Genomic DNA, 69,662 nt, shown 5'->3' with positions numbered 1-69,662 from the left:
GAACTCCAGTGAAACAATCCTAAAAAACCTGGGTTGCTTCTCAGAGCTTCATCGCTAACTGGGGTAAACTGCTCCTGCTCTAACCCCTCTTAAAGAACTTTTACCAAAATGTTTGTTCTGAATTCCTTTAGCTTCACATTCAAAATTAATTGAAAGTTGTTTTTTTTTCCAGACGACTCTTTTGAAAACTTCAGACTTGAGCCATTGTGCATGGTAGCTCTGATTTCAACCTGCTAAAGTTTGACAACAATATCTGCAGTTTTTTATTTTCTCTTCCCTGGGCATTTTATTTTGGTTTCTTCTTTTTTGCTGCTGATTTGGAACAGGAAAAAATTCTGGCTAAATTCTTCCTCCCAAATAAAATCTAGTGCAAAACTTCTCATCTGAAGGAACCATTCTACTGTATCGTTCTGTTAGTATGTGGGGAACATTTTCTTCCTGAACGGATGTTACTGTACATTTATTCTAACTTTATCAGAAAAAAACCCACTCTCTAAAATTCAGGGCTGTTCTGGAGATGTTGCTATCCTTCATTAACTAATTTGCTGTTTTACTGAAACCACAGAATTGTGGGGAGCATTTCTGTGCCAGGCCTTCTCAATGCCCTGGTTGTGCTCAGGTAAGTACTCAGTGCTGCAGGGGTTGTACAACTCAGTCCTTCAGCTTCTGTAAGTATCTTTTCACAAGCTCTAGGATCAGGATTCATACCTGCAATGCTTTTACTTTGATGCAGTTCTCTTAAGTAGTAAAGCACTGTGCATGGGCTGTTTATTGGGGAAACACTGTGGCTTCAAACTCTGCAAGTGAAACTCTGTTTTATTGATTTTCACTGTTCCAGGCATACCAAGAGAAAATAGAAACACCGTATACAGTGTGGATCTTCAGATGCCATTTGGGGATAAATATTTACACGAGTTACAGGTAAAGAAATGTGCTTGTGGCTGAAAAGAAAGTCCAGTCTTTATGTTGTCCCCCTGTCTTTGCTGATCTGGCTCAGCCAGGGAAATAGCAGTGAGCACATGGCTGCTCAGCCCTGCCCTGGCACCCGGACCCAGAGCTACACAGGGAGCTGAGAAGGGAGGTCACTGCTTTGCTCTGCTCTGTGTGTTGGCTGAAGAGGAGAGCCAGATGGTGTATTCATTCTGGGGAGGGAGCAGTGGACACAGCCTGCTGGGAAAAGATCCAAGCCCATCAATTCAATTCCCATGAATGGCGAGCACATCGATTTAATCCAAGAGCTGGAATTGACAATGCCATATCCACGGTTGCTGATATACAGCTTTGCTTTTCTTGTGACTTAGAGCATCTGGAAAGTAGCTTTGAACTAATAGCTTGTATGTCTGCTTTCAGGAGGGAACTGGTGAAAGTTCATGCAGAGACATTTGCTCTGGCACAGCCCTCATGAGGCTGGAGGAATCCTGAGCAGATTGGGAACTGCCTTGGTTTTGGTCAGCTTACAAATTTCTTTAATTTGCTGAAGAAATCATACCTGACAGGGCTATAGGATTTCATAAACAACATTAATTTTCTTTTTCCCTATTCTTACTTAGATCCTCAGGCAAAGAAGACGTGAAGTTTTAATTCAAAACCCCACATCCTACAGTTATCTCCTAGGTGTCCCAGATTTAACAACAGGTTGATTTGGTTTCTGTGTTTTAAAATACACATGGAGATCTTTGACCTTTTCACTTGAGCTGAACTTACATGATAAGGCAAGGTATGATCACAGCACAGTTTCAGTGCTGCTGCCTTTTGCTGGTTTGACCAGCAGTGACTTGGATGTCAGCAAAGGGTCTTGAGACTTTCTACTTCAAAGGTCTGTAAAAATACCTCTCCTACTGTTGCTGGCACACCCCTGACTGTGCACACAGGAACCCCACCTTCACTGGCTAGTAGGTGGCTCCGATTTCCCATGCTTCTGGTGCCAAGTAATTTTGCAAATTTTTTTGTGTAACTTGGATGGAAAGTGATATTTCGGTATTTTTTTCTGTTATTGCTGATTTTGCTCTCCTTCCCCTAGTATATATCTTGGAGAGTTTATACATCTTAATGCAATTATGCAAAGGGAGGTGATGTGCAGTGGAAAGGAGAAAGTGGAAAAATTCATATAGGCCTCCAGAAATAACACAGAAATCTTTTTTTTTTTTTTTTTCTTTTTTTTTTTTTTTCTTTTTCTGTAATACTGAAAGCCTGTTCCAGGTGACAGGTGAGTAAATTAAAAGTGTTTGTTAATAATACACTGAGAAGACAATATAAGTGTATGGGTGTCTGCTAGGAATGCCCACCAGGACAGGATTCCACCTCCAGAAGCACTGCCAGCAGAGAATTCTGTGGGTACATCCAGGGGTTTTCCAGGGGACAGACACTGGGATGATCCCTTTCAAATGCCATCTGATGAATCACACTTTTCTGAGGTGGTTGTGGATCAGTCTTTGGCTCTGCATACAAATTCCACCGAACAAGTGCAGTGCAGGAAAAATTCCTTGAACGTAATACAAGGATGAAGCCACAGCCAGCCTAGCCCACATCAGCTCCTGGAGCAGCCAACTCCCACATGGACTCTGCCCCACAGGGAGCCTGAACTGGCCTTTGCTTGTGGGTGTGGGCTGAGCAACCAGAGTGCTTGGGGCCAGTGTGAGCCCTTGCCCACGGTATGTACATTTCCAAAACCTGGTATTTTGTGTGCAGGAATGCTGCAGGAGGCAAGACAAGCCCACTGCTTTGTGGAGCACTAACCCTGGTGTTCTGGGTCTCTGGGCCTAACTTTATGTTAGATGTATATGTTTGCATTTGATTATTGCCTCTCATAGAAAACTACATAAACAGATACTACATAAACTCACACTGCAGCTCTCTGCTAGTTTGCCTGTAGTTGCTGGAGTCATTACTGTGAAGAGAGAAAGAAAAAGGAAGAGAGGTGTATCTCAGCTACAGGTTAGATCTGGTTCAGAGCCCATAACAAAACCAGTTCACCAGTGCCCCTGTGTGGGGACAACTGAGCTGGGTGAGAATCATTGACAGGAGGGGGGAGTGTCTCTTTTTTGTTTGAATCCTGATTTGACAATTCTGTCACAGAGTACTTAACGTACACCCCTTAGAAGGTTAAAATACAAATATTCACAGTTCCCTCCCAGAGCTACCTAAAATACTTCCGGGATTTGTGCAGGGGAATCTCAGCAGTGAAGGGGGTGAATCCATTAACCTAGCAGTACATGTCCCTTGGTAGCAAAATTAGGTGAGAAAACTGCCTTTGAATCCCCCATCACCACAATACACACTCCTGCCCTCTCTCAGAAATTCCCTTCAGGAGTGCTGATTCAGCTATTTGCGTGACTGCACATAAACTGTATGAAAGAATGAGATTTTCAAAAGCCCTCAAAAAGGGGGAAGTTGTGCATGTGTGCAGAAAAACCATGTTGTGCATCCACATTAAGATCTATAGTTGTGGTTATCTGCTCTTAAAGTGTTTCTGGATTGGCACCACAGATGATGAATCTTGCTGGAACCACGTGCCCAACAAATATATGACCCTGGAGCACAGAGCTGAGTGAAATCCACGTTTCACAAGGATTTTTGAGAGACAGCCAGCTCTGTTTTCAAAGTGCTCTCAAATATTGTGGAGGAAATGTTGACAGATACTGCAGATACTGATGAATATGCTCAGGCTCTGTAGAGCATCTCTACATTCATGCCAGGACTTGAGATCCAGAGTAACAAGTGAAGTGCAAGAGGAGGAGGAAGGAAAAGCTGCTAATGAGCAGATGCTTTTATCATTTCTGGACGAGCTGCTTTGGCCTCAGCAGAGACAGCTGTCTTCTGGCAGGCAGAGCTGCACTGCAGAGCAGAGCAGGCAGAATTACCAGGGCACAAGTCATTTTCAGACCAGGGAAGAGCTGAGGGGATGTGAAACCTCCATCAGTGCCAAGGCACTCATATCCCTGACACCCTGAGGGCTGCTGCCCTGGCTGCTGACACATGGAGGGTGGCACAGCAGCCACCTTTTGCACTGAATAAACTTATCCTGTCTCCAGACAGATAACTCACTCCAAAGTGAGTTTACCAGCACAATTATTGAGCTAACAGAGTGTGTAATCATCAGACATTTCACAGAAACTGCAATATTTGTATGTGAGGCTCCTCACTGTAGATTAACTCAAAGCAAAACAAACGGGAAGCACAGAGAATCATTATTTTCAGCATTAAATTTTCACGTTGCACTCCATACAAAAATCTGATTCAGAAACGTGCAGCATATGTAAGTTTTATGAGCCTTGAACAGTAAAGAGTTTGCTCAAACTTCTGTCATCCTTGAAGTGCATGGGAAGGAAGCATGAATGCAGTGTGAGAAAGAAGCTCTAGCTGTTTACTTGAGCTTTAAGTAACAATAAAGACCTATAAATTAAAAACAAGAAAAAATACTGCTCAGTCACACTGAAAAGTCCGAGAATAAAACTCAAGAGCAAAGGCTCAGAAAGTGGCTTGCAAGTGTAAATATCTAAATACATGCTCAACCTTTTTTGTCCCCCTTACCCTTTTAAAATGTATTTTAAAAGTCTCTGTGACTGCATGGCAGTTTTGAGGAAGGAAGCACAGGCGCATGGGCAGTCTTGTACCTCTGTGAACAGTTCCTGTAGGAAACCCACATCCGAGCCTAGTGCAGCATGAAAGAAAAGGAACTGGGTTTGTGCTCCTTCTGATACAGAATTATCTATACAGAAGGTTTGAAAAATACTGACAATGAATATGTATGTTTGTGTTAGTTTATTGTCTTGTTGGGCTTTTTTTCTTTTTAAGGAAAATTAGGAAGGGGTATGGTACAGGCATCTCTAACATGGGAGCAAATGGGCTCATAAGCAACTGAAAGAAATGCTCCAGGGCATAAGTGGGCTGACTGAGAGGCAAAGAGCAATGACAGCTCCAGTTCTGTCCCTGCTCAGGGCACCTACGCAGCTCTGCCACCCAGGGTGGAGGCTACAGGGCAAAGAGCCCGACCAGAGTCCCACACACCTCTTGCAGCACTTTTCTGTGTGCTTAGATAACAACTAGAGCTGGGCGTCAGGGAGTGCAAAGTAAAAACAAGTTGTAAATATAAAGAGCAATAAGCATAATTGCTAATGTTTTTTGTATTTGCATTCAAGAAAAGTAAAGCACTTCACTAATAATTTGACAATTACTAGAAAGCTGTTCTGCAAAGATCCTTTCTCCTCTAGGGCTGTGTCATAATGAAGCTGATATTCTGTCTCTATTCCCAACTAACCAGTTGTTGGCAACCATGCCAAAAACCAGCCCAAACCCTGAGATGGGTTTTGTTACCCTAAATTCAGTGTTCTACTGTTGCCCAGGAGTTATAGCAATGACTGTCTCTGGCAAATACCCACTGCTGCTGGTGGGATGCTGAGGAGGCTCCAGCAGGGCCACCCAGCGTGTGAGCTCCAGCAGGTCTGTGTTATGGCACATTTGAGGGCTTCTAGTCTTTCCTCAAAAGGAGCTACATAAAGAAGTTTGTTAAGTTTGGTTGATTTTTAATCTATGTTCTAAGTGGGTTTTTTCCCCTGGAGGAAAGGAGAACATTATTAGTTTCTGCATATAGGATGTTTCCACTCCCTCCTGCTGAATTTTAGGGCATCTTATATGCTTGTGTTCTCAATATATGCATTCAGAGAGCATATCTGAGCTTTGGAAATCCATATTATGGCTCTGATTTATGTGATGACAGACATAAGAGCCCTGAAATCAGTGTGGCTCTGGATGGTTACCATGGTTCTTCTGTGAAGCCGGGATGGAAGGATCTGCTTCTATGTTAATACCTAAAAAGAAACAAAGGGGATTAGATTTCACGTTCTAGAAAGAATCAATGTAATTTTCATCGTCCTGCCCTACTCTCCATCATCCTAAAATGTAAAGAAGGCTACTTCCTGAAAATGTCAAGTGTCAGTGGACATCCATGTTAAATATATATATATACACATATATACATACACACACACATACATATAAATAGCCTGGCTGTGAACACTCTTTTAATGGTACAGGAGAGAGGTGCTGTTGGAGAGATGTACTCCTGTAGGTTTAAACATTATGTTAGCCACACCTGCTCTAAACAGGGTTAATAGACATCTTCCATCAAAGGCCAGAAGAACCCTTTCTCTTCTTTTCAGTGAAATGTAAATCAACTCCACTGCAATTAAACTGTGTTAGTGTTAGGCCTCCACAATTGTTGGTACCTGGTTGCTAACCACTGTTTGCAGCAATGCATAGTTATTAGACAGATTTTTTTCAGGTTTTAGACAAAGCTTTAAAAGGAAGGGCAGAGGAAAACACAGTACTTGGGAAGAGGAGGAGAGGGTGTGGGTAGTCACAGCACTGAACTGCAGAAGAACTGTATTTCACAGTAACCGTGCTGCTGTTTGTTCTTGGAAAAAATCACTCATTGTTCGCTTATCCCTGCACTGCTCTGAAGAATCTACAAAAATCCCCGAAAAAACCTGAGAAAACAAACCCAAGGAAACACTAGAACATGAATACAAGAGCAGAATGTAATTGTACAGGGAGATTCTACACTGAACTGAAACATTCATGTTTTGATCATTGAGAACAAATGAAGTACAATGCTGGTCTGTTCCCCTTCTCTTCTTATGTCTCCATTTTGTTTTACTTTGCTTAGCTTAGATTTTTTTTCCTTTTTGGAGTCCTGCAGGGAGAAAAGAAGGAGTCTTTGTTTTAAAAACTCTGAAACCAACAGTGGCCCATTGATCATAATTAAGTCTAAAATAATACGCTTTTGCTGACCTGTTTGTATTGAATCCAAAAAATTGTATGTTATACCTGTAGTTTTGATCTGCCCCCAGATCCAGTTTCTTCTCCTTGAGCTTCTGGTTGTGGGACAGTAAGCCCAAATAAACCTCTGTGTTTTCAGGGCTGTATTTCCTCTTCTGTATGAAACCAAATTTTTCATAATCAGGTGTTCTCTTCGGCACATTTCTTTGACAGATGCCTGTCCCCATAACAACCATCTCTGTTGTCAGTAAGTTCTTCACACCATGAAAGGACACACAGGACAGCAGTAGTCTTCACAGCAACACTGGAGAATTGCATACAAATTTCAAGAAATCTTAACATGATGTGCATGGGCCCAGTTCAGAACCTCCTGAAGTCCATATGAAACTGCTGATTTCAACGATCACTCATGTCTTCAGGGGCTGCTTCTGACTTTTTGAATTCAGATTTTTAACATAACAAACTATAGAGGCTTAACCCTGTGCACCCCTGGAAGTCTAGTATACTCTAATGAGTAATTTTGCTGATGATTAGTCACATAATAGGTATGCTTTAGGAGAATAGCGGAGAGATTCACAAAAATATGTATTTGGGCATAATTTCCTATGAATGAGGAGTGTTAGATGCTATGGACCTGCTTATGCCAATTCTCAGTCTTGGTCTTTAGAGACCCCAAACATGCATATGCAGGCAGCATGGATAGCCTGATCCTGCTCCTAAGGATGCGTGCATAGGGAAAAATCCTTCAAGGCTCTCCCAGCACGTGTCTCCCACACTGCTGATGTGACTCACTAAGCCCACTGGCTTGGAGCTCGTTACCAGCTCGGATGCACGGGCACAGAACAGAGGGCACAGTCAATCCCCGGAGCCATGGCTCTGCCCGATCACACGGTGCCTCTGGCGGAGAGGCGGGGCTGAAGCCGCAGGCAGCGCTCCCTCAGCGGGGATGGCGGCGGTGCCGGCGCCCCCCGGCGCGGGCCCATGCGCTCGCCTCTGCTGCCCTCCAGAGCCCGGCCGGCGGAACTGTGCCCGCCCGCCCCGGACTGACCGGATCTCACTCTGCATTCACCGCGGTGACTCAAATCGTGCGGGCCTGCAGTGGGGCTTTTGTCACTGCGGATGGCGAGAAACTGCTACGGCCGCCCAAGAGTGAAGGAAGCTCTGATTCCCCGGCAAGTCAAACCCCATGAGAGAGTGGCTTTGCTCGCTTATACAGCCTGAGAGCTCACCCACAGCCTGTCCTCAGAGACATTTTCCCAGGTTTTATGTACCAGATCTGCTCATTACCATCTCATATGTTTTTTATTCTGCTTTTTTCTTACCCCCCCTTTTTTTTTTGTTTCTTTCAGGGTTGTATAAAAAATTAAACTCTAAGGAGTGGCATATTCCTCATATGATCTTCACACAGGTCGTTGAGGATTTTTTGTATGATCGTGTGTCTGGATGAAGTCTGTTTCTTCAAATCTTTTGGCTGCATAAAGGAGCACAGTGTTACAACTAACCTCAAATGAAGTCTGTATTTAACATCAGCCATTTGGGGTGTTCCAGTGCAGCCTGTTACAGACACAAAATACTTTGGCTGGAGGCTGATGCATCACAGAATCACTGAATCATAGAATGTTAAGGGGTTGGAAAGGATATTAAAGGTCATCTAGTCCCAACCCTCCACCTCCCTAAGAGCAGGAACACCTCACACTAGACAGCGTGACATAATCCAGGCAGTAAAGAATTTCTTTGTTAGGTAAACTGGTGGTGTTAGGTCCATCAAAGGAGGCATCACAGAGGGCATTTCTTAAACAAACGGTTTATTTCACCAAGCCGCTTGGTTTGCCAAAGCCGCTTGGTTTGCGTAACACAGCAGCGGCTCACACTGGGAACTGGCCGGGTCCATGGACAGGGCACTGTATCTATAGGGGTGCCATCGAGGGCTCAGTCCCCAGGCATTGCCTGACTTCAGCGGAGCGCACTCTGAACCCCTTCACCAGGGCCCGCTGGGCGGGTGTGTGAGGCTGATGGTGTGGATGTCTCGCCGCTCTTCGTCCTGCAGCGACCTCAAGCAGGACAGGGCCCGCCGCCAGAACACAAAATGGCGGCTGCCAGGGCTCAAAATGGCCGCGGCGCAGCCTCCCTCGTGACCCGGAGCCAGGCCCCGTGCGCGGCGCCGTGCGCGGCGGGCCCGCCGGCCCAGTCACGTGACGCGCCGGCCGAGCCAATCGCCGCGCGCCGTGGCGGTGCGTGCAGCGCGCGGGTCCCGCCTCGCCTCGTTGTGGTGGAGGGCGCCATTGGGAGCCGCCGGAGCCGCCGCCACCTTCCCGCCAGCAGCGCCCGCCGCCGCCGCCATGGACTACGGGGAAGGTGAGGGCGCTCCCCCGCTGCACGGGCAGGGCCCGGCCGCCGCCGCCGCTGCCGCCGCGGGGCCCGGCCGTAACTCAAAATGGCAGCGGCCGCTTTGTTACGCGCAGGACGGAGCCCCCCTCACCCACGTCCTCGTCCTCCTCCCCCGCCGCCACTGCCGGCCTGGGGGAGCTGCGGCGGCGGCCGGCGGCGGGAGGGCAGCGCGGGAGGAGGGCCCTCCCCGGGGGCGGCGCGGGCGGGCGGGCAGCGCGGGCGGGGGCGGCGCTCCGCGGGCAGCTCGGCGCCCTGGGGGCGCGGGGCGAGCGGGGGGCGAGGGGGCGGCGGCGGGCGGGGGGCGTGGGCAGAGCCGGGGGGAGCTCGGGCGAGCTCTTGAGGGGGTCGTGTCAGGAGCCTGGAGATCCGACAGGAGAGAGAGCCGCCTCTTGGTGCGGCTCCCTGTCTCTCACCTCCAGCTCTTGCTAAGCACTAAGTCATTCTCACTGACCCATCCTCTCCAGCTGAAGACAGAGATTGGAGATTCCCAGATACCCCCATGCATTGTGGTGTGAACATGCCCAGTGGGTCAGTCTCAGGTATGAGCTATAAATACGTCTAACCTGTAAAAAGCGTTGGGGCTGAACAATCAGTGTTAACAAAAACAAAAAAGGAAACGGGTTTTTTAAAGTGCGTGACATGGTTTAAGTGCTCATGTTGTTTTCTGGAGGAGTTGTAACTGTCTGGGAGTGAGACTTGATTTTCATCTTGGGCATGTCAACATGAACTGCACGTTCCAAATGAAAAATTGTGAGATAAAGGAGTGGGGATGGGGGGGTGGGGTAAAAGTGCAGACTTTTCTTAAGATGATGCTTTTTGTAATATAAACTAGTATATTCTTACAGAGTACTATTTTTGTTGAAAAGAAAGGATATTTTCCTTTTTTATGTAAACTAGAACTTGTAACTGCTTGGGTTTTGCCCCCATAAAGTTTACTTTAACTAACAGTTTGGAAAGGAGTATAGAAAAAGCATGTAAAGCCAACACCAAAAGCTACCTCTTTTTTTTTTTGCACTGTTAAAAATACTATGTAAAAAAAAAAAAGGAGTGCACATAGTTTGATAGGATGATTAAAGGTATGATTTCAGAAAAGACTCAAGAAATGTTTTGACATCTCTTGCCAGCATGCAAGCAGGTGTTAAAAGGATCTTAATATAAAGCTTTACTGATACTGTATCCAAGCTGCGTTTACAGATCCTGTCAAGTAAGTGCTTGCTGTTGCTTCTCTTGACACTCCTGCTGGCTGTTATTTCCATATAACACGTTGAATTACACATGCGTCTTTGATTGCAATGTAATAATTTTGTTACACATTTCTCGAGTCTTAGCTTTTTTCTCCCCAATTATACTATTTTGTGTTTATCTTTTTGCATAGTAAAATTAATAAGTAGTGAATAAATAAATATATTGCCCCGTGTTTTCATCTTCTGTATTGAGTACTAATTAAATATGCCCTTGATTTTTAGAATGAAAGGTTATTCTTAAGTGCTAGTTTAAGTATCTTATTGGAATATTCACTGTAACTACCAGAACTTGCTTTTCTGAGATCTGATTATACAAATATTGAAGTTAATCCAGGCTTATTGTAGGGGAACTAACTAATCAAATGTGTATTGTACAATTAGAATGTTCCTTTCATGTACCTCTGTAATAATAGTTTTCATTGTGTTAATTAAGCATTGTGTTATTTGTAATTATCGCAAAAGTTTAATGATGATGTATGCAGCTTGAAACTTTTACCATGACTGTTTATACACTGTATGTACATGAGCAAGGCATGCATAAAAATTGCTTTACCCAGGTTCTACACAGGGGACTGAAGGCTGTTTTGTGGGGCTCAGAAGTCAGGCAGCACAGGGTGGATGTTGGGAATTCTCATCTTTGCCTAGATTTCATTTGGGCTCTTGGCAAGGTTCTTTCTGTTGGAAACGTTCAGCCAGTGGGAAGCACTTTCAGTTGTATGTCTCATGACTCCTGTAATTGCACCATTGTCCCTTCCTGATGGCTCAGTTTGAGCCCAGAGTTGACAGGTCCTTTGGAATAAATTTTTAGTGTTGTTAGCACAAATATCAGTAAATATTCATGTTAATATTTTAGTTACTGCAGCTGTTGTCCTTTTAGTCTGGAAGGGGGAATGGCCTAATGACAAAGTTGTGTTGCTAACAACCTACACATGGTGTTATGAAAATGTAATGTGCCTGGAAAAATTACTGCTTCCTATTGCACAACAGACCCTTAAGCTTCTGGTTGTCAACATTTAGCTTTTTTAATTTATCATTTATTTTGCAAGGTCTTTCTCATTTATTTAGCCTTTTCATCTGCTTCACGTGGAGCACACTGTTTAAAATGATTTCTTGTCTTTATGCTGTGAATATGATTTCAGTGTTCTCTGCTCTAAAGCTTTTCCTTTTAAATTGAGTTCTTTGTACCAAGAGGTTTTGAGTCTTACCTACTGTTTGTTTACTTTGTAATTCTTTTCCTTTGGAAAATTTGATTTTTCTTTACTGGCTATTGAGATTTATTTTGCATCTATTTTAAAAGCTCTCTCCACCAAATACGACTTCTTTTTTTTTTCTTAATTAATCTGAAGAAATACATATACGTTAACATTTTAATTTTTAAATTAAACTTGTGTTTTAGTATACCATTCTTTTATAAATTTAGAGTTAATATATTATTTTCACCTTTGACATAGCTCTTCTCCCCTCTTTTCAATACAAGTTAAATACAATCTAGAAGTTTAAAACCAGATAGTTCTTTGCAAGTTCTTCTGTTTCCCTGCTTAGGTTCAATGGCTCATTGATCCACAGGGTATTTATGCAAGAAGCTGCAGATGCCAAAACCTGATTTATTCTGTTAATAAATTCTTTGTTTCAGATGCTTTGATAAAACCTTCATCTCTGAGGCTCACTCTCTGTTTTTAAGCTTTAAGAGCAAATATGGACAACTGGTTTTTAATTTCTTTTTAATTCTGTGGTTTTCATAGATACACAGATAAAATATTTCTTCAAAGGTTTCTTTGATAAGCAGTTACTATTTAAACTTAAATGAACTACTACTCTTTTGAATTTTTGGTTTGAGACACTAGGACGCAATTCCTGGTGTTTTTTCTCTAGTGCTTAAATACATGTTCTCTCAGCATGTGAAACAATTTCACATTTAGTCTGCACAGGCATGCAGCTTCTCTATATCTCTACTGGTGGTGACAGTGATTATCATCAGTTACTACACTAAGGTCCTTTCTGTTTTCATTTATCTGAATGAATATTTACTGTTGTCTTGTATGTTTCCCCCTTTTAGGATAAAGCCTGTCTGAAGAACATACTTTGAGAGGGAAGTTTAATACCTGGAGAAATACTGTGCTTGTTAAGTTGAATGCAGTTTCTTTGTCATGCTCTGGGCATGAAGTATAAAATGTAGGAATCTTTGGTGAAGTTTGCAGCTGGTGACTGAAGCAGGAGGGCAGTGGTTGGAATGATAGATTAACTGATCAGCAGTGTGGGACAGTTAATGATATGGTTGGAAGGAGATTATAAGATCACCTTCAGTAGATCAGGTCAGAAGTGTGTATCCTACCTCACCAATGTCCTGTATGTCACTCTCTGTTTGGAGGCAGGGAACAAATTGTACAAGTACTCCTTTGGTATATTTATATGCCTTCCCTGGTTTGCAGCTTGAGGACTTTCCCAGGCATAGTCTGTGTTTGACATGCTGTGAATTTCTTGTCAGTTGATTTATCCAATTTCTGTCTTAAATCCCTGTTAATCATTAGTAACTTACTACTTGTAACTTGGTTCTGGGACTTGTATGTCTGTTTTGTGAAAAGTGACTTGGATCCTTCTTTAGATTGTTACTTGTAAATTTCATTTGCTCCCTCCAGTTTCTTGTAGTAAATCATTCAAGTGATGAAATCATCATCCCTCTTCGTGTCTTTGTACCTTTTGTATCCTGTGTTAACCATTTTCAAATGTGAGTCTGTTATAATGTAGGTAAATGCAGGGCAGTGAGTCTGGAAAGGGATGAATGAATTGTTCACTGTCAGGGAGGAGATGGTGGTGGTGTCCTGAAGGCAGGGGTTTGAGGGTTTGAGGATTTAGGGACTGCTATAGCTCTACAGTAAGACTGCTGATGTTATATAACATGAATTGATTAAGGAGTGTTAAACAAGTGTGGATGTCAGAAGTTATCCTGTGATTGTAAATTGTATTTTAGTGTTTGCTTTCATGCTAAAAATTTTAGACTAAAATACGTATTTAAAAATGATGCTTTTTAAACCATTTTTGGGAAGAGTTCTTTACATATGAAAGTTTTTGTGTTTTTCCAATACTGAACTGCTGGCATATGCATAACATTGGTCCCTACTTCCTGTGCTGTAGTAGAATTGCATTGCAGTGGCAGAGATCTTGATAGAGTGTTGTGTTCTTCCTTGTTGGATGACTTGATTCAGTTCTCGACTCTTAACCTCACTGATTTTTGTGCCATCTTAGGGCCTATGGATAATAGGGAGCCAGTGAAACTAAGGTAAATTATTGGGTGCTTTCAGGTCAGGAATATCAGTTTTCAGAATGTCAGTGTCTTTTGATTGATTTGAAGTTGTCCTGTATTAAAAAAACTTAACAACCTGGATCTGAGATTAAATTATCCCATGGTCAATTTTAATTTCTGTGCAACTGAGTTTATTTTCTTGACTATCTTCTCTTCTTGCTGTTCTGCATCTTTATGCATACAGTCTTGAGGATAATGTATTGGATTAGGTGGCAGATGATTCAGAAGCACCAGAGAGGAGCATTAGATGTTTTTATTAGAAGCCTCATCAGTTTCTTTTTGCAGTAACTCTTTGCAATTTAAGTTGATGATGGGTGGTGCTACATTATTAGTATTTTGAAATGGTTTTTTTATGCTTTGGTTTTTGAATCTTTCCTCAATGTTCAGAATATGAAAAGATAGAGTGTGACTTCTGTGTTAGAAGTTTTTTTTTCTTTTCCCAGAAGTATCATCTTTAATTTTTGTAGAAAGTACCTGTGATCATTAGAATAAAAATCAGCAGTAGGTCTTTGTGTGTTGGAGTCTCTGTTCAGGCATGCTAAGAATATCTGTGTAAAAGTGATACAGTCATCTTAATATAATTTGCAGAATTTTCATTGTTGACAGATACAAGAAAGTAAATGACAGTGACTTGGTGCTAACAAGAACTAGGTACAAATGGGATATAATTTATATATATATTTTCAGCACTACAGTTATTTTCATGAGATGAATGCCCAGAGAGTTACTGTATTTCTTTAAATAGGACAACTTCTTATGACTTCAGGGGAGCTAATTGTCCTGGAAAAGTCAGTGGTTTATATGTGGAGATACTGAAATGTATAAAATACTCTCTCTTGTCAGATTAAACAGCTACTTAGTTTTATTTTTATCCTTCCTTTGTTCATTGTGTATTCCTTCTCTGTGTTACTTTTCCTGTGAATCTTGACTTGCCAGGTTTTCTTGGTATTACCCAAACCTTGGTGTTGGGAAGCAGTTTTGGTCTCCAGAATGCCACTGAGGTGCAGATTGTGTACATTATAGGAAGACAGTGGATCATAGTTGTTATACAGATCTGCAGCATTGTTTTAGTGCTTTGAATTTGAGTGATTATTTGCCCAGAATTTTTACACAAACCTTCCTGTGCTGAGGAGGAAGTTGGTTCTTTTGCCAGATTTCATTGCAGGATACTGAGATGAAGATGTCATGAAGTGGCATCAGTTTGTGAAATGCCAGCACCTTAGCACAGTTAGTGGGCTGCAGCTCAGTGCTGATTTGGGTTGATTTTCGTTTGGCTAGATGTCAGGAAGTTCTTTTGTTTGACTCTAGCCTATATACAGAGCCTGCATTGCAGCATGACAGCTTGTAACCTTGACCCAGAGTCTCTCAGTGAGAGTGAAGGTTTCTTGGAGCATTGGATAGAGAGAGCCTCTGAGCTCTTTGTATTATGAGAGGGTTGGAAGTGGTCATAATTCTCTGCAACTTCAGACATATTCTACATCAGCTATCTTCATTTAATTCGCTTAATTTATGATGATTCCAGCTGATGGAACAATTATCCTGAGTTACTTACTATTGGAAAAAATGAGGAGCTTATTCCAGTCAAGAGGTGCTCAGATGATGACAAAGACACGTGGCTTCTCTAATCACAGTGTCAAAATTGGTTTGCAACTGTCAATTCTGTATTTTGTTTGTAAGCACCGTGGCAATGATTAAACCTCTTACTTAAGAATTTAAGCTAGATTACTTAATAAGAATTCTCACTTGCTTTCTTTATAAACATTTTTCTGCTCTTTTTTTAGACATGGACCGGGATTATGGGCATGGAGGCTATGGTGGCCCACGATCCATGGACTCTTACCTTAACCAATCCTATGGGATGGAGAGTCATGGAGGTGGAGGCGGAGGAGGTGGTGGTGGTGGTAACAGGTAAAATAATCCTTCAGTTGTCCCAAGAATCGATCCAATACAATTTAAGTTTAAATCATTCTTCTAACTTAAGTGTTCCTGAGGCATGTTGTTATGATTTTGTATGAACCCTTTCATTCTAAGTCTTCATGTTTGATAAATACTGGCAAATACTAAACTGTAAGTGCTAGATCTTGTAATAATCAGCATTTTTGTAGAAAAGTTTGACAGTGGAACAGTGCGTCTGAAAGAAAATAGCAAAAGTTTTGTTTTTCAGTATTGTCTAGCAATTTGCAGCTGATTGGCCTGACACACCATTTCTGACATTGCAGACTAGACCTAATTGGTTTAGTGTCTTAGACTGAATCTATCAACATTCCGTTTTCAAGGAACATTTAGGATATGTGTTCTTTGGTTTAAATGTGCAGTGCTCAAGTGGTCTTGGTATTGAATCTGAAAGTCATGTCCAGATTATTTCATTGGAAGGTACTGATTACACTTGAAACTGTGTGCATGTTCTGTGCTGCTTTGTAAGATGTAATAGTCTAAAACTAAAAATTCTCATGCAGTGGTCTGAAAGTTGTGTATTTAATGCTAGGGTACTATTTGCTCTTTCAGATGAAAACAATAGGGAGCAGCTGATTTGATTTAGGTCTTCAAATTGCATTCAAGAAGCATGCTTTTCAGAGTAGTGATTCTATCTTGGAGGAGATAAAATGCGAAGAAAACTTAGATAATCTGATGGTTTTCTTGTGTGCATCCTTGAATTTTTGTCTGGCTGTTGCCAGATTATTGTGTGGTTCCTGTCTGTAGTCACTGTGGTGCCACTGGGGAAGGACGCTACTAAAGAGGGAGGCTGGAGAAGTGTTGTGTCTTGCTGCTCGGTTCTGTTAAGCATTTTAGTGAAGTATGACTTGTTTAATAATGACTGTTAATATTGATTTACAAGTCTGAGCAGAGATTGAGGAATGAGCCGTACCTACCATACAGTAATCTGCATATGATGGAGGTTGAATGACTTCTTGGACACAAAAATGTCGCTTGCTACGTAACCTGATGTTATGCATGGACTTTTTCTAGTGTCATTTTCTGTGTATCTCTGAGTCTTCTGAGATGAACAGATTTTAAAATGAAGGCATTCAGTTTGCTGTAGATACAGTTAGTAAGTTGAGTCTCTTGTAGGTTGTATTGTATCAGTTAGGGGATTGTCTTTCCCACCTGCTCAGTCACCCTGTTATAACCCTGCAGGGACACTAATGTGTTTCCCTTCCAAGCAGTTACAGATATTGATTTCTAGCCTGACACTGCCCATGTCCCAGGCAAAGCAAACTCTTGATAAATGGCTGAAGATTGTAGCTCCTTGTTGCTTTACTCTGACATTCCAAGGACTCTTTGTGTGTCCGCTGTGCATGCGTTGGGGAGACTTTCAGAATCTTGAGTTGCTAGACCTAATGGTCTGCAAGTGAAAGCTGGATACACTGAAGACCATGAACTTCTTTGAATGTGAGACTGAATTTTACAGGGAAAAAATTTCAGAAAGAAAAGATGTGAACAGAAGAGCATATGTATTTTTCCTTTAAAATGAGAACTGTGGGATACTTGGAACTCACAACTGTACCACTAAAAAAGCCAAAACATTTTTTTTTCTTGGTTCAGAACTAAGCTGCCTCTTAACTGCTGTTTAACTGTTAGACTGTGAGGGTATGATTTTGAAGAAAGGGGAGTTTGACTAGGCTTTGAATGTCTGCAGGTGATTATTTTTGTGAGACTAGGGCTGGGCTCCAATAATGTTTTAGTAAATAAATGTTGCTGAAAATTTAAGTAAACAAAGTTCAGGTATACTGAACTTTAGAATTGTTTGTAGCAAAATGGCTCAGATAGCTTTCTGTCTGGTCATAGTGTGAATTGCCCAGCCCTAATCAAGATTAATCAATAACACAACTGTACAGATCAGTATAGTAATAAATTGATTTTAGTTGATAAATGTCAACTGCTAACTTGTCTTTTGAAATGTATAACATTAGTAAGCTTACTTTTTTTTCTCCTCACTGTGCAACTTTTCCAGGTTTGGACCTTATGAGTCTTACGACTCCGGGTCTTCTCTGGGTGGGCGAGATCTGTACAGATCTGGCTATGGTTATAATGAACCCGAACAAAGCCGCTTCGGAGGTAGTTATGGTGGTCGATTTGACAACTCCTACCGGAATAGCCTTGACTCTTTCGGAGGTAGAAACCAGGGCGGGTCTAGCTGGGAAGCACCTTACTCCCGTTCAAAATTGAGGCCTGGGTTTATGGAGGACAGAGGAAGAGAGAGTTACTCTTCCTACAGCAGTTTTTCTTCACCCCATATGAAGCCTGCACCTGTAGGCTCTCGGGGGAGAGGAACGCCTGCTTATCCTGAAAGTGGATTTGGAAGCAGAAACTATGATGCTTTTGGAGGACCATCAACAGGCAGAGGCCGAGGCCGAGGAGTAAGTACAGAATCTTTTCAGATTCTTTTCACTAGACACTCTTTTAAACCCTTTCAAGACCACTGCTTTAAAATGAATGCACTGTTCAGTACAGTGTGGGGGTTTTGTCCAAGCAAATGATCATGGTTGACAATGTTGTTTATCCCTTTGAAGCTGTCTTCAAGTAGAACCCAGTCCCTCTTTCTGCTGAAAGTATTGAGTAATAGACTAGTTGATAAGGTTTGTTAAATCTCTCCTTTTGTTTGAAAGGTGAAGATAAAAGTAGTAGGTTTGGTCTAAAAGGGATTAAAAGGACTTTCGTTTTTCCTTGTAAACACTAGCATCTCTGCTGCTGGTGGGGAAATTTTTGAATATTGTGAAAGTTGAATTCAAAGTCTTTTGAAGTTTTGAGTAGGTTAAAGGTGCAATGTATAAGCAAAAAATAAAACCCAGGTTGTGAACGCTAGAGCAGTTTTTGGTTCATGTAAAGGAAAAAGTTGAGCTAATTCTTTAATATGTTGAGTATGGTTTATCAAACATCAAGTCTTCTTTTAAACTTAATTCTTACTCTGACTTGTTTACTGGAAGGGTGATGGGGAGGAAATGGCAAAGGTGAGTGGTTAGCAGTTACAGTGATTTTTTTCTCAGAATTAAAGCATGGTTAAAGGGGCATCATCAACTTGAAATCAGGTCCTTTCACAGAACTGAAATAATTTCTACACAGTGTGCCTAGTCCTCTTACTTGTATTCGTTTTGAAGACTTAAGTTCTAAGTGCCTCTCAGCAGATTCCTTTCCAGTATGGGATGTAAAAAGTGTATGTCCTAGAAACAGCATGATTAATTGTATGCAAAAGAGTGATCAGTTTGAGGAAGTAATGCTTAATGTTAAGTGACTTGGGGGAAAGAATAAAAAAACCCCAAACCTGACAGAAATACTAACTTTGAGTTGATGGTGTCCCTTTGTCTTGGTTTTATAATCCCAATTTCAATTTTTTTCTTAAGCACAAAATATTCAGTGAACACCTTCCTGCCTGTGCCTCTAGGTGTAACTTATCTTTTAAAATTCCTGAGCGTGCTGTGTTTCTTTGGGAAGTGATTCTTTAAGCTTAAACTATACAGCTTGAAGTGTAGAGGAAAATTATTTTTTACTGGGTCTTTTATATGCTTAACATGCGTGGTGGTTTTGTTCCAGAAAGTCTACTTTGCAGCATTCTTGAGTATTGTAGTTGCCATATTCAACTTTTAGCTCAGATTTGCACATGGCTGTTAGGTAGCATGTAGCATGGTATGAGAAAAAGATTCTCATCTTCATTTCTCTGCTTGTGAAGCTGAAAATGTTACATTCTTAAGCCTTTATGCTATTCTTTCAGAACTCCTTTAGATCTGAAAGCTTTGTGCAGAGTTACAACTGAGTTCTTTTTTCATTTGCTTTTGAAATTTATCCTTTTAGTCTTTTCTGTAATAAAGGAGAATGTAAAGGCTAGACTACTTACCAGATGTAAAATGCATTGCACCTTTAATAGGTAGATTATCTGTTTCAAAAAACCCGAACTTGAAATTATCCAGTGTGTACTTCATGTCAAATTTGTGTCTGATGTAAATGTACATGCTAGGCCGTCTACAGCTATCTCAGCTAAATAAATTAACATGGACATACTGTGCATGGACTTCTGACTAAGGAAAGTGCCTGTTTTGGTACATTCTGTCTGTCATTAAAAATCTGCTTTAAAAAAATCATGCTTTTCTTAAAGGTTTTGAATTTATTTTTATGTTCTTTTGACAGTGTAATACTAATTCTCTTCTCATGGAAAGAGATATATTTCTGCTTATCCAAGTCACTCATCCAGTCTATGGGCTCTCTTCTGCCCTTTATTAATCAAGTAATTAAGTTAATATTAAGAAGTATGTTTGCACTTTTGAAAATATTACAGCTACTTAAATTCCCCTCTTCAGATTACTCATTTATTCTGTGTCTTCAGAGAGGTAACTTTCATATATACGAGTATCCACAAATGACTCTGTGTAATTTTAGAAATAGTGGAAAGGTTTAGTCTTTCAATGGAATTTTCATTCCTATTGCTGCATTGTTTTTGTATCACTCTCTCCAGGCCCAGCTTAAAAATTCTGCTTTTTATTGAATTGGAAGATACTGGAAAGATAGATAAAAGAAAGAATGAGCTTCCTTCAATTAATCAGTATTCCACAGTGGGCAACCTTCTTCACTCAGTTTTCAGATCACTACTATATAATTTTGCATAAGATGCAAAGCAAGGCAACTTTTTTGTTAAAGCCATTATTTTTTTAATTTTTTTTTTTTGAGGCAGATGGAATTCATTGTCTAGAGAATCTGAAGAGAGGAGCCAAGATGTTAGGCTGAGATATGACAGATATGTTCATTGCCTGGACAATGGTTCTGAATAAGCAGAAACACAGTTTATACATAAGTATTAGTTCTACTGGACAAACACCACAAAGCCATTGCACAAACAAACATCAGACCAGGAACTTAAGTTTCCTCCTACATTTTGCTCTAGAGCACAGATTTTAGTTAAGGTCACAGTCATACTGTACCAAGTAGCTGTTTTGTTGACATTGCTTTCATATACTAATACCTTTCTCTTGATTTCACAAATTTGCAGCATATGGGAGACTTTGGCGGAATGCACAGACCTGGAATTGTCGTTGACTATCATAACAAACCCAGTCCTGCAGCAGTTGCTGCAAGAGGAATAAAAAGAAAAATGATACCACAGCCATATAACAAACCTGGTGGGACATTTATCAAGAAACCCAAAATGACAAAGCCTATCTTGAAGCTGAGCCAGAAAAAGTCACCTAGTAAGTAGCAAGTGTCAAAATTTTTAAGTTAAAATGAGTGATTTTTTAATTCATTAAAAATTGCTTAGTTTAAGTATTCAGGAAGAGGACTGTATGTGCTGTTTTGTAATTCTTTGTTTTCTACCTTTCAAGTAGTCCACAGTGGATTTTAGGAATTTACATATCTGACTTTCCTACTGCAAAGATAATTTGCTAAGTGATTCTGAATATTTTGATGTGCTCAGATAGGTACCATTGAAGACTATCACATTGAGACTTTATGATGATACTTCCTGGAGGCAAATTTTCACCACTAAAAATAATGTCAGAGCTCAGGTTGTCTGAAGAGACAATGCCTGACAAATACTAAAATGTGCTCTTGCATGAGCCTGGGCCCTGCTGTCCACATTCTTTGGATATAAAAAGCAGCGCATCAGCTGCTGTGCAGTTAAAATAAAGATACAAGGCGTGGGTGGAGAGGAGAGGGAAAAGGAGGGAAACTGCAAAAATGGCAAAAACTGTTACATAATAATTTATGAGAGGCAGAAAGAGATTGCTCCCACTTGTAAATGAAATGCTGTAATGACAAGAGGAACTGTAAATTACATAGATAAACATAATACAAACTGCAAATTGTATTAGTGATGTTTGGTTTCTTTAACTTCCATAAAGATATTCTACAACTCTAATAATAAAATTTTATATTGCAGTCAAAGTTGGAGAAAAAAGCCACCAGTGAGGTTTAAATAAAGTACTTGCTTTGAGGAAATGCAAACTCGAGTATTATATCTTGGGAACAGTGTGTACAGCAGTCAGATTTTAGTTTTTATGCTTGTGATTTCCTAGTAATTTTGATGTGCAGTGTTTTATGTAGTTTGGTTTTAAATGACCCATGAAAATAGTTTAAAGTTGATGTAGCTCACAGCTTGCAAGGCAAATGCACAGACTTGGCAGAGACTTTGAGGCATAAATTCTGTTTTTGATTTCATTATTCTGGTTACATTATTTTGTATTACATAACTGTTCCCTTAACTGTAATGTCAAGAGTACTGTACCAATTCCAGGAACTGGCTGTATAGAACACACTCCTCTGCCTTTTGTATAGGGAGCTTTATTGGTGGTCTCATCAGCTTTGTTGTTAGGAAAAGGGTCTCTAAAATTCGAGTTCTTTCAGTACTTTTGTACATTCTCCTTTCCAAGCTACATTCAGGCATAATGCTTCTAATTTATTATTTCGTCCCCTCTGCTGATTTCCCAATCCAGTGACCAATACATAATATTTGGGTCATTTTAGGAAATGGGATATATCTAGTACCTGCAAGAATGCAGCCTGTCCTGTGGCTCTGAGATTAGGGGGAAGAAAATGTTGGGTAGTTTAACACAGTTTCTGAAACTTGAACTGAAAGACCTAAGCAGTATCATGCAGTTGAAAACTAAAATGTGCAGTTGGTATCTATTGTATGAATGAAAATATATCTCAAAATACTGTTATCCTTTCAACCTTGAAATTCTTGTTTTGGAATTAGATACGGGTGATTGCTTCTAAAAGTGTTTAGTTTGTATTTCTAGGGGTAGCTGATTTTACATTATTATTAAACTATGATAAATTGTAGATGTAGACAGTCTTCCCTGCATAACAAGCTGATTTTTTTTTCCTAAATATCTTATTGTCTTAAAATGAATTGTCAGTGACAGCACTTTTGCATTGTTTCTCATTTTATGTTAATAGACACGAAGACATCTTACCAGGATTCCACTGTAGAGGTAAAGATTCCCAGAACTGGAAAATGTTTTGATTCTTTGAGAAGTTTGCATAGCATACCTGAAGACACACAATTCTTAAACTAGAGTTACCAAATTGAACATTAAACTAGATAAGTTTTTCTGAACATGATTTTAGGTGTTTTATCTAAAGCTGTCTTGTTTTGGTGGCAGCTGATTTTGAGTGAAAGATGTAGCTTGTGCAGATAGCCTGGAAAGTGAATTTTAAGGCGTATTGGTAGACCCTACCTGTTCATGTAATGCACAAGAGCAATATGAACACTTCTCATGTTGCCATGGGTAGACAGCTTGAGCTCATGCAGCTGTGACTGCTTGGGTGGGTACAAGGGAGATCACTAAACAGAAGTGAGGAGGAATGGCTAAGTCATAAGACACATCAAGGAGAGAGGGTAAATAAAAAAGAATCAGTGTTAAAAGGTATTCTCTGGTAGGGTGGGAAGATTGGTCCCTTCCTTCAGACAGATCAGTTGCAACACTATTTGAGAATGTTAGTAGTAAGCTAAGCATGTGTCTATGTATATCCTGGTTTAATATTGCAGGACTGGAATGGCATTTCCCTTCTTGTTGAGTGAGGGTATTAACACCTTCTCAACTAAGTAAAAGTCTGGATTGGAAGTCAAAATATTTGTATAGGAAACTATTTTGATTGTGAAGATAATTTAGTAAGGCATTATGGAGGAATGCAGAGCTAGAAATGTTTGTACATGGATTTCCACAAGATATTCACTTTCTTTTGTTGTCATATTTAAAAAATAGCAAGTAACAGATCATTGGAAATAATGTAAATTACACTGCCTTTCTGGATTTAGAATGGCTTTTTTAATTTATGGATTTGACTTTTATTAGGAAATTGAAGTTGATACAAGTGGTGCAGTTGTTATATATGAAGACTTCACAAGAGATGCTTATGATCTTGGTTATCAGACTTTTGGAGGTAAGTCAGTTTGCTTTGTCAGGTGAGGTATTGTAGGTATTCTGTTTATGAGACTTTGAGAGATTACATTTTGTAAGCCTGTATTTATGACCTCTAGTAGTTATTTGGTAGCATGGCTGCCAAGAGTTTAAAAATTTAGACTGTGGAAATATGATTGTTTGTAATACCCATCTATTACTTGTTTGGTTTTTTCATGCTTACTGTGTCTCTGCTCTCTGATCATTTCAGTATGTTGCTGTTTGCCTTTTTTTTTTTTTATTTTTGTGAAAAAAAAGTGGTTTTCTTTACCCGCTACCATTCCATTGCATTGAATGTTGTTCATCCCACTGGTTCCTCACCCATATCCTATTATTTATCCCACTAGCTGATCAACCTCATCCTTAAACCCTAGGTGAGTCACTTTTAATAAAGTGGATTCAGGTATCCTGGAGAGCTGCTATCAGGAATGCGGGGTCAGTTTCATGTACAGTTTTAATGAAGCAGGTTTATTATTAGTTTACAAAAGTCAGTTCAAGTGTGTATGAACTGTAGTGATTCCAGACATATATAAAAAGAAATCCTGAAATTACTTTTAGTCCCCCTTTCCTTGTATTCTGCCCTATTGCATATGGCATAGTCTCATTTGAGGGCAAGGAGGGCTGGAAGTTTGCAGCCAAATGAGTGTTTCTTTTCTTGAAGTAATAGTAAATATCTTGAGTGTATTTTTAAACTCTGTGAGTTTCTTTTTGTTTTAAAAGTTTGCATAAGTGCACTGAAGGAAAGAGGGAGTTGTTAGTTTATGTATAAATTCAGGTCTCTATTCCCCAGCTTCTCACAGGACAGGCACTTCAGTTTATGAGCTTGAGGGTCAAAGTAGAGGCCATTTCACAGCACAGAATATGATACCAGATGGTTATTACAGCAGTAAAACAAGTGGTCCTTTGAATATTTCTAGGGTTAGTGGTAATGCACTAAATGAAATTTAAATCCTGAGATCAGTATGGGAATTTCTTCTATGGGTAGGTAGATGTTTTTTTGTTTTCAATTTGATTTTTTTCTCCTCTCTGGATGACAGTAAATTTTGAAACTCTTTGCTACAAAATGGTAGACCTTGGGATAATCAGGAGCTGTTAGTCTAGAAGATTTTTTTAGTATTCAGTGACACTTCTTGATCCACAGTATGTTTTGCCATCTTGGTGTTTGTGCATGATGCTGTTGTACGTTCCTTTCTGTTGCTGTTTGGATGGAGGTAGATTTCCTGGAGGCTGACCTCTCTTCAAAGGTTGATCTGTAAAAGAAAACGAAGTGGTCCTCTTCTTTTTGGTCTAAAACTACCCACTGGATAATATTGTAATTGTTTCTCTTTGTCCAAAGAGTACTAAAGCAGACATAGGAAAGACAAACATAAGTGCACTTATGCAAAAAGTTAATGTCCTTGGAAGTCTTAAATGTTGTAGAACTAAATTCTATTCATTTACTCATTGACACTTTTACTTACATGCTAGGTAGTAATTTAATCAAGTTCCTCTCTGAAGGTCTGCTTGGGTACTTTGTGTGGTAAATCTTTCTGTCCTTGTCTCTCCCTCCTTCCTGCCTCCATTAACTAGTTTATTTCTTTGGCTGAAAATCTTTGGAATATTTTTCTGTGAAACCAAGTGAAGTCTAGTGGGTAAAAATAATAAAGTTGTTGAATAATAAGTTCTTGAATATTTGGTACCATATCTTGAAGCAACACTGTCTTGTCTCATTTATGAGAATATTTGCTTTCATTTTTGAGAACTGCCTTCTCAGTAGAAGAGACAGCCTTTAGATAGTTTCCTTTTTTGTAAGGGGACTCTAGCAGTGGTGTTTTAAAAGCATGGGAGAGTTTTAAACTGTGTTTTTCTCTGTGTGTTTCCAGTTACCTTTTTCTGGTCACATACTTGAAGAGGCCTTTAATAGCTAGGCACAACAGGGAAGGAGTTGCTTTAACTCAGAATTTCTTATATGATTGTAAACTAGAGTGTAAAACCTTAGCTGCAAAGTTGAAAGCAAGTGCTTAAATTGGTTGTCTCTAGAGGAGGACAATGAAGCAAAACTTTCAGAACATTTAAGAAAGCCATCCAACTATGTTGTTACAGGGTCTTTCTCTGCATTTTGAAGTGTTTGTGGAGGAGATAGGTACTTCTGCTGTTTGTTTGTTTTGAATTTGGTTTTTAATCCTTCAATTGTATGTTAAGATGGCAAAGGAGAAGCTAAAAGTGAGGAAGAAGAGAAGCGGCGGATTGAGGCCAGAAGAGAGAAGCAAAGGCGCAGAAGAGAAAAAAACAGTGAAAAATATGGTGATGGATACAGGTTTGTGCTCTAACTTCTGTGATGTGTACAGTGTTTTTCTTGCCCTTAATGCCTCTCTAAGAACATGGTTTTTTTCCTTTGGACTGATATTAGGAAAATAAAATGCAAGAAAGAAATTATGGAAAAAACCCACTTCCTTCCACCCCCCGCTCCTCAGCAAAAGCAAAAAGCTAACCCAAATAAAGAAAACCTCAAGCCAAAACCTGGCACACAAATTCAGTGGTGTAGCCTGGGTGTTTCAGTTGACCACTGTTGTATCAGAAAATCCACAATTTACTAACCCCTTTTCCCCCCACAAGTGCATCAGTGCACTCTTCAGAAGCAGATTAGAATGGTACTGCTTTTGAAGTATATGTTAATGTTGACTTAAAAAGCTGTTAGAAATTGGTTTTATTTCTGTTTTATATGTGTGTGTGTGTGTGTATCTGTGGTCAACTGTTTTGTAGCAAAAATAAGTGCATAGGTTTGTAACTTTCTTAGTCTTGCCCAGTGGCTGCACTTTACAAAACTGTTCAATGTCAGTGCAGTATATGATCCTAGCTAGTGATTAGTGACTGTTCCTCATTGTACTGAGGAGTTTATATTTAAAGATTATATGGTTTATTGTATGGAAAATGAGCTTTAAATGAATTCTTCTAATTACAATTAGGAATTCATGGCCTGGCTGGACTATGATTCCGTGCCTACGAGGTGACAGGAAGTAGAGAACTTCAATAGATGAACTCGCAGAATAATGGGGCTTTTAAATGCCTCGCTTCTGATTTCAGCAGTTCTTGTCTCCTGAATAGATAATTTGTTACTCTGACACTGGCCTAATTTATATTTGATTCATGTAGCACTTACCCTTTGTAATAGAAAAACTCTAGGTTGTTTTTTTTTTCATTTCTTTTTCACTTTTTCACTGCTTCAAAGAATGCTTTTCCTGTTCTCTTTCTGATTGGGTTTGTCAAGTGTCATTGTTTTGAGGAGTTTTAATAGTAATATTTAATATATTTCTCTTGATAGAATGGCATTTACTTGCTCATTTTGCAAGTTTCGAACGTTTGAAGAAAAAGAAATTGAGTCACATCTGGAGAGTGCAGCTCACCAGGAGACATTGGATCATATCCAGAAGCAAACAAAATTTGACAAAGTAGTGATGGAATTTCTTCATGTAAGACAGCTAGTTTTTATCTGTATAATACTTCTACGTAAGAATATAGTTACAATTTACCATTTATTTTCAAAATACACTTTACTTACTGTTAATCATTTTGTAGATGACTTTAGGTGCAGCACATACTACTGCAAGTTCAAGCAAATGAAGCAATTTCAAAGTCTCTAAAGTACTGTTACTTTTACAGTTGAAAGTAGTTCCTTAAGAAGTAATAGCAATTATTTACTCTTTGTTGTAAAGAATTTTCAAAATCTGGGTTAATATTGGAATGTAAACAATTGTACATCACAGGTATTTACAATTTCTTTTCCCTTTGTAGGAGTGTATGGTGAATAAATTCAAGAAGACAGCAATGCGTAAGCAACAGACAAGTAACCAAACAGAGAATTCCCAAGCTGCTGAAAAAGATATAATGGAAGGTGAGTAATTTGGAGCTCTCCTGGTCTGTTTCTCTTTTCATTCTTCTTTAAATTTGATAAAATGCATCAAACCAGTTGGTTTTCACATCTTTTCTGTACCTGGTTGAGATTCCTTGCTTCGTTTCTGATCCCATGTGGAAAGTAAGCCCAGCAGTAGATGGCAGTCCTTGTGTGTTGGGTATCCAGGTAGCCTTATCAGAAGGTGAGAACATCCTGCTGGGTACCTGACAAAAAATTCTGTGGGCTCTGCCACAGTCTCGTTCAGTATAAGGCATGAGGAGTGACAGCAGGTGGATCCAGTAGATATAGAGAGAGTGTAATAAAGCAGTAAGGTGAGAGTGGTCAAATATAAGGACTTGGAAAAGTGCAAGTAGGAGAGTTGCTGTGGTTTGGAGGGACAGTGCCAAAAGGGAAGAGTTGGAGCATTTTTTAGTTACCCAAGATATCTGGAATTTTTTTCCCCTTGACTGTCCTACAGGCATTTTTCTGGAGCAGTTAATGTGTCCCTGCCTTACTGTACCATATCCTCCCCTTCTTTGCTTGAGGGATTTCAGAATATTGGCTAAAACCAAATGAGACATCTTTATTTTCGGCAATAACTATTGCAGTATTACCTAATTTGAACTTAAATACTAAAAACTACTTTAAAATGGATATAGTTAACATCTTAACAATCCCACAAATTCTTTTGTACTTCCCTTAAGTACTGGAGGGCCTTTTTTCTTTTGTGATGAGAATGTTCTATTACCAAGCTAATACTTAAAATTACAAGAGGAGTTGGATTCAATGTGCCTCTTACTGGTGAGGGAGGGCAAAGAAGTAAATTAGATTTTATAAGGGGTAGAGTAAGTGCAGTTACTTCAGTCAAGCTTTGTTTGCTGTATCAAAATGTGTATTTTTAAGGATATTGACTACTGTTGATTAAAAAATCAGTGCTGTTTTTGTACTTTGCCTGGGTCTCGTGTAGTCTGTGAAGAGGTGGAGTGTTGAAGTGAAAAACTTCCTCTTCCAATGTTGCCCACAGAGAGCCTAATTTAGGTGAATATTCCTCAGTGGTTTAGTTTGACATGTTTAACTGAGAGCTCTTAATTTTGGGGTAAAAACCAATCAGGTTACTTTTCCAGTTGCCTAAAGTAACATATTTTGTGTTACTGATTTGTTGCATCTTCTTTGGCAGGGGTTACAGCTGATGACCATATGATGAAAGTTGAGACTGTTCACTGCAGTGCTTGCAGTGTCTATGTTCCTGCATTGCACAGTTCTGTTCAGCAACACTTAAAATCTCCTGATCACACAAAAGGAAAACAGGTAAGATATTTTATATTATTAAAAAATGGTGAAAAGTGTTACAGCTCTTGGTGTAAGTAATTTCTAAGTTCTTGTTGATGTGGCTTGTTCTCTAGAAAGCTGTAATGTCCTTACTGCATTTTGTAAGTTTAACACCTCAGGAAGTAGCCAGCACTTAAGCACCCCAGCTAATGAAATACTGGTGTGCTTAATAGCTGCCAGTAGAAAATCATGGGAAAGTTACTAGAAATCACTTCTTCATTTGATGAGGATGTGCTTTACAGAGTTTAAGTATTGGAAACATTTTGTTATTCAGATTGAAAAGCAAAACATATGAGTTTCTAGCAAGATAGACATACTGTCTCTTTTCTTGGCCATTATCTTTTGAATTTGAAGGCAACTTAGAGCAGTTTAGAATTAGCAGTTGTGTTGTATTTGTCCCTGTTTAAATTCATAGTGATAAACTTTATAGGGCTGGTAGAAGAGTTGAAAGAGTAGCATGAGCATGATAGTAAGCAAGATTGCCAAAGTTACGGGTTTTTTTCATATGAGCTTTTGTGATTGTGGGATGTTGTGGAATGTTCTGAATTGGAGGGGACCATGAGAATGAGCAGGATCACCTTCAACAATATGTTAGACTGTGATGGAGAAGCCTGGATGTTGTCTGTAGATGAGAACAGATAACAGGTTGTAGTCCCTTATATAAGCAAGATCCATCTTTTGATCAAGTTAAAGTAACAAGATGTAAACACAACTAAACCTAATTGGTTAGTTAGTTTGGGCTTATGTACTAAGAACAAGCAGTTCACGCTGTAGTATGTTCATTATTTTATGTACAGAAACTGACCATGAATTCAAATTCATGTGGCAGTTGTTATAGGAATGTGATAATTATTCACTGTCAAATTTGTTTCCTAGGCCTACAGAGAACAAATAAAAAGGGAGAGTGTTCTTACTGCCACCAGCATCTTGAATAATCCTATCGTCAAGGCACGATATGAGCTGTATGTGAAGGTATGATGCAAATGAAAAGAAAATAATTGTTTGCTGTTTTCTCCATGTTGATAGAGTTTAATCTCAGTCCTCTGTCTTTTAGATAGCTCACAGATTTAATGTATTTTTAATGTATTTTGCCAGATAAATAATTTTGCAGCAAAAGTAACTACCTCCAGATTCACCAACTTTTGGTTGTCATTTAAAACTTGTATCTAGGCAATTTTTAATTGGATTCTCTAATAAAAAAAAAACCTTAAAACAAACTTCAGGCAAACATCAGCAGTGTCTTTATATGTAATGTTAACTGCAGAGCACAAAACACAATCTACTTCCGTCTTCACATTTGGAAGCAAAACCTCCAGCATGTGGGTTTGTACTGAAATACAGTGTGCACACTACTCAGCTACTTTTTATTCTTCAAAATGTTTAGGGTTCGTGACAAAAACAAAAGCTTGCAACAGTAGTTGATGAGATGAGAGAATTTAAAAGGCATGGAAGCATATGTTGTAGATACGTGGCCTGAGAAACAGGTGAATTCATTTTAGCAAAATGGAGAGTTTTTTTCTGCTGGGTCACTTACTTTGCTAAGTGACTCTGTAATACTGTTGTTAGCTATTTCTGGATTACCTTTAATTGGTTTATGATTCTGCCTGTACCATAGCAATAAGACTCCTTCAGACAAAGCAATACTGTCTTTTGGAAATATGGCAAGGTATGAGCCAGTGCCCAAGTTAATTGTGATTTAAAATGTCAAATTAGTTGTGTCCTGAAAAATTATGTATGGATGGGTGTGTGAATCAGTTTCAGTCAACTGTTGTGGATCTGTTAAGGAAAGGTTGCAGATGGCCAGATAGCAGAGCCTGGAATATCTGCTGGTGTTTCCAGCCACCTCTTCCCAGTTCCTTTTGCCTGGTGTGCCTTGTCCAATACAGCCCCCTAGCGAGAGACTGGCAAAAGGGAGAATGGAAATTTGCAATTCATCAGTTCAAAAATTGAGGAGAGAAAAATTTGCAAGATTGTCTTCACAAGGAGACCATGATGTTTTCACAATGCCTAGCACTGGTGATTTCTGTAGTGGACTGAACTTAATACACTTTCACCAGGACCCGCTCAAGGAGATGTCTGGCTCCTGGTTGTGCAAATGTTTCATCCTTATTCAAATTTAGAATTAACTGAAACTGAAGTAGTTCAGTTAGCATACTTGGCTTTTTCACAGTGCCATTTCCACTTTCATTGAAAGAGTTTCTTGGGATCCCAGTTTCCCATGTGCATAAAGATGTGGTGTTACTAGTTTTAAATCCAATGTGTTTCGATTTTCTTGCTAAAACCCCACAACTATTAAAAAACTTTATAAAGTAATATAGCATTTCTTAGTGGCTGCCCCTTTCATTCACTGAAATTATGAGTATGATTTTATATTTGAAATAAATATCAAAATGTTTGTTTGCAATCTTCTCCTTCAGGGTGAAAATCCTTTTGAAATTAATGATCAGGCTCAGGAGCAGCAAACGGAAGAAGAAGAAAAAGCTGATGAGCCAGCTGAGGGTGAGGAAGAGGAGGAAGAAGAGGAGGAAGAAACTGAAGAACAAACTGACTTCACTTTAGACCACACTGAAGATAACTAAGTGCAAGAAAATGAAAATAAATTAGTGGGGGCAAACCAGCTTTTTATTTCTGCTCTAAAGTGGCTCAGACTTTTTAATAGTCTCAAATGGATCTGAAGGTTCCCCACAATATGCATGCATTCCATTCCATGGAGAACTTTGTTTATATAATTCCTCTGTGTTTCTGATTTTGTTAAAATGAAATTAAGACTATTTTAGTTGAGCTTTTTATAGAAAACTGACTGTTAAAGCTGATCAAAACATTGTGTTGTATATTTTTTTAAGCATCCTATTTTTTGGTGTGTGTACTGAAAGTTGGATATGATAACTTCTGGTCTAATCAGTTGAAAAGGAGGACGGGTCTGTGGGGTAAATATTTTTAAAGTTTTATGGTGTAAGCTTATAAATATTTACCTCATAGTACAAGATGAGTAACTTCAAAAATTGTGCTGTTGAGTGTGGCTGTTTGGAGGACTGCATTGCACTCTGTATAATAGAGTATGTGTTTATAATATGCCTTGTAGCTTTTTGTGATAAGATGTACCAGTTTGTAGCAATAAAATACATAAGAGGTATTACTGTTTTAAATGTCTGTAGTTTAAGTATTTCAAAAATTTCCCCATGCTGACTACTAAACTGGTTTCAAATTAAATCTTGATTGATACTATCATTGAAGTTTGTAGTTGCATCTTAAGTGACTCATTTATTGCTGAGTTTTTATATATTCAGAGTCCACCTGCCAGGACAGGTAAGTACTTGGGCCCTCATAGTGTGCCTGGGGAAAGTGTGCTCTCTGTGTGTTTACATGTGGTGTACTCTTCTCTATCTTAGGAATTAACAGCATGAGCTGAATAACTTTTTAGGGTCTTGAGTGGAATCAGTAGAGGAGATCTGGTGCCTCTTATCCGAGTAGTCAAATGGTATGGAATGTTTCAGGTGGTGATTCACATTATACATGAGTGGCAGAGTTTTTACTTGCATGATGATACTAATGCTATTTTTTATTTCTGCTGGAAACATCCTGAGGCATTTTTAGTTATTCATAGGACTGAATGGTATTTTTGGTTTATAGTTGTGCTGAAGAGTACATACAACTTGTCTCACATTCTATCTACCTCAATCTTTTTGCTCTGAGAAGTGTTGACAAATGCTACGTGTAGTTTTGTGGTTTTGTTTCCTTTAGGGTTGAACTTGCAAGGTAGCCAGTAGAGTAGTAAGAAATATGGGCACTAATCCTAGCAATTTGCTCACAGGCCATAGTTGCCATATTTGCAAGCTCTTATGTGCATTGCAGCCAAAATGCACTAGGGTTTTTACCTACAATTATTTTTTGCTGCACAGTATAACTCTAGGATGATTAGTATCGTACTTGTGTAATACTTGGTTTGATTTCATGCTGTGTGAAGGATTGAAATCTTGAAACAAGCCTGTAGATTCTCTTGCTTTGGCTTTTCCTGTTTTTGTTACAGTTAAGAATGTGGGAGATATGGAGACTTACCATCTTCATTCCTGTTTACCCTGGATATCTTCCTTGTGGACTCCAGAACATGTATTCCAAACTGTTGCTGTGTCTGTACAGTGAAATCAGTTTTTAGCTTGCTGAATAGAAGCTTTACATTTTCTTCTTGTTGTCTTTTAGACTTTTACAAAAAAAATGAAGCTTTTCTTTAAATGTATTTTTCAGTTTCTAGAATCACAGAATCACAGAATTTTCAAGACTGGAAGAGACCTATAAGATCATCTAGTCCAGCCGATGTTCTAACTGTTCAACTAGATCATGGCAGCAAGTGCCACATCCAGTCTTTTTTTAAATTCTTCAAGGGATGATGCCTCCACCACCTCACTGGGTAAATGATTCCAGTTTCTGACCACTCTTTCTGTGAAGTATTTCCTTCTTACTTCTAACTTACATCTACCTTGACGCAACTTGAGACTGTGTCCTCTTGTTCTATCCATTGTCGCCCGGAGAAAGAGGCCGACCCCCAGCTCACTACAGCCACCCTTCAGGAAGTTGTAGAGAGTGATGAGGTCACCCCTTAGTCTCCTTTTCTCCAGGCTGAACAACCCCAGCTCCCTCAGTCGCTCTTCATATGGCTTGTGTTCCAAGCCCTTTATTAGTTTCGTTGCTCTCCTCTGGACACGCTCAAGTAACTCGACGTCCCTCCTGAAGTGAGGGGCCCAGAACTGGATGCAATACTCCAAGTGAGGCCTCACCAGTGCTGAGTACAGGGGAAGAATGACCTCCCTGCTCCTGCTGGCCACTCCATTTCTGATACTGGCCAGGATGGCATTGGCCCTCTTGGCTACCTGGGCACACTGCTGGCTCATATTCAATCGACTGTCAACCAGCACCCCCAGGTCCCTTTCCACCTGGGCACTATCCAGCCACTCCATCCCCAGCTTGTATCGGTACAGGGGATTATTATGGCCGAAGTGCAATACTCGGCACTTGGACTTATTGAAGCTCATCCCGTTTGATTCTGTCCATATGTCCAGCCTTTCCAAGTCTCTCTGAAGAACCCTGCACCCCTCTAGTTGATCTACACTCATTCCCAATTTGGTATCATCAGCGAAACTACTAATAAAAGACTCTAAGCCCTCATCCATATCGTCAATAAAAATATTGAACAAAGCTGGTCCCAACACAGACCCCTGAGGGACACCACTGGTGACTGGTCGCCAGCTAGATGTGACACCATTCACCAGCACTCTCTGGGCCCGGCCATCCAGCCAGTTCTGAACCCAGCAAAGGGTATTCCTATCCAGACCACGGCCAGCTAGCTTGTGTAGGAGTATGCTATGGGATACAGTGTCGAAGGCCTTGCTGAAATCCAGAAAAACAACATCTACAGCCTTCCCTGCATCCACTAGCCGGGTTACCTGGTCATAAAAAGTGATCAGGTTAGTTAGACATGATCTACCCCTCCTAAATCCGTGCTGGCTGGGTCTGATACCCTGGCCATCCTGCAAATTTTGCATGATGGCACATAATATGAACTGTTCCATTATTTTGCCAGGTATAGATGTTAGACTGACTGGTCTATAATTGCCAGGATCATCCTTTGCGCCCTTTTTGTGAATGGGTATCACATTGGCCAGCTTCCAGTCATCCGGAACCTCACCAGTAATCCATGACTGTTGGTAAATGATAGAGAGTGGCTTTGCAATCTCATTTGCCAGCTCTCTCATCACCCTGGGGTGGATCCCGTCTGGTCCCATAGATTTGTGAATGTTCAAGCATTTCAATAGTTCTATAACCGCCTCTTCTTGGATAATGTGGGGACCATTCTGTTCCCTAAAACCATCTACCAGTCCAGACGGACGGGAGTCTTGAGGGCAAGTCAACTTCTCTTTAAAAACCGAGGTAAAATAGGCATTGAACACTTCTGCCTTCTCCTCGTCTGTAAATACTAAATTCCCACCTGTGTCCATGAATGTCTTCTGCTCTTTTGAAGTAGCCCTAGAATAGAGGATCCAGAGCTTTTCTTCAGTTGGTTATCCTACTAACTGAAATCCTCACCCACTCAGATATAAGTTTGTAGGGAGAAACTTTATTGTAAGGAATGCCCCTAGCAAGCAGGGAGTTGGATCTCTCCTACCCTTGCTAAATCCCACATCCTCTTGAGTCAAAAGCCTGCAGTGAAGTCCCTCAAATGATGTGAGAGGATTAGCATGTTACATTGAATTTAGCAGTGAAGTCTGTTCTGACCTAAATGTAAAAATGAGTAATATAGCATCTGTTTAATTTCTTAAAAGTTAATTTCTAAAACTGTGTCATGTTTTTAGGCTTACAATAGTGTACTTCTCTTTCAAGTCAAGTCCTGCATCTCAATTCAAACAGATTTGTCTGGTTTAAAGTAAAGTTAGCTGATGAATAATAAGCCTTTCGGTATAAATAAAAAGGTGTATAAACTGAAGTCCAACATCTAATACAAAAGAGCTTCTGATCTTACTCTGCAAATCTAAGCTTTCCTCATCCCATTCTTTGTTACTTCAAAGCTGATGCCAACAGGGAAAGGAGTAAATATCCAGAGGGTAAATTTGAGCATCAGAATCTGCTGAGACAAAAACAAAAGAGAAGACTTCTTAAGACCCCACAACCCCTTACTATACTCTGATTCTGATTTAAAATAAAGTCCTTTCTGTATGCAGAAGTGTGATTGAGGGGTTTTTGTGGTGGTGTTTTTTTTTTCCCCCATGATTTGAGGATTACCAAGTTTACAGGAGAACAAGGAATAAGTAACCTGCTTGCCTTTCTGGTCCCCTGCAGGTGAAACGAAACATTTGGGTATTTGCAACAAACATGCCTGTTCTTTTTATGAAGACTTACGATCTTCATTCCTGTCTACCCTGGACATCTTCCTTGTGGACTCTAGGACATGTGTTCCAAACTGTTGCTGTGTTTGTAGAGTTCTTTATGTACCCAAAGCTGTGAAGGTAAGTCAGCAATATTGAGAGTTTTTGTGGGTCATCAAAAAAGCTAAGGATGGGTAACATGGTGGCAGGAGCAATGCATGTACTGTGAATAAGCATAACCTACTGTTGTGTAATAACTGAATATTTGTCAAAGATTTTGAAGAGCAGAACAGCTGTGTGGGCTTGGGAGAAGGGCCACAAGTGTTAACATGGCCCATTTAAAAAAGAACACCTTTTATGGTATAATCCTTTTCAATCTTCTCACTTCAGATAGGTGATAAGAAAGATGTCCTTCATCACCAGCTAATAACATGAATGTCCATATCCTTTTGTTTTCTTTTGTTGTCAGTAAGGCTGCTTCATCATTAACCATCAGTTGTTAAAGTTCCTCCAAATCTACCTGTAAATCAATCTTTTTTTCACACTGAAACACTTTGGAGCCTGTTTGAATGTCTTAGAACACAGCTAAGCTAATTAGCTGCTGCACATGTGGGAGGAGACAGTTAACAGTTGCCTTACCATGGGAGTTGGGGTCAAGCAGTGCTGGATGTCCTGCTCCTTAGAGCTTCTTATCTGGGCCTGCTCTCCATATGTATCATGGCACACTAGAGTCATTGGGATGGAGGGATGTCTGTGGCCTGTCCCTCTTCTTGCCCTACAGGCATCTGTGTGTCTGGGTTTTTTATTTCTGGTCACAATTTGTATTTCTCCCTGACTTTATAACAAACTGTGTGTAGCATTTGGAGTCAGGCCAGGTTGCAGGCCAGTGTTGTAGTGTTTCCTAAGACACAATATGCAGGATCTCTCTGGTATTCCAGTTCTGAATCTGACTGACTGAACACCCTCTTGGTAAAACATAAGTGCTGTCAGAAATGGGTGTATTCAAAGGATGATGGCTTCCTACTTTTGTGTCCAGTCCCTGAACACTGTATTATAAATGTCTTCCAGTGAAGGGTTTATTTCTGCAATTGAATTTTGCACCTTTTGAAGTATGAAGATTTCTATATATTTCTGTATAAATGCTTCTATCAATACATTTAGCAACAAAAGGAAGGATAAGGAGGCTCTCCATCTTCTATTGAATGTAGGAGGAAATAATGACAAGTGATGGGGAAAAGGCTGAGGTACTTAATGCCTTCTTCACCTCAGTCTAATAGTAAAAGCAGTTCTTGTCTGGATAGCCAGCCTCCTGAGCTGGAAGGCAGGGACAGCCAGCAGGAAGAAGCCCCCATAATCCAAAGGTAAATGGTGAGTAAAGGATCAGCAAGAGCTACCAAAGGCTACTGAGGGATGTGGCAGAAATGCTCATCCCTACTTTCCATTGCTGACCAGCAGCCCTGGCTGGCAGGGAGGCCTAGATTGTTGGAATTTTGGTGTTGCGTTTGCCATCTACAAGAACAGGTGAAGGGAGGATCTGAGGACCTACAGGTGTGACAGAATGACCTCAGTGCTGGGGAAGGTCATGGGGCAGATCTTGAGTGCAATCACACAGGGGATCTGCACCAGCCAGCAGGGGTTTAGGAAATGCAGGTCCTACTTGACCAACCTGGTGTCTTATAACACAGTGACCTGCTTAATGAATGGGGGAAAGACTGGATGTTACCTGTCTAAACTTCAGTAAGGCCTTTGATGCTGTCTCCCACAACATTTTCCTTGAGAAAGTGGTGGTGAATGGAGTTAAATCCAGTTGGTATCTGGTTACAAGTGGTTTTCCCCAGTATTGGAGGCCAGGGTGTACTGGGACCAGTTCTGTTTAATATCATTTTCAATGATCTGGATGGGGGGATTGAGTATACCCTCATTTTGCAGGCTTTCTGCCCAAATTCAGCAGGGGTCTTTCTCCTGGAGGGTAGGAAGGCTCTGCAGAGGAATCTCAGCAGGCTGGTGTGCTGAGGCCAGTGGTATGAGGTTCAACAACACAAAGTCCCAGATCCTGCCCTCAGGTCACAATGACCTCACGCCCTACCATAGATTTGAGGAAGGTGGGTGGAAGAAAAGGAAAAGGAGCTGGGGGTGCTGGTTGACAGTGGCTGAACACGAGCCAGCAGTGCCCAGGTGCCCAAGAAGGTCAGTGGCACCAGTGGCACCCTGGCCTGCATCAGCAATGTTGTGGCCAGCAGGAGAAGGGCGGTTGTTGTCTCCCTGTACTTAGCATTGGTGAAGTTGCACCTTGAATACTGTGACCAGTTCTGGGCCCCTCACTATAAAAAGGACATTGAGGTGCTGCAGCATGTCCAGAGAAGGGCAACAGAGCTGGGGAAGCATCTGGAGCACAAGTCCTACGAGCTGCAGAGGGAACTGGGGATGTCTGGGGAACTGTGTCGCTATCAAAAACTTCCTGAAGGGGGGGTAGTGAGGCAGGGGCCAGTCTCTTCTCCCAGGTCACAGGCAGTAGGACAAGCAAGAGGAGAGGGCCTCAAATTGCATCAGGGAAAGTTTAGATTGGATATTAGGGAAAATTTTGTCACTGAGGGGTTTATCAACCTTTGGAACAGGCTGCCCAGGGAGATGGCCGTGTCACCATCCCTGGAGCTATTTAAAAGACATGTAGACGTGGCACTTAGGGTCATGGTTTAATGGTGCACTTGGCAGTGTTAGGCTAGTGGTTGAACACTGAAAGGCCTTTGCCAAACTAAACAATTTTATGTTTCTTTGACTGTCAGTAGCATATGTTAAATAATGTCATAACATTTTGTGTACAGCAATTATAATTTAAAGAATATCCCTCATTCCATCTATTGCTTGGCTGAAGGTAAAACTTGGTGGTAAAACTGTTTCTACTGTTAGAGTGCACAGCAGTCTTAATGCTGGAGTTCTCAACCCACTGTGTACCAAGGGGTTAATTTGTTTCCATCACTGGGGATTTGAATTCCTTGTCTGTGCTGAGGTCACTGTCACTGTTAAATGACAGATGTCTTTCTGAAAATCCCTTGCATCTTTCCTTGTGTTGTAAAGTTCAGTAACTGCAATAACAGGGTGTTGTTCTTTAATAACTGTTAAATTTATTCTTTAGAGAATTTACAAAGATGTCCTATTGCTCTGGGAGAGCTCCCTTGATGCCGAACTCTGCATTTTCTTTTTGCATAATGCCTACAGATTTAGAGCCACTGTACTCCCAGTTGTATAGCTGCTGTATCCCTTGTTCAGTGCTGCTGAAATACTCGTAAATCTCCTTTCTTCTAGTGGCTTTGTGCAGCAGCTGGGGTATGACAATAAGGTCCCTGATCTATAATTCCAGACAGCCCCGGAGGGTGAACAGATCGACCAATCCTCATCCCCAACGTAAGCCCAGGGAACTCACTGTCCCTGGGAGGTAGTTGTCTAATGCTTTCTATTTGTATTCTGCGTGAAACTCTTCTTGATGCTGGACTGTTGTTCACTTAGAGAATTATCCAGTGCACAGTATATAAACTCCCACTAGAGATTGAATGCATGTAAATAAAGCATGCCTTAAGTCTAGCATAATGTAACTTTAAGTGAGAAGAAATAGACTCAATCTAAGCACCTTGTAAAGCTGCATTCACTGCTAAGATCTGCACAATGCAGTCACAATCTGCATTTCTATGTCACACGGATAAGAGGTAAGAAGGACAGCTGTATAGGTTTTCTAATTCCAGGGATTTCCTGGCTTTTTATTGATTTAATGAGAATACAACACTGGCCTTTTAAAATAACATCTGTTTTTAAATACTCTTGTGAAATAGCAACATTTATGTTGTAACAAAGAGACATAGTTTGAAAAATGTGATTGATTGACCTTTATGCTGCACACGCCTCATGAAAATGTTACTTTATACTCTGTTTTCACACCACCTAAAAGCCTGGCAGGCATTTCAGAGTACAGACAGAAGATGATCCCTGCCCTATAGCTGTTGCTATCTCCTTGTAATCTCTAGCTATATTCACTTCGGCTGTATGATTTTTGCAACTTTCATGTCTGTGTAGCAGCATTGACATGTATTTTAACTATAAATTATTTAGAACATATCTACTTGAAAGCTAGCACTCGTTTACTCCTAAACCTCCATCATCTGCTTAAAGATTGAGATTAATGAAGTGTAAAAGGCTATTTTTAAGTGTGAGGAGTTATGTACATGCTATCAGTCTTTGATTGCTCTTGGTTTATCCAAGCATCTTTAATGCTGACAAAATTGTCATACTATTTTTATTTTCTGCAACATCTTTAAAGGGCAGGAAACTGCTTCAGTTTGGTGATTTCCTATTTGCCAGAAAAATATATTCAGCATATGGAAAGCAGTCACATTTTGACAGAAGTAGTGTGCTCTGTGCCAAGGCCCCCCCTGCACTGAGGCCAAAGGCAGCAGCACAGGCAGGGCAGCTCCCAGCCTGCTTTAGTAAGGCTGAGTGCTCATCAGCACGAATCTTGCAAAACTGATGGTTCTGCTGACGCTACAGAAGTACAATTCCATACATGTTCTGTGAAAGCTAATCTCTAAAGAAAATATGGAATCTTTTATTGTTTTCATCTGTAATTTCGCATTAGTTTCTTAAGAACTGGTAGTCTTCTCTGAAAGGTAATGCATGACTGGCCAGCTAGAAGGTGTAAGAATAGCTTACTTACAGAGGACAAACCATGCAAGTCTATCTGACTTGTGTTTCAGTCCCTTTTGTAAAGATAGCTCTACATTTATGGTCTTTAACCTGTCCTTTGTCAGGTGGGAATTCACGAAGGCTGAGAAAAAAATTTCAAACAAAGGATTCAGTTTCCCAAGTTAAATATCAAACTGTATGAATTCATCCCTTATAAACTTGGATTTGGACTGAGTTAAAGATTATTAAACTACAGTAGCCTTTTTGAATGAGGGTGGTGTTTGTTTTCAGATGATCTAAACAAAGGATATCTCAAGCTCTGAAAGTAAATGTGAAGTAATCAGTATCTTTAGTCTTAGTTAATTGCAGCAAAATTTAGCTGGGACAAAGTCCTTGTGAATGTAAGAACATTTACATAAAGCACTGTTGAGAGCACTCAAAGTTCCATGCCAGAGCACTGTGGTTTCCTAATTTCTTTTTCATAAGAGCTGAGCACTGTGCTTGTTGTGGAGATGGACGTTATGGTTACAGTATTTGTGTAATGTATGATGTAATTAACATAGTCTTGGTTAGCTAAAATGAACATCACATCAGCATTAATTAGTATTTCTTTTATCCTTGCTGCTTTCAGGAGGTTTGTTTTATCTGGAGATTCATGACAATACGGTTTTTTGGACATTAAGTATGGCCAAAACAAGGAAGGGCCTTCATTGAAGAGAACTAGCTTGCTTTCATTTCACAGAGTTTTCAAACAATCACGTTATCATTTTGTTTCTTATAAAAAATGCTCACAAACTTGTCAAACTTCTTCAACAGTGTTTGAAACATTTTTCGTTATGATTGTTTTTCGATAAAGTATTTCAGAACGTTTAAGGTATGAAAGATAACAGCAGGGGACATTTTAAATGCAGTGGGCTTTTTAGTGAAAATTTTATTCTTACAAAAAGGCATTACTTCAAGCAAAAAGCACCCAACTTCCTGCCTTACAGATATTGTGGGTCTCAGAATGTGCATTTTGCCTGCTGTTTTTCTAGATGCTGTAGACTTTACTTCTGTTAATCCAAATAATGAATACTTATTTAATTTCCACAGAAGTAAGCTGAGAGAATATGTCAAGATCAGAGGTGGCTAAATTCCACATATTTGTGAGAATATAATCTACATGTACTCTTTTGCTCTCTTCTAAGTGTCTTTTGCTCCCTTCAGAACCCTCCATGTCTCAGGCCTGTGGAGGCTGCCATAATGTGCCAGAGTAGCCTGTTGTGCTAATTGTTCTTTCTGCATATTAGCTTTGTCAAATCTCATTTCTTAGGTTGATGTCATTGGTGTAAATCAAGACTGACTTACTTTCTCTTCTGCCTCTCTTGGTTCCTTCTGCCTGTATCACATTTCCTTTTCCACTCATGGTCTCTAATTTGTCATCAAAGAGGTAAGGATATTTTATACAGACTCATTTCTTCTTGCTTTTCCCACAGTTGTTCTATCACTACTTTTGCCAGCCTGAATCAATGATAAATATTGCTGGAAGTGTAAGTATGGACAGACAGGTAAATATTAATCTTTGAGAGAACACAAAAAAGGAGTTGTCCACTTTCCAATATTTTTATTTACTATACATTTATATCATTATTTTTATTTACTATACATTTATATTTACTATACATTTATATTTAAATCCAGATGCAATTGTAGCACTGAACACATAAGCTCAGATAGATCTAACTTCAGTGTACCTTTTGTATTTCAAACTAAAGTGCCTGAGATTTTAAGTAACTAAAATAAGGCACACAAAATGCAGAACAAGAATGCAATGTTTCGTGAGTCCTTTCATTTAATTTCAGACCCCTACTCACTTCCTGTAAGAGGTTTTTAGTTGTTTAACTCCTGAGAAATGTATTTTCTTTCCAAATGGAGTTTGGCCATAATTTCCCCCCTCCTCCAAGTTATTGGGAAATTATTTTTTCTAACTTAAGAAAAATAATCCCTATTATAAAGGGCTTGATTTTTATTTTTTGTAAGTTTAAATCAATGTTCATATTTTTTAAAATCCTTTTGGACCTTTTTGGCAGACTGTCATAAACTCAAGCTCCTTAGCCTTTTTTAGCATTACAGTAACAGTATACAAATGCAGAATATTTATATTTTGCTAGTGATATTCCCTAGCAATAGTACATTTCCACTCCTAGTTTTGTTGCATTTGCATGACGGAGTGCAGTTGTGATGATACTACTTTAAAATCCTTAACTGTCCTCACAAAACTTCTTGTATTTTCTCCTTTCCTCTGAGGGGGTCAGAAAACATCACCTTCACAGGAGAGCAGGCTTCAGGTTGCTGCACTTCTGTCAGTGGAGGTAAACTGCCTTCTTAAAGTTGTATGGTCCTTTACATTGACCTCATTTGAAGAGCTGCTATGGGTTAGGAAAGGATTGCTTTGAAGAAGTTTTGTTGTGCCCCTTCTAGTTTCTTATTTGCTTGCCTGCTATTTGGGAGCACTGGTAATTAACAAAATAAGACCAAACAAAAAGCCCCAAACAAAACACCAAAGTGTTCTTGAATGAGTGGTAGTATCACAGTGAAGCATTGCTTTAGGAATAACTGAATAGGAGTCAAGCAAGGATTCTTCCTCTTCCAAGCACTTCTGATGTTTTGTGGGAATTCGTTTAATCATGATTAATCTTCTCATTTGGATAAGGAAATTATAAAAGTTAATAAAGCAGCTGAAAATGTTTTGAGATTCCAAGTGAAAGTGTCTACCACAGAATCACATATTTTGTTGCTACCATGATTTAATAACCCCAAGACTTCTGTGTTCTTTCTTGAAGAAAATGCTTTCATTTAATTCCTTTTTCATGAGCAAAATTTAACTCCTTTTCCATGTGCTGGCTCAGTGTTTCAGTCCTTGAATTTCCAAAGTGGCTCTCCATGGTTTCCATTCAAAAGCTTGTTATTTCTTGTATTTGAAGCTCATCAGGTTTTCAGGTCCTCTTGAAAGACTTTGGGTTTGTTTGTTTTTGTTTTTTTTTTCTTTTCTGGGAAGTTCACAAAAAAAGGAGTTGTTCTTTAAAACAAGCTCAGGATTAAAAAGAAACCCCAACAAAGTCTGAATTGCTGAGTCTGTCTGGCTATCTGTCTTTAGACTTTATAATGGAGCCCACTGGTGTAGTTTCTGTGCAGCTGTGTGGTTAATAAAATGAGATCCCAAGTGAACTTGGAGGCTTTTTATCCTCTGTGGTGGTAGACAGCAGAGCCTGGTGTAATCCTGAGATGATCAGTGTTGATTTGTTAGCTTTGTCAGGGAATGGAACCCAGACCATGACTGAGAAAAGGCCTTTTTGCCCCTTCTCACTCACTGGATAGTGTATGCTCTTCTTACATCTTTACAAGCTTTACAGAACAGGAGCTGTCTCACAAGTTTTGCCATTAACCCTAACAAAAAGTAACTTTTGCTCACCATCCTGATTTTTGGAGTTTAGTAAGAAGCAGGTCTGAATGGCTGCTTATATGACTGGAATAAAACATGTTGAGACAACCATTAGTGGGGTCTGACTGTGAAGAAGGGCTTTTCTCTGGAGCAAATCAAGACCATGTCTAAAAAAGTTGCACTCAATTAACAAAGAGGACGTAGCCTCTGTTTTTACACTCAGTAGATGCAAATGCTTCTTTACATTTTAAGGTTAATGACTTGCTCTGGATGTTTGACCTGATGTGCTGCAGTGTGTAATACAAGTAGCATGAGTCATCTGTCTTAGCTTAGGACTTCATTAAAATACAGTGGGTGTTCATTATATTCCATGTACACCTACTTTTGGCTGATGGCTTCAGTAACAAAAGCTGAGCTGACGGGGTGGAGGGTGTCTCCTTAGCTTTTAATTTCATATCAGCAACAGCTGGGTAATTGCTATTTGGTTTTAGCCATCATGATACTAAGGATGTTGTCTGTCTCTTGATTTCATAGAACTGACTGGGGATATTGGAAATATTCACTGGAAGCTCTTCTTACTCTTCAGTAAGAGAAGAGGATGGACAGAAAATGGCATTCAAAGAGGAGGTTTTTCCTTTTGATGTTTTAATTAAGGGAGTATTAGGAGAAAGCAGTGAACAAACTGCAGGTTTAAAAAGAAGGGGTAAAACTGTTGACATCTAAATTAACAGTGTCTGAATGTAGTAATCATTGTATTGATTCTGTGATCACAAGTATTTAGCACAAATGAAACTTAAATTTCTCATGGAAAAAGGAGAGTAATGAAGAGAGGTTTTCTTCTGTTTCAGTGATTTCAGTCATAGATGTTCCAGCACTTTTGTGCAACAGAAAGAAAATCAGAGCAGACTGATTCCTGCTTTCTTGTCCAGGTCTTGCCTTATGTAACAGCAAAACAAACTCAGAATTTTTGTAAAAAGAAAAAGACTGTGAGAGAAAGCAGAGGTAGAAACATTGATGTTGTCCTTCATGCACTGACATGGAGTGTCTTTGGCCTGTGGGAAACCACGCTGGTAGCTTTGGTAAGGGAGGACTGAATGAGTAATTTTGGGATAGTATCTTTCAGCTGAATATGATTAAAAGCATTTAGCAATCATTCCTCCAATGGGACGTCTCATGTTTAATCACAAACTGGTTTGTTGGTCAGCTTTTATTATGTTTTCCAAATAGTTTTAGACAATTCATAAAGCATTTACAGCATGACAGGCTAGTCAGTCTCATCTCAATGCCTGGCACGATCATGTACCACATCCTCCTAAAACTTGTGCAAAGACATGGAAAATTAGGTGATTGGTAACAGCCCACATGGCTCTGCTAAGGGAAAATGATACCTGACAAATTTTGAGCCTTCTACATACAGAGTTGGTGCTAGTGGATGAAGGAAGTACAATTGATGTCATCTACCTGGACTTGTGCAAAGCATTTGACTCTACCCTAACATGAGATCCTTGTCTCTAAACTGGGCAGGCATGGATTTGATGGATGGACTACCTGGTGGATAGGGAATTGGCTGAGTGGCCACATTCAGAGAGTTGTGGTCAACATGTCAATGCCCAAGTGGAATCCAGTGGGTAGTAACTGGTGGTGATCTTCAGGGGTCAGTATTGGAACTGGCTCTGTTTCACAACTTTGCCAGTGACACGGACAGTGGGATCAAGAGCACCCTCACTGGTGACAATGACACCGAGCTGTGTGGTGTGGCTGGCACGCTGGAGGGCAGGGATGCCACCCAGAGGGACACTGGCAGGCTGGAGAGGTGGGCCCTGTGAACCTCGTGGAGTTCAACAAGGCCAAGAGTAAGGTCCTGCTCCTGGCTCAGGGCAATGCCAAGCACTGACAGGGCTGGGCAGAGAATGGATTGAGAGCAGCCCTGGGGAGGATTGGGGGTTTGGCTCTGCATGAGCCAGCAATGTGCACTCACAGCCCAGAAACCAGCCCTGCCCTGGGCTGCAGCTGGAGCAGTGTGGCCAGCAGGGCCATGGAGGTGATTCTCCCCTCTGCTCTCATCAGACAATACAGAGAGAGCTGTGGGGCCCCAACATCAGAAAGACCTGGACCTGTTGGAATGAGTCCAGTTGAGGACAACAAAGAAATCAGGGGGCTGGAGCACCTCTCCTGTGAAAACAAGCTGAGAGAATTGGAGTTGTTCAGCCTGGAGAAGGGAAGGCTTTGGGGAGAGCTTAGAGCCCCTTCTAGTACATGAAGGGTCTGCAAGAGAGCTGGAGAGGGACTTTTCACAAGGACTAGTAATGATAGAACAAGGGGGTATGGCTTTAAACTGAAAAAGGGTAAGTCTAGATTGTATTAAAAATAAATTCTTTACTGTGTTGGATGATAAGGCTCTGGAACAGGTTGTCCAGGGAATCCTTGATAGGTCTTTGAGAAACCCATTCCATTGAAGGTGTCCCTGCCCATGGCAGGGGGTGTTGGAACTGTATGATCTTAGTCTGCCTCACTGGAGATACTGAAGAACCATCTGGATGCAGTCCTGTGTAGTGTGCTCTTGGGAGAGGCTGTTTGGGCAGGGAGGTTGGACCAGATGATGCCATTGTTCCTTCCAACCTTTCCCACTTGGTGATTGTGATTCTGTCATCTTCAAGGTCCTTTCCAACACCAAGCATGCTATGGTTCTATTTCCTCATTTAAATTCAATCACTGGGGACAAGAATTTAGACTTTGGTTTTCTGCTTGGTCAAGACAGGTTGTGTAAATGTAGCTGAATTCTGATCCTCTCTTTAGAATTCTGTGGTGTCTGGGACTTCGGACCCACTTTTGATTTTTCTGTCTTGTTTCACAATCTGGGAGTTGACAGGTAGAGGGCAGCAAAGTTCTATTTTTTTAAGTGAAGTTCAAACCGTTTTTTTTAAAAGATAAATGATGATTATGTCAGTTTGATGCATTGGTTAGAACTCTTCTGATTCAAAATTAGTACAAAAATTGCATTTGAAAATATTTGCTAAAATACAAATAAATATAAAAGAGCCTTGCTGCAGTATGTCTTAACTGGTTGTGAAATAGCTACAATAAAGGAAAAGAAAATCATTTGCAAGACCAATTAAGGGCTAGCTTTTTGACATCATAGTGAGAAACTTGTGCTGGTTTGTGCCGAAATCTATAATTAGAGACTGCATGCTGAATTTTTTAACTGGAAGCCAAATGACATCACCCACAGATATTTCCACTTCACTAAAGAAAGAAAAAATGAAAGGGAATCTTGCATGCAGCTCTGGATTGATTTTTGGATAAATGCCCTATCTTTGCCTCATTTATCTCACAATGTGAAATTATTCATTATTACTCAGTGGTGACACTCAATTCCCCTGTGAGTCCTTAAGTGTAGTTATGAAACGATGGCATTGAGTTTGAAATCAGCTACTCCTCCAGCATCAGTGTGTGAGCTGTAAACATTTCACAAGAGGAACAGAAAAACCATTAAAATAAAACTGCAAGTGGAATTTAATTCTCATGAATTCACCCAAAAGAGACTACCCTGTGCATTACTTCTGCCATTAATAATGAGTGCTGATCATTAATGCAGAAAGTAGAATTTACTTGTTAAATGCATTGGAACATAGATATTATCTTTCAGAGTGGTTATGATGTTGTACTGTTTATCTAGTACTGCTGCCTGGTAGTAGTTCCTGCCTGTTACATACCATGAGTGTGCCCCGAGTTTGAGCTCAAAGCCCTGGATTGGTGAGGAAGATCAGGGTCAGAAGCTGGCAACATGCTTTACTGTCTGAAATACATCTGTGAAAAAAAACCCAACCAAACAAAACCCCAAACCTCTATTCAAATGTTGTGGCTCATTTTCAGAGTTAACTTCCATGTCATGTAGCTTCTCTGAAGACAGGGAGTTGCACAGCTGTGTAAGGACTTTGAGTGGCTCACCAGGTATGAAGTGTTCAGCTTTTCTGCAGTCTGATTGAAACTGCCAGGTTATGTGTACTTGAAACCTGTACTTTCAGCCATGTGCATGTTAGCAATTAATGTGACTTTGTGCATAGTGGATTAATGAATGTAGGGAAGAAGTTTGCAAAATGGAAAAATTAAGTCTGAGTTTGAAAGGTGTAAACACAAAGATGCTGTTTGTACTTTAATTGCATATTTCAGAGGTGGAAATATTTTGCAGATTGAAATTGTGAGACAATGTTAATGCCACTCAAATATTTTTAATTATTTTTGGGAGGTTTCTGTCAAAGTGGTTTAATTGTTTTAAACATATTGCATTAATTTTATCTCACGTGCTTGGACTTTCACTGCTGTCAACAGGTGCCCTCTGAATGCTGTGGAGAGCACAATTTGACATTCAGTGTCTCAGCCTTACTGTGCTTGAAAGTTTGCATCATGTTTTGTTTTCCCTCTCTGATCATTCATCAGTTCCTGGGGAACTAGTACTGCTCTTAGTTCTAAAATGTCTTTTTGAAAGACATTGTATTAGATTTTCCTTGCCCTTCCTTTGGATATGATTCCTCTTGAATCTCTCCCAGATGAAAAAAAACACTCTTGCAATGCTTATTCTGGCTGAAATTGTCACCCCAAATTATTGCAGATATTTTTAAATACTTCCTGCTTTATCTAAACCAAATTTTCAGGCATATTGCTTTGAACCACATCACATCTAGATAAATAAATCTTAAGTTGTGTTTTGGCAATGGTTTTATTTTAAAGTCTTGTTATTTATTTATGGTAACAATTTCATATACATCAAAAATGTATTATCAAAAATGAATACACACTTGTAAATACTGTATTGAAGTAAGAACTATTTAAGTATTGGATTAGGAATAGTGTATATTTAAGTATTAAAACATTTATTGCATATTAATTCTTCATATAGGTGACAAATATTTGTATCTGCCAAAGAAATTGTAAGAAATGTATTAATTTTCTACACAATACTTATTAAAAAACAACAATCCATAAATCAGAAAAATAACATTAGCTAATGTATTGCATTGCAGTCTGAAGTTACATGAACCTTTATGCTGTAAGAGCATAAAGCAGCTCTAAGCAAATTGGCTGTTTTAATTTCTGCATGGTTAATGTTTAGGAAGTATGATTAATGAATTTTTAATGCATGTGTTGGTTTTGTGATTTTTTTTTTTTAGTTGTTTTGTTTTGTGGGTTTTTTATAGCAGAAAATTGCAAGGAGGGTAAAGCCACACTTAAGGCATTGCTAGTGTGAATCCGAGGTGGGTCCAAGACACACATTTTTGCGATCAAATCCTATCATCTAAAAATAAGCTGCATTGAAAGACTGAAACACCCTTTACTATGTAACATCACAAAAGCACAGCTACTATAATGTGCAAAATATTGCATTTTTCATTGGCAAGGCTACGTCTGTAGCGCTGCTGGTAAAAAACAGATTGACATTTGGTCATTATTTCTTATCAAGGGTGTTTTACTTGTAATGCTATTTGACAGCTATATTCTAGGTCTGACAGCATTGAACCAGCTTAATTCCCACTGAACTGCTCTAAATACGTGGTATTGCAATCAGTTTAACAACCCCTGGAGGCAATAAAATCTCTCCTTTGAACACACACAAGGGGAAGAAATCTAAGATTTATAAAGGGCAGCAAGTATTCAAGATAGGGGCAAAGTTTATGTGTGAGCCTATAATTGATGTTTCCTTTGTTGGAAAAGAAAGCTTGAGGATGCTTTAAGAATTAATCTTTAACAAGATCTAATCTGCACTAACAAGATCTGCTCAAGATGAGTGAGAGTAAGATATGATACCAAGAGTTTTGTCATATTCAGCCAACAATGAAAATTCAAAGGTACTCTGTAGTTTAGGAACATTTTTGAGCAGATCAAGAAACTTCACAATTAGATGTGAAATCTGCTAGAGCTCCCTGCCGCAGGTGGAGGAGAGCAGAACTCCTAACCTGGGCTGCTTTTTCTCTGCCATCTATTCAGGTGAGCACTCCTGAGGTTGTAAGAGCTTCCCATTATCCACTGAGTATACTGAATAGGTGGGAAGGTACTATAAGTTTGCTCCTTTTGTTCTTGCAACATATAATTTGGCAGATCTGGTAGTGACAAAACAAGGGTAGATGATGGTGAACTTATCAAATAGTATCTTACTTACTTACTTACTAAAGGATACCCATTGCTTAAAAAAAATTACTGTATTTTGTATTACCCCTCAATAAAATGTAGCTGCCTTTTGAATGAGTGATGGTCTTTCACCCAAAGAAAGAAGAGTGTTTTGGGAAAACATAAACCCTGTCATTTTTGTATAATTTAATAAGATACTATTAATGCCATAGGAACGTGTCATTAAAATGTTTATAAGAAGTTTTTATTGCATATCTAGGAAGAGCATGATGGAAAAAGGTTTTCAGAGCCTTCCTGGCTTCCATTTGCAGAATTACACTACAGGACTCAAACATAACAGTCTGAAGGAAGACTTTTGGTTCAAGGTTACCACCTGACCACTGCTTTTATATCTATAAAGTATCATTTGATACAGTGAGCTTGAGGACAGTCTCCCTTGTGAGGGGATGAAATAGCAGTGGTATTGAAGAGGACAGAGAATCTCAGCTTGTCCTAACTTGTGTGAAAATCTCTCAATATGGAGAAAATGAGCACATTTTCTCTGATACCAGAAAAGTGGATGCTATCATGGCTTTGAATGGTGGAATTGTATCTTTGGTGGTATCTGCTATTTCTGTGAGAGGGAGCAGAAACTTGAATGGGTGGCTGTGGGACTTTGCAGGCAAAGACTGGAGCGGTGTGCTGTTGTGTGGTGGGCATTGTTCCAGCAAAACCAGCCAGTTCCTCAGTGTGCTGCTTTCCTTGGTCTGTGCTGCCACACATTGATGCAGACAAGACAAGGTTCTAGGAATTTTCCATCTGTTTTTTTTCCAGAGGTTGGAGAAAACTTATCTGAAATAATTTGTCTGTCAAAAATAGTTCCTTCTAGTTCTGTTGAGGAAATAATCTTGTTTGATTAATCATGTCCTGAGTATTTTTGTGGCAATAGTTGAGATTTGGGGCTGTCAGTCTGCCTCAGTAGTGTTTCCTTTTCCTTCAGAAATAAAGGGAGCCTTCTTTTTTTTAGAGATAGATTAGCAGCTGGCTTTTGAATTTCTGTAAAAAATTATTTAGGTATTTATATGGCAGGATAGATGGTTACAAGTTTGATACTGTGCTATATTTTGTGTTTATTTTTCCTTAATCAACTATAAATCTGATAGTTCAGGGAAGGGGACCATAATGTGTTAGAGAGAGGCCACTTCAGTCTCTGAGCAATAACTTCAGTTTGTGTGGAAAAGGGGAATAAGAAAACCCCTCTTGCCTGTGGTGAATAGATTACAAGACAACATTTCTCTATAGGTAACACTAATGTAACTAAGTACTTGTAAGGTACTACAAACTGCTAGGCATATCTTCTAAGAATATGAAAACTACCTCTGCCCCAGCTAGTGTCACTAGAACTCTTGAGAGTTTTCACCAGATGAGAAATTCTCGGATGTTGCTGTCTTTTCACGTTCAGTTACAGTTACTAGGTATTGTCAGAAAATACTGTATTCAGAGGTTTCCAGCAATGCCTTCTGGCGAGCCCTTGGCCACTGTACAGCTTCCATTTGAAAAGCTTCTTTTCCTTTGCTATCACTTCTGGTTTTACAGACCTTTAAGCTGGTTTTGTTAGGGTGGGTGTTCTCATGCAGCCCATGTGCCTGTTTCTGGGTGTAGGGCTCTCCTGTAAGTCCAGCTGTAGCACAGTCTTGATCAAATCATTACCATGACAATCAAATACACTCTGTAATGCAGCTAATTTCATTTGGCAAAACAGGCTACCTGCCTGCTTTATGCGCTTCTCTTTGTGCTCGTATTCTACTTTCTGTGACTAATGTAGCAGTGTAGTTCTATCCATAAGCCCGTTTATTACTATAAATTTTGTTTGCTTATTTTCTACTCTCTCTCCTTATGAAGGGTTGCAGATAGTGACTAACTAGAGACCTTTGTGAATCTGTCTTGACAAGTGCAGTGCTGTGGCTTTTCAAGCTGTTATTTTGGTCAAAACACAAAGATGTTTTTAAAATCAATTGATTTCAGTGTTTATTGCCACTAGAGAAAAACTCTAAGCTCCTGCCAACATAGGCTAGTTTCAAAGACATTTCAATGCCCCTTTTCTAATATTACAGTAGAAGCTCAGCTATGCCTTTCATACCTGGTAGTTTTGTGTTATCCACACACCTCCTGCAGGAACAGCCTATCCCTTTCTGCCTGACAGTAACCTGTGCTAGTAAAGTGCAACTGTGATACTGATATAAAATATAATGTACTTAATTCTATAATGCAATACTTGTATTATTTAAAAAAATGGTAATCTTTTATTTCTTACATAGCCAGAAAATTAAAAAAAAATCTGACCAAAATCTCCTCAGCAGGTTTTGAAGAGGTTGTTACTCATTAATGTGAATGAGGAAGGTTCTATCCTAAGTAATTAAAAACAAATTAAGTAGAGGCACTAAATCTTTGTCTCATAAATGAAGGTTTCATCAGGGTGAAATTATATCTCATTGGTCATGGAATGAATAATAAATGAACCAGTGAATCTACTGGATCATTTCAAATGACTAATCTTAGTCAACCAGGTAAGTGAAGATGGCTATAAATTGGGTTAATTACTGTAGCTTGAGTTTTAACTCAACAGCTCTTAATTTCAACTTTCAAAGGCTACACAAACCAATTTTGTACTCTTAGATTATAATGAGCAGTCTTTATTCTTTAATCAGTTCATCCAGTATCTGGCTGTCTACTGTAACATTCCTTTGAAGTCGAGAAAGATCTAACATAATTGAAGAAATGTCTAACTACTTGACTCCCTCTTTTTTAATATAAAGGAATTAAACATTAATCAGACTTGTGCATCTCAATTAAGCCAATTAAAATTATCACAGAATGTAGTGCACAGAGCAATAGGTAGCTTTAATGTTTGAATACATTATCAACTTTTACCTAATGTTCCTTATTTAAGATGTTTGTTACTCAAAATGGGAATGCACGCAATGCATTAAAGAATACTACCATTGTTTAAAAAGTTTGACTAACTTAATTTACTTAGTGTAATTGCCTACATTTATGCGCAAGATATGTTAAAATTTGTTGCATTTACTTAAGATTAATATGTGGATTACTTTAGGTCTTCCTGCGCCAGTATAATTTCCATATGTTTTTGTGCTGATTGGTTTTTTGGTAAGAAAAATATTATACACTATATCTGACTTAATTTATATCACAGGGCAGTATGGCTTAGTCTTTACTGGCTGATGTATATACGCAAAGTCCATATAATTACTAATAATTTGTAACAAGTGTTAATTGATAAACAACTCCCTCTGGTAGCTTAATTAAAGCTGTAGGATAGCAAGGCGATTTACAACTGGGATTGATCTCAATTAGTCAACAAAATCTGTGTAGTCTGTTCAAAGAAGAAGGAGGAAATTTAGCCTAGTGAGGCTTTGGGGATTTTGTCTTGTATTTTTCTTTTTTTTTTTCTTTTTTTTTTTTTTTATCAAGAGAAATAAAACCACAAAGTACAGTAATGTTTTCTGCAGTTATCTACCTACTGTACACTGTGCTTATCTTTTACACAACCCAGCACTTGTTCTTTCATTTGTTTGTTCATTGTCAGGTTACAGAACAATATTCAAACATTTCTTTTCATTATACACAATGTGATAAAAAAGTAATTTCATACAGGGATGTACATTTTAGAATAACACCCCCAGGAGACCACAAACTAGAGAATGAAAAACATTTAAAATATGTCAGTTTTTGATCTTACTTAGAGATTTGTTTATAAACTGGCATTATGCAGCCTTAATTAAAAGATAACACAGGAAAGATGGCATTAGGGAATAACTGGATATGTGGAAGCACAGTGATCTTATAAAGTCAGCTATGCTGTTTCAGGATTCACTCTCTTTTATCATTTGGACTGATAGTAAGAATATAATCTACGAGTACTTGAAATTGCCCCTGTGGAATAAAAAAAAGTGTCATCTCTGTTTAAACTAGATCACAGACTGGCTGCAAACAGCTGCTGAAACATTAATTAATTTGTTTGCAAATAAATCATGGATATGTACTAGCTGAAAATACAGATATAAACAAGCATGAATGTTGTGCTTCTTAGATTACCTATGGATCCCTGGTTTGCCTACATTTTTAAAGATAATTGTATATGCACCAGAAAAACAAACACATAGACCAAATAATCTGAAAGAGCTGAGCCTTTTTATTAAAGTTGTTCCATAGATACATCGATGTGCTGAAATGCAAATCAGTTTCAGTGCTTTAAAAAACACACATCCATTTTACATTTGTGTAGGACTGAACCTCATTTAAGAAAGATTTGTTAATCAAAGAGAATGAAATATTTTGGTGGAGGCATATGAATGTGGGTTTAACAAGTTTGCAGCTAAAAATACAGCTTGATTTCAGCTCTGCAATTTATGTTCCTCTGTATCCTGAATGCTCTTTTGGTAGCTGTGTGGCATCCTCTCTAAACTCTGCATTTCTTGCTACCTGCTTTTCAAATCCCACCAAGGATGCTGTTCAATATCTATGTATTGTTTAAGGAAACAGGCTAAATGCCACAGCCTTGTACTTCCCTGAGCTAGAGGAGAGGCAGATGCACCCAAATTCACACTTGTAAAGGACACAGGCACCTCCTTGGGGCAAGCCTGCAGCTGTTGTGGTGCTTCTCATTGTAAGGGCAAATCCTTGGCTCTTCCCAGTGCTCCCCTAGGCTCTGCATATGGCAGGCAGAGAGGAGGAAGATGGCTCTGCAGGCCTTGACCCCTTGACATAGGGTTTATTTTGAAGAGTGGAAAAAGATAAAGGTTAGATTCTGCCAAAGGATGGGACTTGCATGTGCAATATGAACAATACAGGGAGGCAGTGGATCCTAACTAACCTTCAAGTGGCAGGCTGCTCTGCCACAAACCAGACCTGTTGGTGGAGGTTATAGCACATGGCCAGGAAATGTTGCATGGTCCAAATTCTGCATTCTCCAAAAATGTTATCTGCCTCACAGAGCTGCTGTCTTATGTACACAACTTTTTCTCTGCTTTTTTAAGAGGCTTTGTTTTGAATATTTTCTAACATGATGGGTATCCTTTTTAGTCTTTTGAAAATTAAGTGTTTGCTAACAGGAAAGAAATCACATCTTGACATGAAAAAAATGAATTCAGAACCCTAGGGAAAACACAAAACTATAGAGGAGCTAACATGATGTGAATTTGATTTTCTTCTTCCTTCTAGGGTCTGTTTTGTTCTACACTATCTGAACTGCCATATGAAAGATCCTATTCCAAGCAGATCCTGCTATCCAGATGTTTTTGTTAGTGAAGGGATAGATTTTCTTAAGTTTGGCTCAAAATTACTTGAGCAGTATTGATTTTTGGGTACTGAAACTGCATCATGTCTTAAAATCACCTTTTCTGTAGACAGTGCAAGCTTTAGTGTTGGTTCCAAGAGCAGTCTTTGACCTCAGGGAGCATATTCCTGCAAAGCACTCAGGTACTGCTAGCACCCAGCTCCCTCCTTCATGCCTTCCTTTAATCCTGAAGAGAAAGCTTCAGGTCATTTAGTCTTTGTACTCGAGTTAACTATAAGCCCTGTGCTTGGGCTCTCAGAAAGCGCTGGCTGGAGCAAGAGTTCCTTCCACATTCAAAGCCTGTTAGGGCTTTTTCAGAGGTTAATGTGACCACTCTAGATAGTATCAGTCATGTTTGTTTACCAGTCCTGCCCTAAGGTTCACCCACCAGCTGCTCCAGGTTCAGCTATTTAGCTTCTTGTGGCATAGCACTTCCACAGCCTGATTCAGTGATATTATCTGTCTAGAAGCTTGACTTTCATATGTTTAAGGAAAGAAGGAGAAATTTTACTTTATTTTTATTATTACTTTTGCCAGTAATACAGGCTAAGCTTTCCTTCTGTGGAAGATCTGAACCTTTGGGGTTTTTTTTGTGAAGTGGGGGAAGAAGGGTTCATCTGAACGTGTGGGCAGGAGTGGCAGCACCTGCAAGCCTGTGACCTGAGGGAAGCCTTGTGCTTCTACAAGTAATGATTTTACATGAAGGATGGTGACAGCTTCTGGAAGCTAGTTTTTGTTCCCTGGCCAAATTGCTCTGTTACATCAGAGGAGAGAAGTCAGGAGAAAAGGTTTCGTGGGTGGTGCTATTAGGAGAGATTTTATTAATGCTGCTGTATTTCCAAAGAAATACAAAAAAACTGAAAACTCCAAGGAAAGTGGTAACCATCACAGTTTTTTGGATCAAATCATAGAGGTATAGATTTTGAGAAGTCTTTTTGCTCCTGCATTTGTCAAGAAAACGGAATTTTCCTTTTATTTCTTTTTTTAGGTCTGCTTTTGAACTTTAACTGTGTATGCAATCATTTTGGATGAAATGTAAGTTCATTTCTGCTCACAGCAGTTAGTAAAGTCAATGGGCAGCCAAGGATAAACAAAGTTCTCAGAAATCCTAGCAGTTCAGTTTGCCATTCACTGTTAGAGGTCTGTGCTGTTATGATGACTGGATTAATCTATAATGTCTCCTAACCTACACAACATGGTGTCTGTGTGGTGTATAATGTTGTCTAAGTGGAACTTTGCCATGCGCCTCCCATTTGATATTCTTTGCAAGGTCATAATTGATGGTATACCTTGTCATACCTTGGACTAAATTTGTGTTGTATTCTCAGAACTGACTCCTCTTTGAGTGTCTCAGGGATGTTTTGTTGTATTTGGTTGTTTGGGTTTTTGGTTGTGCTGCCTCCTCTTCCCCAGTGCTGTACACACGCATTGACCTAAAGGGACTTCAGACAAAGCCGAGGCATGAACTGGGGGTTCAGGCTGGGAACTTTCCAAATAACTCTGTGCTGCTGGTTTCCTTGAGAGCTTATGTCCCCTCTGTGATCAGCTTTGGAAGGCTTCATTGATTTATGTGCCAGTATCCCTAGCTGCAGTGTCTTTCCTTGCAGGAGGGCAGAGCCCTGTGCCAGCACGGCCCACGAGCTGACTGCAGGGCGCTCCTGGGGCAGGCGACGAGGCAGGGGCTCTGATCCTGCTGCCAGACCATCAGGATCTGTTCTTAGGACCTGAACACAGCCCTCCCTCTGGGTTTGTCTGCTTGTTGTAGCTAATTATAATTGTAAATTTGCCCTTAAAATCAAATTCTGTTTAAAGAGCAACTTTTGCCTTGGGGCACCCTTGTAAGCGGAAAATACTTATCCAAAAAGCAGTTTACTTGGCTTATGATTTCCTGTAATCCCTATATTGTTCTTCAAGAAATCTGTATGAGAGTTAGGAATTGCTTTTCACAGTTTAGCCTCCCCTCTCTTTATGTCTGATCTTGTACAGGAGTTGTCACCTTTTGTTTTATGGTATTACAGCCAGTTCAATTGAAATAGCTGGATGATCCCAGGTTTTATGTCTTCCAGCAGGGTCTACCTTTTAAGCTACCACTTTCAAAATTAATGGCTGGGACATGTCTTCTCAGAAATTTATGCTGTTGGTCCTTTAAGCTTAGGACAGTTTAGATAGAATTACTGCCCAAAACTGCATGTTATTCTGGGCTAAAACATAACACATATTTTTCCCTGTGGCCACACTACTCAACAATTTGGGATCAAGAAGCAAAGAACAGCATCATGCTTAACTGAGGTATGCTCTGATATCTTGAATGTCTGAAGTCTGGTCCACTCTGAAACTGGGATAGGGTTATCTGCCCAGTGATGTAAAGTCCTGTGCTTATTTGGGAGATTTAAATAAATTTGGATGCATGAAGCTATTTGTGCAAAATAGGCCATGGAATAATTGAGTACAGCAGGTGCAACTGCCATTCTTCCAGCAGGTCTGGAAGAGGGCTTTGAGCTGCATGGGTTCTTTCTACTGGCACTCATCAAGAGGAAGTAGAAGGAATAACTAAGTTTAGCTAACCCTCCTTGTTATCCCATGTCCTCCTGATTCATAGAGAGTGAGTTTCTGAGCAGTTTTGGCACAGTTTGTAGCTTTGATTCTTGATTAATAAGTTAAACATCAAGTAATGGCTTGCAGGGTCTGTCAGAAAAATACACCTGCCAGGACTCCAGCCCTGGTAATTTGGTATCAGTTTGAGCATAGTGCACTCAGATTTACGTAAGCTAAACGAGAGTCACTTACGTAAGTGTGAAAGCATACCTGGAGGGATGCAAGCTGGGAAATAAGTAAAGAAAAACATATTTAAAAAATAAAAAGGCCCCAAGAATGCTATTCTGTTCCAAAATGCCATATGGTCAATTGCTTGGCATCATCCTCCCAAGTGTGTTAGCAATGCTCTACAGGTTGCTGAACATCAGTGCCTGGATGGAAGGCAATGGCTGAAATAGCACGGTATGAAAAAGGGAGCAGCTTGAATGCTTTCATCCGTGTGTTAGCAGTCAGACAGCATGGGACTGTCACTGCTTCAGAACTTCCTTCACTGAGAGTCGCTAGGAATTGTTTGGATGTAAGTGATGGAAAGATGTTTTAACATTGTCCTTATTTTGGATAACTTTAAGGAAAATTTGTCAAGGTTTTTTTTTCTATCTAATTATTTGTTTTTGCAATGAATAATTGGATTTGTTGTTGGGGGCCAAAACACGCATCAAGCTACTTAAGGGTAAACAACAGAAGTAAACAACACTTGTGAGTTATGACACACACTCAGAATAATGCAGGGAAACAATGAAGGATATTATTGAAGCAAAGCTAATTTTTGTTCTTGTACAACATTCTGAACAGAACAGTGAAGGACATCATAAATCCATTCATTTATTTCAAAATTTGCAAAACAAATCCCTTCTTACACGTAGTATTTGTACGACATGAAATTATTATTCAATAAGTTGACATTTTAAACCTATTACTGCCTAAACCCATCTATTACTGAGCTATTCAGAGCACTAAGTTAACATTTACCAGAACATTCATCCTCACATCATGGGGAGATCAAGCTCAAATCCTTTATTTCATATTCAGATCTTGTTGGGTCAGGATTGAAAACTGCTACCTTTCTGATACTTTACCGAAAAGCCACTCTGAAATCCACAAAAGAATTATTATCAAGTTACTGCAGTTATTCAGCTAGATGTTGACTTTGATATGTCAACTCTCTGATCTTTAATAGAAAATTGATGGTCTTGCACTGAGGGTCAGTCATATGCATGACCAGGACAGGCCAAGGTTTGCATTAAATTACACCCAGCCTTGCATTTTATTCTCTGGCAGGCAAAGTCAAACAAAGCCAAATGGATACCTTGTTAGTTTTGTTTTCTTCATTGTTTTCTGTTGGCATATGGATTTAATTCTGTAATGGGGGACTGCTGGGCACAATCTGCTTTATTGATTTTTCTGAGGAAAGTTTTTGTGAGAGCACACAGAAGTATGATAACACAAAAGCAACTGGTGCTGTTTTTGTTCTTGTTGCAGTAGGTGTCCATTTATTTAACAATTGACTGTGTCACAAAAAATCAGGTTGAATTTGTGCTTCTAGTAATGTTTTCCTATAGCCTTGGGCTGAAGTTATGAAAACCACTCTGACTTTTTTTTTGCTTCCTATAATTTTTGTTCCTGTGATGACTGCAATGAATCATGCAAACTTTGGCCCTTTTCAGTGTTGTTGGCTGTCAGCTCATACAAAGCTGCATTTTTAACTTGTCTGAGGGAGGAGTGCTGTATGGCAGAACTAGGATATCCATGGTCTAGGACTGCATTTTGAGTCCCAGCTTCTAAAGTGTCAGCTGAAGCCACAGGGGGTTGGGTGAGCTACTGCTCTGTGCATAATTTCTTTGATGGCTGCAGATGAATATGTTGTATGGCAGCAAATAGGAAAATGAAAGCAAGGGAATGCATTTGCCTTTAAAAAAAAACAATACCAAAAAGTGTTCTTCATCTTCTGTTTCCTGCAACTGCTATTATGCAAACACCACATCAAATATGCCTATAGAGACTTGAATGGCTCAGCAGCATCTTCTGGTTTTATGTGTAGCTTCCTGCAAGATTTTCAGGTTTGCTGTTCATATAACACTGATCAAAATAATGACAGAAGGTGAACATACATTCTCTCTTTTTCAGAATGAACCAAAATTTTCCTACCAAGTCCTTGTAGGAAAGCATGGACAAGTTTGGCCCCTTTGGTTAATGGCAGCAAAGAATGTTTCATTTCTTTGAGTGGAAGCTGGCCAGATGGAGCCCAACACAGTGAGCCTTGTCTGGACAGTCACATGAAGCATCTGTGGATGAACTGGGGCATCCCTTTCCTCATGAAATCTAGAGAGGCTCCTGGATAGAAGGTAATTGTTTTTGAGATGTCTTACCATTGTCTAAGTGGACTGATCACGGAAAGACTCAGTTTACACAACTTTTGTCTATTGTTTGTGTTGGTTTTGTGTCAGTGTTTTTTTGTTGGCTAGATTTTTCAGAGCCTTAGCTGGGAGGCAGCCAACTCGCACTGAAGGGCATAGGATCTAGTGTTCAGAAAACCCAACTGATTTAGGAAAATGTCTCAGTGACTTTCAATAAGATTAACATGCCTGAGTCTCTTAAATGCTTCTGAAAATGCCAGCCTTGGATTTGAAAGCCAACCAAATGTGTGCTAAGCATTTTCACAGAAGCAGACTGGTCACAGTACGTCCACTCTGCAGGACCAAGTTTCTCAACAGATGCATACAAGGCATTTAGCTGTTAGAGAAAGGATGTCAGACTTCAGATTTGAAGGGGAATGCACAGACTCATGTAAGTATTAATGCAGCCCTTAATGCCAAGTTAAGAACATCAGTGAATTGATAGGAATGATTTTTAGGAATAGTCCGTGTTACTACTTTGATGTGAATCTCCTTCATCAAACTCAGAATTAGCTTTGCTGAAGTCAATAGACTCTTGCACCCTTGTAAGTGACTGCAGTTAGGCAACCCTCCAAGTATGTATGCTCTTATAGAGCAAAACATACAGATTATAAATAACATCACAGGGAGACTGGGTCTGCTTTATCTCTGCAGTAATTCTTCTGATATGCTTTGAGTTACATCAGGATAAATTTGGCCCACTGAGATTAGTATAAAAAAGCAGGTAGTGTTTCTTAGCTAGAAAGGTGCATATAAATCCCTGTATCTCTAACTTTGATCAGCTTAACACTCAGCTTTCTATGTGAATCCTTTACCTTCTCCCTTATTTCAGAGCAGCTAATGCTGGCAAATGCCTGTTGGACCTACAAAATTACTGTGCTGTACAGCAAAGGTGCTGTGAAACTCCCAGAGCATACAAGTGATGCTCAGATCAAACTGCCTTTCTCTTCCTCCTAGTCTATGAAATTGTGTAGATGACTCCTTCAAATCTCTCTTTCATTTTAGAGCGTGATCCTGTGACCCACTGATTCCTCTCATCTCCCTTTAAAGCTAATGAGAATCAAAAGTGCTCATCACCATTCATGGTGCAGGATTAGGCCCTTAATTATCCTCAGAAATAGTAATTCTCTCCTGGATGATGAAACAGTGTTGTACCAGCCTTACCTGGTGATGGTAATGCTCTTCATGTTTGTCTTAAGATGCCTTGCTTTGTCAATACAAGGAAAATTTCAGTGTGTGCCCTCCCCTCCCCAGTCATTCCCATTATACAGGAATGTATGGCACCAGCCTGGTTTCGGTTTGTCCCTAAGGAAAGAAATGATCATATCCATGCTTGAAAATAGCTCCTCACTTAATACTTCCCTGTGTAATTAGGAAATGATGTTCATCTGACAAAGTACATTCATTAAATAATTTCAAAATAAGCCAGAGGCATTGTTTAAACATAGTGTCAACATAAACTGTAAAAAATTTGCAGAATAGTTAAATTTTAGCCAAAAGTCTATGTTAATGGAGCAAGAACACTAAATGTTTTTTCTGCTTTTTAAGGCATCGAACTATCTTTTAGTGCAAGTTCTGCCTCACAGCCAGATCTGGCCCCTTCTTCACCCTAGCCCTTTCATCTCCCTTTGTTCCATGTCTATGCTGAGACTGAGATTTTCCCACCTCTCTCAGTCTTACTGTGGCTCTGAAAGATGATTGCCTTCCGGTGAAGCCCTTTCCCCTTCTTCTGTACCCAAGCTCCATGTTCAATGAACATCAAAAAGCCTTATCATACCCTGATGGTTTAAATCTTTAAACAGAGAGTAACAGCCTGAGTACATCCAGACCCCTCACATCCTATAGTCTTGTCACTATGTGTTCCTGCAACAATTACCAGGAGAGGGAGGCTGCGGAGTGAATCAAGTAGCGTGTGTTGTCTCCCTGGACTCCATGCTGATGCTCTGATCAGGACTTCAGCAAAATTCTGTTTGAAATGAGAATAGACTAATTTTCATCAGACTCTTCTCAGAGGAATCCCATGTGGGCTAGCATGCCAAGGGTCATCATTAGAAAACTGCCTTCAAAAGAGCTGAGGTTTCTTGTGGCAAAGCTCTTTCCCTTTACTAAATTTATAAACATTTATGTAAAAATGTATACATTAATTGTTCTGCTTCCTTGTATGCCTGCAAAGTAATGTCCAAAAACATACTTGAGGAAATAGACTTGTAAAAATAGCCCAAGTAAGGACAAAAATATCCTCATTTTGACTGAAAATTCAGAATACTGTGATCAAAGGATGCTGTAACTCCCAGCTGTTCAAAGGGACTTGTATTAAAAAAAAAAATCAGATGTGACCAAGAATAGAAAATAACTCATTAAGAGCTTAACTAGATGATGACAGGTGAAGCCATCAGTTGCTTAAACACTGTAATGTTTTTCTAAGCAGTTTCTGTTATTTTTCTTTTTTTTTTTATTTTTTTTTTCTTCCCCCTGGAATCAATTTATACTTTCTAGAAATAATTATGAGATCAAGCAAAGTTTGTCTGCTATGTGAAATAAATAGATACATAAGACACTGGGCTGTGGGGTAATGAAGACATCACTTTACTGCATTTTTTAAGCATAGATAAATTACTGAATTTATTTTACCATTCCTATTTATCAATTTTCATCTGAAGTAGCTGCAGTTCTTAAAAGGCAAAAGAAAGGTAATAGGAGTCTGTAAGTAAAAGAACCATCTCTGTAAGTTTAAAGCCTTCAGACATAAAGAAAAGGTCTTTGCTCTGCCTTTTGTGACTTACAAGCAATGAATAGTAGGTGGATATGATTCTCCTCATTTTTATACCTATTGTTTTGCTACCACAGTGTTTGTAAAATGCATTAAAAAACTCTTTATAATTCTCCTAAGCAGCTTAAATCCCTTTTCACTTTCCCCAGGCAAAACCTGATTCACTTGCATGTTTTTGGGCTCTGACCTTCACAACGCTGATCTCCCAACAGTAGTAGCCAGTTTCTTATTCTTTAAGTGCTGGAGGAATCATGAAAAATTCAGACACTGGGTTTCCCTGAGACCAATCTGGTGGCTTTGTCTTTGTGCTAACTGCTGCTTTCTATGCATCATTCAAAAGGTACATACTGTTGTCAGCCCCTGAACTGCTACTTGGTGTTAAACATGAATATTTGTAGCTTAGCAAGGGACTAAATTTAAAAAAATTAATATTTGACAACCTTTGAGAAGGCATTACTGGCATGAAACTATACGAATGAAAGACTGTGTTTGTGAAAAATGAAAACTTTCTTCACTGGGGCAGTTCTAAACATTATCAGATCTGTTTTGAAACAGCTCTGGTTGCTGGACTTTCTTCCTGATGCACAGATTATGATTGTACCAAAGAAAATACTACAGTACATTTGTTTTTTCCTGTGTACTGCAGGGGAAAATTCATTCTGTGCGTGTGCCACTAATCCTATCTGACCAGAAAGCAGAGAAAGATGGCGTGTGGCTTACTCAGGCTACACATCAGAGATACATCCAATGGTAAAATTGCCTTTTTCCACATTTCTTAATTAGAAATAGAAATGGCTTCAACTAATAGAATCTCTTATTAATAACAAAAGGAATTGCTAGCTCTCTAGTTCAAGTGGCATATCTGCATAACTTATAGCCTTAAGAGCTTGTAGAGTCACTCACACTCCTGGCAGAATGCCTTTTACTCTCCCATATTAATGAGTTGTTCTAAATTTAGTCTACTGTGACAAACTAATATTAATACAGTATTTTATGGCCCAGAGCATTGTTAATGCAAAAGAATGAAACACTGAATCAGAAGAAGGGGAAAGGAGGCAAGATTACTTAGTATGATTGTCAAGATATAAGATAATCCAACTGTGTAGATATTAAGACTTAAATATAATGCTCTGCTTATAGATTTATATTATGTGAAACATTTTCTATTATTTTAAATCCTTGCAGTATTAGTTTCTTATTTTCAAAGGTTTATAACTCGGTCATAAAAATTCACTCTGGGCTGAAACTTGGCATACAAGGTCTTAACCTGGGAGCATTTTCTTAAGTAAATTTTCAAACAAATCAGTGTTTTCCTTTGGTAAAAATTAGACAACAGTCAACATGTATGCAATTTTCATAACAGCTCAGAAAACAATGGAAACGAATAAGCAAAGCCAATTTAATTGATCTTTTTTGTATTTTTAAATTCTTTTTAATTGCAAAATGCTAACAGGACAACATATTTAGCAGGTAGTGGCTATTTTGATGTCAGGGCTTCTTCTGCTGCAATCAAGGGGGTTTTTGTCACTCTTTGAAGGGTAAGTAGGATACATTACTCCATTTGATACCTATTTGACAGTGATGATTTTACTGTCTTAGTATTTACCCAAATAGATATTTGCATGAATTTTAACTAAGTATCATTTTACAGGAGAAAAAGACTTTATGCAGAGCTTTTATATGACTTCAATAGCTGTGTTTTATAAACATGCATATGTACAAATGCATTTCATCTTTGCAACCTAAAGCCTGGTCCAAACAGTTAAACCATCTACCTGTGTAAACTAAGGGGAAGAGAAGCATTTGAGCCTAACTCGCGGGAGGGATGCTGCTCCTAACCATGCCAAGTGTGTCTGGTGCCTGCCAGAATGCTGCCAGTTGTAAGGTGGAACATGGATTTTTACAATGAACAGCAGGCAACAGACAGCAGAGGAGCTGATGTGGAAGCATAGGGTCAGCAATGGATTCTATAAGGGGCTTGACTACCTGTGCCATTACTGAAAATCCACCTTAAACAAGGAGGGATGATGAAGTTTTTCGATTAGCTAATGGAAAAATTAGCTATATTGGGTGATTTTACTGACAAACTTTGGAAATGGTATATGAACAATAATTCCTGATTCACTTTGTATTTCTGACCCATATAAACTTTAACCCCTGATTTGACTTCTCTCTTCTCATATTTATATGGATTAGGAAGTTCTATCTCCAGTGTTTGCAGGAATACAGATTAGTTAAGGAGTCTGGAGTAAAGGTGAAAATTGAAAGGCCTGGTATGTGTGATTTTGGTGCCCAATACACCTTGGAGGAAGACAGATCCCTCAGCCTCATTTGGGTTGTGCTGCAGAGCTGTCAGAAAGGAAGTTGTCTTTGTGCAGGTGGAGAAATGTTCCTATTGACACTCTTTTCAAGGAAATATTTAGAAAAATCAATCTACTTATGGCTGCTGGTGTGGGTTTCTCAAGGTTGGTTAAACTGCATCCGGTGCTTGTTTTAATGTGCTGCTTTGGAACATGCAAAGCATTTCAATGCTTGGTTGTGGGGTAAGAACTGTGTTTTGGGAGTAGTGGGATAACCTGTAACTGGTGACATTCAGGAAAGAAAAATCAAATTGCAGTGAAGTTTTGGTGGACAGGGAGTTATGGAGTTAGCAAGTGTCTAACCAGCACAGAAGCCCAGCACAAAGTGGGTTGTTAATTTTTGTGCTGGTCAGATGGGAAACAGTGTGCAGAAAAGAGCAAAGCTCTCCTGCTCTTTCTGCAGCTCCCCATGCTCCAGGAGGAGGGTGAGCACTGGGGTTGGGTGCATGGCTCTGCCCAGGGCCCCCCTCAAACTAATGACACTGAATTGCATGGGCAGTGGCAGGTCCATGCCTGGCTGGGCAGGGGGAGCAGCAGAAGTTGTGTGTCAGTGACACAGCCTGGGCATCACAAGGAGCAGTGGTGGGGGCTGCAGCTCGCTGGAGGCAGACTTTAACGAGCACTGCACCAACTGGGCACAACATTTCCAGCACAGCCCTCACTTCAGCACTGATTCAGTCTCCAAAAGACCCCTCTGTACTGACAGACAACCACAGGCAAGAAATTATCTAAAACTGATGTAATTTGGAATAAAACCACAAGAACTGGCACTAGGGATTGGTTGCCTTGCACGTTATGTTGCTCAGGTTGTAGGCAGCCCCTCAGGTGGGTGAGGTGCAGCCAAGGCTGTTGCACTGCGTCCCACACACAGTGCTGGGAGTCTTCCTGCAAGAGCCAAGCCTTGTTCGTTCTGAATTTCTTCGCTGTGTGGGATGCCAGTGCATTCCACATTGCACAAATTACGGAGTTCATTAATCTCCCTATGCCATAATGAAGTCTGTTTAAGTCCACAGTGCAGTCCATGAGCTCCTTTTAGTGGGTGTTTGGGGAGCAATGGATCAGTTTTTGCTCTGCTCTCCCTGCCAGTGCTAGGCCTTTACCCAGCAAAGCTAATGCTCCATCCAGCCATCTTTGTCCCTGAATCCTGGTCACACACACTCACTGGAGAGGGAGCAGACTGTCATTTTGAGGCAGGAGTGCTGCTGAGGACTCTCTTGTTGCCTAGAAGGCAAGATGAAAGAAAGGAAAAGGCAGTCTTCTGTCAAAACTGAAAATAATTCCCACACTTGCTCTGCACTCTTACAGAAACATGAAACAGATTATTGAAACTTTATGTATTTGGACAGTATTTTGGTCTATCTTTTGGCTTTTGTTTCCTGCTTCTATTCCAGTCATGCAGCTGTGTTCCTGCATACTCTCCTGAAAAATCCCTGCAACACAGTCAGGTCTAAGGACTGAGTGGCCCATGATGGATATGAAGGAACAGTCACTGCCAGTGCTGCATTTTGTGCATCACCTTCCACAGATATTTGCATTATATAAAGCCTGCATTTTGACACATGTGGCAGATCTTTTTACATGATAGTGATGTATATTTTGCCTGAAATAATTTGAACAAAAACCTGAATTTTCTATTTTCTTAAATATATTTCTCCCTATTTCTCCCAGTTTGTTGTTTTTGTTGCTGGGGTTCTTTTTCATCATTCCCGGCTTTTTCAGATGTAGATATAACGCTAAAATCAAAGCTGCCACACCAGCAGTTTCAAAAATGTGCTGTGCCACCATGCATCTCTGTTGGGTAGTATTTCATCTGAGAAGCTTGAAAAGAGCCTATTTTTAAAGAGGTAAGTGCTAAGCATGTTCTAAAAGGCAGATCTCCCAAGCTGTATGGGGGTAGCCACCTGGAACTGGATGCCCTCAGATTTGCCAGTTCTTCTGAAGACCTGCCATTATTTGTCATTGCTTCTCCTTTGCAGTGAAACTCTTCAGCATGTTGATATTGTGGAAGAGAACAAATCAAGCAGCTGCCAAGATTTGACTATTTCCTATGCACAAAATGCTGAAACCTCCCACCTTATGAATCAATAGATCTCTAAGATGGATTGGAGGATGAGGCTTCAAACTAATTCACATGACTGCCTTCCACTGTAGTGGACAGAATACCTATTTGGTAGCAGTGACTGGAAAGGTAATTTTTAATGTTACATGTTATATTTCATGCACCTCTAATAAAACACAAGTGTTCTGTTTTTCAAGAAAATACTGGGAAGCACAACCTTAAAGAAATGATTGCTTATGACCCTGTTACACATGGAGTTTTGGACTGCAGTGATAAGTAGTGGGTTGATATTTTATTGCTGAAAGAACTTACTTAGCATATGCAATATGCAAAAGGAGGAAAGCTGAGCATTGGAGCATATTACCAGTGTGCACTTAAAAGAAAATTATCCCATGAAAAACAAACCCCTTGACTTAAATGCTACTCATAAACTATAAGGCAACTAAGTTCTACTTTAAAGACTGATATTAGTACTTGATGTGGACAAAAACTACTAAAATATTGAGCTACTGTAAATGTTGACAGGTTGGAATCTATTAAATGCATGTTATTGTGGGAGCTGGAGAAGTGTAGTTTGTGGTTTTTTGGTTTTTTTCAATCATGATTATGGTTTATGAGAATTCCATTCTTTTTTTCTGAGTCTGTCAGTGCAGTACTTTTCATCAATGGGTAGGAAGCAGAAGCTTAAATTGTGTAAGCAAGTGCAGTATGGGAGATATCCTTTTCAAGAGAAAGGGAGAAAGAATAATATGAATCAGACATGGTGGTAGGCATTTTTCACTGTTATTTTTGTTCCCTTACACATTTGTTTCAATACGATGTCATTGAACTCTGCTGTCTTGCAGGCTAATTTAAGGCTCAGAATTTAACTCTGAACAGGCTTACCTGTATGATGTTGGAGTCTCAAGAATGGTGAAACATATTTTTAAACCTGAACCCATGAAATCCAAATGTCTGACAGCGAGGTGCTGGAGACATGGAGGGTATAGAATACATAGAAATGGCTAAATGCACTTAACTCAGATGGTTATAAAATAGTAATGGAGAAAAAATCACCAGCAATGATAGAGCAAGGTAAGAATTTCTCCTAATGAATCAGACACCTCTTTTGACTCCTTTGTCTCGACTGGTGCGCACTTTGGTGATTTTAATTAAGTTTCTCATTTAGCCCGTGCAGCTGGTTCAGCCGGCGTTCTCTGGGAGCCGCTCCTCGCTAGAGGGCAGCATTTGATAAAATGTTCAAAGCCAGCTCCCCACGAGCGAGGGACACACGTGCAGATCCTCTAATAACTCTCCTAACAGGGATCTCTGACAAAAGTTTTCAGATCTGCTTGTGGTCTGGGGCCTGGAACAATGTTTGGGTTGATGAGATTTTTTGAAAGAATTGTAAGGATTTATTCCACTAATAAATACGAATTGGTGTGAGATGGATTTATTATTTCAGGTGTGCAGAAATTGCACCCTGCAGCCCTATCTTCTATCCTTAGCCTTTTAAATGTACATAAATTAATATTTTAAATTTTATATTATTGCAAAAGAATAAAACATGAATATGTTCACTTGTCTATTAGTGCTTCCCTTTTATTTTATTTTTTTAATTACTACTGTTTTTCAAGCAGTCGTCTCAGCATTAGTATTTTATTCAGCAAAAATCTCTTGTTGCTGCAGAGTCTCAGTAGATCTGTATGGCTGGGCACCTGTGGAGCCCTGTCATGGTGCTAGAGGCAAAACCTTCTCTTGTGCAGGTGCTGGTTCTCAGTTGTGTGCAAGGCTTTGCCCTGGCTTTTCCTGGGCTTCCAGCTATCTTGGACAGGCCAGCAGCTCCCTGCAGCCTCCACAGGGCCAGGGATGCAGATGGCCAGGAGGCAGCCTACCTGGAGAGCCTGATCAGACAGGAACCCTTGAAGAGGTGTGATTTGGCATTTAAGGTTAGATAAACAGGTATTTTCTGATTCATCACTAGCCAAGAAATGCCATTTTGCTTCTCTGAACTAGGGGCATCAAATGAAAAGTGACTTCTGCCACCAAGCATTAGGGATCTATTCGAGGAGACTGCATCACCCTTGGCTTTCTAGTTGTGGGGGAGGGAGAGATTGTTAAAAAGGACAGTTTAACTGACCTAAGATTTGAAATGCCTTCTGGAGATGTGCATCCTCCAGAGAAAGCATTTGAGTGATAAGACATATCATTTGTATGTGTCTAAAATGAGGGGTGTAGCCTGGACTCCGCAGTCACATAGGTCACTTTTAACGGGGATGCCAGTGCTTTTCCCTGGTGAGCAGGA

General features: G+C 39.6%; 1 protein-coding gene across 2 annotated transcripts; it reads left to right on the top strand.

The window, feature by feature from the left end:
- The first annotated feature begins 9,024 nt into the window (after positions 1-9,024).
- On the top strand, positions 9,025-32,030 carry ZNF326 (zinc finger protein 326). 2 transcript variants are annotated; one of them, XM_058029979.1, is made up of 13 exons: positions 9,025-9,132; positions 9,630-9,704; positions 15,492-15,618; positions 17,663-18,068; positions 20,687-20,885; positions 22,594-22,628; positions 23,493-23,580; positions 25,779-25,893; positions 26,899-27,046; positions 27,369-27,468; positions 28,646-28,776; positions 29,674-29,769; positions 31,215-32,030. In XM_058029979.1, the coding sequence occupies exons 1-13, from the start codon at positions 9,117-9,119 to the stop codon at positions 31,374-31,376; spliced, it is 1,698 nt and encodes a 565-aa protein (XP_057885962.1). In that variant the 5' UTR covers positions 9,025-9,116; the 3' UTR covers positions 31,377-32,030. The 2 variants fall into 2 exon arrangements, with proteins under 2 accessions (XP_057885962.1, XP_057885963.1); XM_058029980.1 differs by lacking the exon at positions 9,630-9,704.
- Positions 32,031-69,662: the final 37,632 nt, after the last annotated feature.

Source organism: Melospiza georgiana, chromosome 9, assembly GCF_028018845.1.
Source record: "Melospiza georgiana isolate bMelGeo1 chromosome 9, bMelGeo1.pri, whole genome shotgun sequence".
NCBI classification, from domain to species: Eukaryota; Metazoa; Chordata; class Aves; order Passeriformes; family Passerellidae; genus Melospiza; species Melospiza georgiana.
The sequence above is the reverse complement of the archived record's forward strand: the minus strand, read 5'-3'. Positions and strand labels throughout refer to the sequence as shown.

Bases quoted from the DNA above. Each gene is read 5' to 3' on its own strand.
- ZNF326 (XM_058029979.1), top strand. The intron at 15,619-17,662 runs GTAAAATAATCC...CAACTTTTCCAG, and splicing joins GGTGGTGGTGGTGGTAACAG to GTTTGGACCTTATGAGTCTT. The intron at 27,047-27,368 runs GTAAGACAGCTA...TTCCCTTTGTAG, and splicing joins TAGTGATGGAATTTCTTCAT to GAGTGTATGGTGAATAAATT.